Source organism: Lutra lutra, chromosome 6 (assembly GCF_902655055.1).
Source record: "Lutra lutra chromosome 6, mLutLut1.2, whole genome shotgun sequence".
NCBI classification, from domain to species: Eukaryota; Metazoa; Chordata; class Mammalia; order Carnivora; family Mustelidae; genus Lutra; species Lutra lutra.
Genome location: NC_062283.1, coordinates 28032387 through 28104475, shown reverse-complemented (window position 1 = coordinate 28104475; position 72089 = coordinate 28032387). Strand labels below are relative to the sequence as shown.

Below are 72089 nucleotides of genomic sequence, written 5' to 3'. Positions count from 1 at the left end.
GGTGACGCCAAGGCTAGGGGCCATCTTCTCAGACCGCCCCAGACCTGAGGCCCAGCACACAGCCTTCCTTAGCCTTCCGCACCAACCCACCAGTATGACTCTTTCTCTCTAGGCGAAAGAGGCCTTCACGGGAAAGGCAGTTCGGCTTCATGCTTATTTCTTGGAGGTAAGGCTGTGGTGCTTACTCGAGGTTTCCAGGCTAAGCTTTGAGAAGGCATCCTTCTCTGTGGAGCTTCGTGTGTGGGGACAAAACCCAGCACCTTCCTAAGAAACAGAGCAATCATTAAAACCAAACTCAAATATCATAGAGATGTTAGAAGTACCTGGGAGGGAGTTTTAAATAACTATGATTATTATGTTAAAGGCTTTAAAGGAAAAAGAAGACAACATGTAAGACAGGTGTTTAAATTTAGAAATTATAATAAAATTTCATTAAAAACACCAAAAAATAAATTGCATAACACAGTCACAAAGAATGTTTTCAATGGGATTAATAGTAAACTGGGCATAGCCAAAGAGAGAATCCATTTACTGGAAGACAGGCATACAGAAGTCACCCAGGCCGAATGCAGGCTATGACTAAGAAGTCGTTAGATGAATGAAATAAACACAAGGAAGTTAGTGGGGAAGAAAAACCCAACCCAAGTAACTGGAACCTAGTGTTTTGACTGGATAACACAAAGCCTTAAGGCCAAAAGAACTAAGGGGTTATTGCATTCTAGTTGGTAACCTTGTTTCACATGCAACTGTGGGACATATTTTCAAACTGCATTATATGAGTAGTAGGCTTGAGCAAATGAATACATTTTAGTAATGAGAGTCAGAGATCTCACTATTGGAGAAAAAAAGTGCTATATCCCAAGGTCACAGGAGCCACATTTAAAAAGATCTCTCAGTGACCAATGCTGAAATAATCAAAGCAACACAATAAATAATAATAATATTATGTTATAACCCCTCAATAAAATATATGTCTATGAATCTGAAGACTTCAGTTTTTAGCCCAACATATAAAATGATTGGAAATCATTACTCTTACTCTTACAATGAGAAAGCAAAACTAGACAAACTGAGAATCAGTGAGTTTCTCAGACACACCAAAGAAATGAGGTTGCAGGACAAACTGCATTCCCCAAAACTCAAGAGTCTGGTGTATCCAGAGAGATAATGCTCCTGAGACTGGCTTACCTGGAACAGGAGCTGCCAGTCAAGGATCAGTTATGCAGTATGCATTAGGAATTTCCAGACTGCAGAGAGACTATAGGCAGTGATAAGGTCCTTGAGGATGCAATTAGAAGGGCCCCCCACACCTTCCCAGGCTTTTCCTCCAGGAACCCCATAAGATTTTCACTGGGAGATCAGAGAAAGCTCCTAAGGAGCTTGTCCTTGTTCTTCCACAGTTCTTCTCCTCTGTTGTATTCCATTCCATTCCGTTTTCCTGGTCCTGACAGGCAAAGGGGGTAGTTCGTGTTGCAAAACTCTCACAAACCCTTCCTCTGTAACAAGGGCCTAATCTCCAGGATGGAGGACATGACTAGAGCATGAATTGGAAACATATCCCATTTTGGGGAAAGGAAATACACTCCACCCTAGACCAGTCATACCTTCCCATGTCACCTAAGGCGGGGTCAACAAAGAAAAGGACATGAGGAAATATACTAGAAATGTTACAGCTGGAGAGGAGACTAGTGAATAAGAGTGAGCAAAGCTCTGCTCCTGGAGGAGAAGCAGAAATACCTCATAGGCCAAATCCCCAAGACAGGCACATTAAAAGATGGACACTTAATCAGAAGATTAGAGCACATCCCTTTTTTTCTCCATAACCTATCACAATACTAACAAACCTCCAGAAGTAATAAAGGTGGATTATAGAAAAAGGGCTGCAAGACACACATACTCTCTAAAAACAGTACAAAAGGAAACTGAAAGCCAAGAGGGAAGAAAAACAAGATCACCAGAGTAATGCAAAACCTCTGGTGCTTACCGTGAAAATAAACATGCAATGTACCCAAACTCCTAGCCAGATTAACATAAATCCTCATACTAATGGTCTACTTACCTCAGTTACTGTTTCTTTGAACAATATGTCTGGTATCAACAAAATTCATATGGCATTCTACAAGAGACAAAGAAGTCTCTGAAGAGACAAAACAAGTATCAGAACAGGACTGAAATATAAAAAAGATGTTGAAATTACTTCAGGAAATTTTAAGTAACAATGACTAATATGGTCAAAGCTCTCGAGGGAAAAGGAGATAATATGTAAGACCAGATGGAATGTCAGCAGAAAGATGAGAACTATAAGAAAGGAGGAAAAGGAAATGCTAGATGTTAAAGACAGTATTGGAAATGAAGACTGCCTTTGATGGGTGCCATCAGTAGACTGGACATGACTGAGGAAAGAATCACTAAGTTTTAATATAAGTAAATAGAAACTTCTCATACTGCAATGCAAAGAGACAAAAAGAAGGAAAAAAGGATAGGATGGGATGAAACAGAATGGAATAAAGAAGAATCTCCCAGAACTGTGGAAAAATATCAAAAGTTGTGATATGCCTATACTTAGGAATATCAGAGAAAAAAAGAATGGAACAGAAAAACATTTGCAGGAATAATAATGGCTGAGAACTTTCCAAATTAATGATAGATACCAAAGCATAGAAACAGAAGTTTAGAGAATAGAATACTAAAAATACACACAGACACATCACAGAGTTAAAGTGCAGGGAAAGGAAGATAAAGAGAAAATACTGATGGAATTCAAGTTTTTGGGGAACACTTTCCATACAAAGAACAAGATAAAAATTACAGCAGACTTCTCATTAAAAAAAAAAAAAAAAAAAAGAAAGAAAAGAAAAGAAAAGAAAAAAGAAAAGAAAAGAAAAAAAGGCAAACCAGAGTGTAATGAGATCTTTAAAATGCTTGGGTGCTTGGGGGATGGAAAAAACTCTGCATCTATGAATTCTATATCCTTTGAGATTATCCTTCCAAAGTAAAAAAGAAATAGTTTCTCAGATAAACAAAAACTGGGAGAATTCCCAGACAGCTGACATGCCCTGCAAAAAATGTTAAAAGAAGATTTTCGGCTGGGTGCTGCCAGCTGGCCTTGTGGTGGAGCGGACTGCGTGTTCGAGAGCGCGCGGAGGTTCAGCTCGGTCCCAGGGGGCCCCCAGCCAGCAAACCCAGCGCTTGCCGGACCGCGGCATGACCTCCAAAGACTTGGCCAACAGCCCAGAACGAGAGCCGCAGTCGGCGAGGAGCCGCTCCCGAGGGTGGGGGCGCTCGGGTCTGTGGCTGAGCTGCGCTGTCCCCGAGAGAGACCCTGCCCTCCGGCTCAGGCGCGTCCTCCTTCCCCGGCGCGTCTCCGCAGCCCGGGTTCCTCAGGGTCAGACCCACTGGCCTCGCGCCAGCCAAGCCAGGCGGCTCCTCCCGTGACAGCACTCGGCGCGCCCAGGGCAAGAGACTGGAGCCCCTTGGCTGGAGACCAGCGCGTCGGCCGGCTGCGGGCCCCGGTGGCTGAGGAGCCAGGCCGCGTGGCCGGCAGTGCGAACGTCAGTGGGGTCACGACCCGACCCGGAGCCACGCGAGCTGCTGGCGGGCTGGGGAGGGCCCGTCCCACGGTCTGCGGTCCTCGGAGCCCCGCGGCTGACACTCGGCTCCCTCAGCTGTGGCTGCTTGGGGGCTTCTTGTGCTTCTCGCAGCCTCTCGGCCACTCGGGATGTTGAGGGTCACTGCGACCCCCCACGGTGGAGCCACTGGAACGCCGCAGGGCTGTGGGGCCGGGGCACCTGGGCCCGCGGACTCTGACGGCCAGTGGCTGGCCTCGTGCTGACCACATCCCAGCGTCCAGCTCCTGCATGGCGCTTCCTTCGCCTCCGTGCTCTCCTGCAACGGGAGGACACTGACCGCTCTCTGTCCACCTCCACACTCCAGGCCGCGACACTGGCGTCCTTGTCACAGCAACTCGCTAGGTCTCCTTTACCCACAGCGTAGGACGCTTTCCACCTCCCTCCTCCCTCCTTCTGTTTCTCTTTCCTCGTTCTTTCTCTCTCTCCCTTTCTCTCCTTCTGTCTGTCCGTGTCCCCAGCCCAGCCGTATGCACAGTCAGTATGTAGTGACAGCCGAGAAGTTCAGAGCCGGAGACAAACAGGCGCTGTTGCCGGGAGAGCACACACCCTGCGGCCTTCTCTGCTACTATGAAAACAAAATAAAACACCCCCCCAAACCCCAAACACCCCCTAATTAAAACTGTCGAGAAAGAAACAACAGGCTCCAAAGGTATTCCCTTGTGTTAAGTCCCACATCTGCAGACAAGACTTAACACCCAACCGACCTGCGGCTTCAGCCCTCCCTGAATGTCCATCTGGCATCACCTTGTCAGCGCTAGTGAGGCCACTAGCCTGATAGACCTTCTGTCCCTGTAGGAAGGCGACCTTGCCTGAATCAATCCACTCTTTGCTACAAATGCTGTTCTCCTGCCTCTTTCCACCTCTGAGAGATGTTCATTGTGTGCCACTCCTGGAGCTCCTTCCTGTTTGCTAGAAGGGGTGCTGCCCAAGGCATGAATTGTTGAATAAAGCCAATAAGATGTACCAGATCTACTCCGTTAATTTTGTTTTTTAACAAATCCAGAAAGCAACTACTCAAGGATTCTGAGAGTTCATTAAAGTTGTATTACGAAGGGAAGTCAGAGTTCAAGAAGCCGCACTGGCTAAGTTTCCTTTTTTATGTTCCATCTTCGACGTGAAGACCACACTAGTCCAGAAGAGCATACAGACACAGAGAGCAGAGTCTTGAGATTTACCCTCTATCAGTCTGAGGGCCAGGAATGGGATCCTCGGGAGACTGAGAGGCTGACAGTATGGGAGGGAATCAGTTGTTTTCTTGATTTCCCTTTTCTGTCCTTTATAGGCCGCCTCTTTTCTCTCCTGACCATGACCTGTGGCAGCTCAAATCCCAGGCTTTTTGCAGCAGTGACAACAGGAGAACCCAAAACCCTATGAGAAAACTTGTCTTTCTGGCCAGACACATTAAACTGGATAGGAGGGCCCAGTAGTCTAAGATTTATTGTTTCTTTTCTTGTCTCTGCTGCACCAAGCAGCTGTACACAGGCACCTCCCACCCCAAAGGGAGACCCCAAGGGCCGTGAGAGCTAGGAGCACTGGCAGAGGGAATTTCCCAAGTCCACGTCTGAACAGACACAAATCCTAGGGTGGCCTCCAAAGTACATCTGTACAGAAAATACCTGCACACTGCAGTGGAGCACTGAACTTCGAGCACCAAACCATGACAGTGACCATAGATCACTTCCTGGACAAACCCCTGAGACACCAGTGCATGGGCCATGTCCACTCAGTTCAACAAGATTGTCAGGTGGTGAGACTAGAATTCTGCCCATGAAACTGAGCCTGTCCCAGCCAAACAGGGCTGATTGCCTGTAAAAACAAAATCCACAATATTTAATATTTTCCAGAGCATTTCAACAGGAGACAGAAATTTTAAAATATAACATAAAAAAATACTCAGGATAAAACCCAAATATATTTGACATACAAAGGGTCACAAAATGATAACCAATAATCCAAGGGAAGAGACAATCATCAGAGGCCAATCCCAAGATGACGCAGATGTTGAAATTATCTAAGACTTTAAGGCAACTACCTATCATAACTACACTCCTTGAGAACAGGGTAGATAGTGAAGAGAAAGTGAAGTTTTCAATAAAGGAGGGGAAAGTATGAAAAAAAAAAAGAAACAGAAATTTTGGAACTGAAACTTACAGTAGATGAAATAAAACAATTCCCTGGATGGGCTTGTGTGTGGAAGGCAGACAATGGGAAGTGAATTTGAAGATAGACCCATAGCAATTATCCAATAGGCAATTAATTATAATCCAATTATCCAGAGAGGAAAGCAAACTGGAACCATGGCATAGCCATAGGACCCAGTGGGACAATATCCCAAGTCTAACACCCACATGCCCAGATGAGAGTGGAGAGAGTCCAGTGCTCAAAGAGCAATTATTTGAATTAGTGGATTAATTCCATACTGGAGGTCAAACCATGTAAAACCATGTCAAACCCTTGTAAAACCTCCCCAAATACGGTGCAAGACAACATTTTACAGATTCAAAAATTCAGTGATCCACAAACAGGATAAACTAAAAAAAAAATGTGTAGACACATCCTACTTATCATGCTACAATGAGGCTTAAGGAAAATATTTGAAAAGGTGAAAAAAATAAAATGTTTTCCCTCAGCACAAATGAACAACAGTGTCCCCATTTTAAGAAGTTCATCTGTGACTGTTTCTCTCTGCAGAAGACATTTAAACCAACAAATAAAGTGGAGCGAGGGGCACTGTGGCTCTGGGAAAGATGTGCAAAACATGAAGTAAAATAAAAATTTGGGGCGCCTGGATGGCTCAGTGGGTTAGGCCGCTGCCTTCGGCTCAGGTCTTGATCTCAGAGTCCTGGGATCGAGCCCCGCATCGGCCTCTCTGCTCAGCAGGGAGCCTGCTTCCTCCTCTCTCTCTGCCTGCCTCTCTGCCTGCTTGTGATCTCTCTGTCAAATAAATAAAATCTTAAAAAAAAAAAAAAATAAAAAAAAAAAAAAAAATAAAATAAAATAAAAATTAGTGGGCAAGTTATATAAATATTTGGAACCTCAAACAAAAATTGGGTTTGACATAAGTGACTCTTAATCTCACAAAACAAACTGAGGGTTGATGGGGGGAGGGGGTTGGGAGAGGGGGGTGGGGTTATGGATATTGGGGAGGGTATGTGCTATGGTGAGTGCTGTGAAGTGTGTAAACCTGGCGATTTGCAGACCTGTACCCCTGGGGATAAAAATATATGTTTATAAAAAATAAAAAAAAATTGGGTTTGATTTAGAGGCAAATAAATGAGTTTTACTTTTTTTACCCCTCTGGCTCATCATCTGTGGTAATGACCAACAAATGAAACCACTGTAAGGTGAGTAATTAAATATAAGCAGGGTTGGCTGAACACATTGCCTGTTCTACTTCTGAAAGTCAAGGGCCCTTGGAAGCTTACTCAAAAGGCATTAAAACATCAACTGCTTCAGGCTCCAGCTTACTCAATAAAAATGGCATTTCTCAGTGGAGTTTCTCCTGTTGGCATCCTGCGATGACATTCAGGCCTAATATGTGGCAGTGTGGACAATCTGCATATCCTGCATAGGGCCTTCTACCACACAGTGTGTCCTACCTACCAACATCCTCATTTCTTAGGAACCACAGACAGTGACGATGAAATTTCAAGGGATTTAGAATCTGAGAGCACCTGGGTGGCGACTGCCTTTGGCTCAGGTCATGATCCTGGAGTCCCAGGATCAAGTCCTACATCAGGCTCCCTGCTCAGCGGGGAGTCTGCTTCTTCCTCTGACCCTCCCCCCTTCTCATGCTCTCTCTCTCTCTCTCTCTCATTCTCTCTCTTTTTAAAAAAAAAAAAAGAATCTGAATGTGCACATATCCCCTACATGCCCAGAGTAGAGCTCTTGACTGCATGAAACGAACTTCCTTTCATAATCAGAGACATTTTCTTAACACATATTTATGCCTTTGAAACTCCAGTTTCCAAATTACCCACGCTTATCACAAAAGGGAAAAGCACTCTAAAGAAGAAGTATGCAGGGAAATTGAAAGAACACTTGGATGAGAACCTTCTGTGCTGACACACGGGGAGAGTGGGGCTTCACTGGTCTCCAGGCACAGCAGCTCCCTTCAGTCTTGACCCTTAGCTACAGGTGTGGGAGTGTCTGCAGATCTGCCAAACAGGGCCCCTCGCCACCCAAACAGGTCGTGTTTGAGAAGGGCATCGTTTGACCTCTAGACGTGTGAATCCAAAGGAAGTGATGCAGATTACAGCAAAGGTTTGCTCTCATTTGAAGAAGAGTGAGCAGGTAATGTGTGATCTGCTGAATATGGGCTGAGAAGGAAGAGAAAAAGATTTTTGTTATTAGAATACAGTTCTTGTATGACCTGATCCCATCAGACTGAAAAATATATGTTCCTAGCTGTGGAGAGCAGGCTATTTTAATGGTATTTTAGCCATAAAAATTGCAACTGGGTATACTCATGAATTTTAAATGTTTTTATCCTTATATTTTTCCTACGTAATTCTTACTAATGAGATCATCTGAATAAGGACTTTGTGATTGCTATTTAATAGGAAAAACTAAGGATTTCAGGTTTTGTATTTTGAGGAAGGGAAGAATTACTGCCAACTCTGATCTTCAGTGTGTCTTGGCTTCTCCCTAGCACGGAGGCCGGGATGACATGGTCCCTGCTCAACGTTTTGCATCACACTGCTGGAAATAAACACAAAATCCCTAAAAAAAAGAAGAAGAAGATTTTCAAGCATAAGGAAAGAGATATAGATCATTATAGATCAAATATAGATCAAATATAGAATTTCCATAAAAGAAAGGAGAGCATCAGAGAAGGAATATGTGAAGGTAAAATAAATTATTCTCTTTTGTCTTATTCTTAACTGATCTAAAGGACAACAAGTTGGGCAGTAGTAGTATTTTGGATAGCTATATGAATAAATGAAATAAATAACAATGTCACCAGAGAGAGAAGGGAAGATTTGGGATACTAGGTTATAATGTATTGGCACTCTGTGTAAAGCAGTATATTGTTACCTAAAGATGTACTTAGATAAACTGAACATGTATATTGTAAACCCTAGGAAACCACTAAAAAGAGTTTTTAAAGGAAGTTGAAATGATAGAAACAGAAAGGAATTAAAATGAAATCATATAAAATATACAGTGAGTTTATACTGACATAAATAAGATATTAAATAAGTAAGAGGTTGAGAAGGAACAACTCCTCCTAACAAAATATTTTGAATTAATAAACATAGACTGAGGGAACTAAAAAGCCACCATTAGAACACCATAGTAGGAATTGCTGTAGTCAACATCCATTGGTGAATGCTAAGACTGGTTAACAATAGAAGAAGAAACAGATTTTTACATCGTTCTCATTTAAGCTTATCTTTCTTAAAACACTTAGTATTACAAAGGGAAAATAATGACTTTACAATGAAGAAACCTTCAGACTCCACCTTAGTGTGTGATCAAGATTAACATCACTGGTAATGAGACATATCCCATGTGCCCCCTGATAAAGATGTACTAAGAAGGGTTCATTTTCTGTGGTCTTCTTCCTCAAAGTGCATACCATTAAGATCTTTGTGAAAAAAGCATAATAGAATCCCAAAATAAGATACATTCTTCAAAATACCTGACCAACACTCTTTAAAAGTGTCATAAAATCAGGGGGAAAAAATAAGAACCTGTCAGATTAAAAAAGACTGAAGAGTCACAAGTAGATGTAAGAGAAATCTTGGTTGGATTCTGAAACAGAAAGTGAACATTTAAAAAACTGGCATCATCTGAATAAAATTTAAATATTTAAATTTAATATTTAAAGACAAATGAATATGTGTTTGGTAAATGGGACAAATAAAACATTTTTCTGGCACTCCCAATAAATATGAAATGTTGAATAATAAACTTCTCTGGTTTGAGAGTACACATCTGTTGATTAGCTCTGAAAACTTGGGGTATTATTTCCCCAAAGTCCAAGCATCTTTCCTAGGGATCAGTACTTAATAATGATGTGCTTTCTGTCCACGGTAAATTGTAATAATTCTGCTAAAAAAAAAGAAAGAACATATTGGCCATTTTGATTTCATGTTTGCTCAAAGCAAGAGCAAATTCTCCTTCAGAACAGATGAATGCACTTTATAAGAGGATTGGTGTGCCAGTCACAGCCAGAGTCAACATGCCTGAAAGAACCCCTTTGCCAAAAGTTAATTATGACACTTAAGAAAAGCTTCCTACATGTTTTTTTTTATTTAATTTTTAAAATTTATTTTCAGTCTAACAGTATTCATTGTTTTTGCACCACACCCAGTGCTCCATGCAATCTGTGCCCTCTCCAATACCCACCACCTGGTTCCCCCAACCTCCCACCCCCCGCCTCTTCAAAACCCTCAGATGGTTTTTCAGAGTCCATAGTCTCTCATGGTTCACCTCCCCTTCCAATTTCCCCCAACTCCCTTCTCCTCTCTAACTCCCCTTGTCCTCCATGCTATTTGTTATGCTCCACAAATAAGTGAAACCATATGATAATGGACTCTCTCTGCTTGACTTATTTCACTCAGCATGTTTTTAAGTTGTATATTTCAGTTTTGCTTCTCTAGCTCTTCTGTGCAAGGAACAGTCATGGTTTATGTTTTCATTTCTCCATACAGAATCTATGATTAAGTTCTGTCCCTAAAATTCACAGATGGAAATCACCATTCCGTAGCTACCAACTGCCAAACTCAGTCAGTTAATAACTGGGGATTAAACTTAATTTAGATGAATTTGTATTAGTATAGAGTTTGTAAATCAGTTGTTTTCATATTAGTTTACATGTTGTCTAGACATGACTCATGTTAATTCTTTGCGTGGTTCAACTACTAATTAAAGACTTTAAGGGTAACAGATGCAAACTTTTGTTTAAAGCTCTAAACATAAATCAAGGTTGGAGTGGTGGTCCAGTGTATTTTAGGTTAGGATTTTTTTTATGTTGGTACAAAGCTACATATTAAAGTCTGAAATGGATTTAGTTTAGCCAGTTTAACATGGAAATGGCTTCTGATAAAGATGACAGGGATAGGTTTAATTGATGGTAAGATAAATTTTAGAAAAATAGGAAAATTGTTAAAAATTAAATTAAGGGACACCTGGGTGGCTCAGTTGCTTAGGCAGCTGCCTCCGGCTCAGGTCATGATCCCAGCATCCTGGGATCGAGTCCCACATCGGGCTCCTTGTTCTGTAGGGAGCCTGCTTCTCCCTCTGCCTCTGCCTGCCACTCTGTCTGCCTGTGCTCGCTTGCTCTCACTGACAAATAAATAAATAAAATCTAAAAAAAAAAATTAAATTAAAATCCCCAAAACTCAATTGGTATGTAAGACACTGAAACAATATTAAAATGATTCTTACTTGCAGATTTCAATTTGTACTTCTACCTCTTCCATTCAGAGTCTAAACCTTATGTAATAGAGTAACTGTTCTTTGGAAAGTAATTCTGATAATTCATTTAATTCTAGTATCTTTTGAACTTCTTGGCATTTAATGATCTTAATTTTCTGAATACAGTAGGAGTTGTGGTAAAAACTAAACCAACTAAAGCAAATTGGAAGCATTTTCTTCATTTCTTACTACTCTCCAAAATCAAAAAAACAAAATTGGTGACCTATGTTCAAGTTTCAGAAACATAATTAGAGGTCATTTGTTTACTAGTTCACAAATTTTCCTTAAAAATCAGAATTAATAAAAATCCCAACCCTTAAATTTCAGTTTTCCTTATTTGGCTTATATCTGAATTTTAAGATGGACAAGCCCATTAGAACAAATCATTATTTTAATTTGTTTAAATTTTCCTGAATTGGGTTAGGAAGTGAGCTTTCCCATTTTCAGAATGGATGTCACAGATACCTAGTTTCTTTAAATCAGTGTCAGTTATGCATTATGTATTTTATAACCCTATTTTTATTTATTGGAATATCCATTTTCTCCCTACAAAAATAGCATTACTTATACACACATGAGAAAGTCACTGCAGAAAACAAAAAGACTTGATGTTATGTCAATGTGATTCACGTATTCCCTATTCTTGGATGGATAGAAAGGATGAAATGCCATTTCAACACTGCCTTTGTTCCACAGCTTGTCATATGTATCTTGTATTACTCTTAAGCATGACATTTCTACTCTGCTAGTAATTCTATTATTTTTTTGGTAATCTGTAGGAAAGACTGTCCCTACCAGTAAAATGACTGAAAATTGAATCTTCATGAAACTATCTTTAAATATAAACAAGCATTAACAACATAAACATTATTCTATTTATCTATATACCACTAGTGATTCCTACTGTTACCTTTGTCTCTGAACAAGTCTATAATTTGGGAGAGGTTTCATGAAGTTTTATTTTCAAAATATCACTTTTTAAGAATTAGCAAATAACTTTCAACTTAAAATTTGCAAATGAAGTAGGAGGGAATTTCCATGTACTATTTACCAACATTTCACCAAGTGATTTACATTCAAAATAAAGTTTATATTCAGAATGGTTGTTGGTGTTCTCTCTCTCTTTCTCTTACTCATTCTCTATCTCACCTTATATAACTGTATATATATATATATGTACGATATCTTTTTGGTTTTGTTTTTATTTTTTCTGTGTGTGCATAATACCTCTGTAATGAAGATAATATTACCATGACTCCAAGGGGACTTTGATTAATTAGTAATCATTTCCCTATTGCTTTGACCATTATCTAAAACAAACTTTTTTTTTTTAATTTGCCTTGGGTCACTGATGTAGTATACTAACTAGTTTTGTTCCACAGCTTGGACTTACACTCAATAAATAGTCATAGAAATCACAGTGAGGATTTATAAATGTGATTTCTAAATATATTCAAATCACACCAAAGATCTAAGTTGCTCTCTGGATGCAAATGCACAATAAGAGAAAAACGGAAAATCTAGACTTAGGCAGAACACTTTGTACAAAACCTTTTTACATATTATAAGCAGAAACTTGTCTTATTTATACAGTATATCTTTGGCCCAGCATAATGTTAGTTGAAAGAAAGAAATCAAGTTCCACTCCTAGGCATATAACTTAAGAGTACATCATGACTTCAGTCGAAAGAAAGGAAGTTCAGTCAGAGTATCAAAGTTTGAAGCTATGGGATGAAAGTTTTCTTTGGAATGAATGGATGAGAAGCATTAGAATTTAACTGCCATCTCAATATTTCTTAATTTTTTAACAACTTTGCATTGTTCTGAACAGCATCTCAAAGGGTGTGCCAAGATAATCAATTATTAGGGAAAGATTATAGCTCATCATATAAGAGCTGGATTCCAAGAGATGCTCAAATTTCACAGTCCACACTTTCCATACATTTTTCATTGGGTGCCCTTTAAAAAGTTGTCCTGAGTATGTCTAACCATCCATCCTTCTTTTTCTTATGCTTTCTGTGGGTCACTGCCTGGTCTTAGGCCCAGAAACTCAACCCTGGCATTCAACAGTGGAGGGATCTAAATAATATCTTCTTTTAACCTCAAAGCAATATAACCCTACATATCCTATCCAAATAGGATCCCCTTTGCTAGTAATCAAACAGTGAAGATAAATGAAAACTTTGAAGTAACTTGTCTTTTGTTGGAATTTTCATATCATGTTCTCATGAAACTTACTGTAATAAGTAAGCCCAATAAGATAATAATATAATACTCAATATGGAGTAAATTTAAGTTCCATAAGTTTTAATGGGACAAATCATGTCATCTACAAATAGGTCAGGTTTATTTCTTTCTTTTCTGTTTTTCTTTTCCATTTTTTACCATTTTTGTACTTGTTAGAACTCCCAGCACTGTGCTGAATAAAAAGGATAAGAACGGACATCCTTGCTTTGTTCCCAATTTTAGGAAGAAAGCATTATTTTTCACCATAGTATAATGATAGCTGTTTTTCTTTTGTTAATCTATTGAGGAATTTCCCCTTCCATTTCTACATTTCTAAGAGCTTTTATTATGAATCATTGTTAAAATTTGTCTTTTTTACTTCCTGGATTGGATGATAGGATGATGCAATTTTTCTTCCTTAGCTTGTTAACAGGATGGATTGTGTTGATTGATTTTCGAATACTGAACTAGACTGCTATCCTAGGATACTTGGTCATGGTGTATAATTTTTTTTCTCAATTTTATTAGCTAATATTTTAAGGATTTTTTGTGACACTAATATCATAAATGAATTGGAAAGTGTTCCTTTAAAAAAAAAAGAAAGAAAATGTTCCTTTTCTTTTTTTTTTTCCTATTTTCTACAAAGATATTATAAAGTTGCTGTTAATTCATCTTTAAAAGTTTGTGGAGTTTTCCAGTAAAGCTGCCTGTCCTTGAACTTTCTTTCCTGGAAGTATTTTTTTATTAAGATTTTATTTATTTATTTGACACAGAGAGAGAGAGAGAGATCACAAGTAGACAGAGCAGCAGGCAGAGACAGAAGGAGAATCAGGCTCCCCACTGAGCAGAGAGACTGATGTGGGGTTCAAACCCAGGACCCTGGGATCATGACCCGAGCCGAAGACAGAGGCTTAACCCACTGAGCCACCCAGGCTGCCCCTTTCCTGGGAGTTCTTAAATTACAATTTCAATTGTTTTAGTAGTTATAGGAATATTCAGTCTATTTCATATCAGAGGAGTTGTGGTTATTTGTTTTCTTTGAGGAATTGGTCCATTTTGTGGAAACTGTCACATTATGTAAGGAAAGTTATTTGGTGTATACCCCTTTTATTCTTTTAAGTCACCAGTGTCTGTAGTAATATCCCATAACATTTCATTGTGTGTCATCTCTGTTTTTTTCTTTGCCATTATTGCTGGAGATCTGTTAATTTGATTAGATTTTACAAAGAACTAGCTTATAGTTTAATTGGTTTTTCTGTGTCGTTTTCCTGTTTTCACTTTATTTCTTCTTTTACGTTCATTTATTTTTTTTCTGTTTTCCTCAAGCTTATTTTGCTCTTCTTTTTTACATGTTTTTTTTTTAAGTTGAATGCTTAGATTGTTGTAATGAGACATTTTCTTTTCTTTTTTTTTAAGATTTTTTATTTATTTGACAGAGAGAGACTAGGCAGAGAGGCAGGCAGAGGGAGAGGTGGAAGCAGACTCCCTGCTGAGCAGAAAGCCCGATGATGCAGGGCTCGATTCCAGTACTCTGGGATCATGATCTGAGGCAAAGGCAGAGGCTATAACCCACTGAGCCATCCAGACACCCCTGGACTTTTTCTTTTCTAATGTATATTTTTAGTGCTACAAATTTTCCTCTTAGCACTGCTTTATCTGTAACCCACAAAATTTGAATTGTTGTATTTTCATTTAACTCAAGGCACTTTATAAAATTTTCTTTAAAATTTTGATTCATGGATTATTTAAAAAGGTGTGATTTAGTTTTCAAGTGTTTTATGTTTTCTTATTATTTCTCACTTATTTATTTCTAGTTTGATTCCATTGTGGTCAGAGAGCACACTCTGTAGGATTTCAAGTCCTAAAATTTTTGAAGATTGATTTATTTACTTGTTGGAGAGAGAGAAAAGGAGAAAGAGCATGATCAGGGGGAGCAGCAGGCAGAGGGAGATGGAGAATCAGGCTCCTTACTGAGCAAGGAACCTGATGTGGGACTCAATCCCAAGACCTTGGGATCATGACCTGAGCTGAAGACAGATGATTAACTGACTGAGCCACCCAGGATTCCCTCAAGTTTTATAATTTGTTGAAATTTCATGGCCTAAGATAATTATATATTTGGTATTTATCCCATGAGAATTTGAAAAGAACGTGTTTTCTACTATTATCAGGTAGAATGTTCTATAAATGCCAATTAGATCTTATTGACAAATGGTATTATAAAACTCTTCTAAATAATTGCTAATTTTATTTCTAGTTGTAGTTTAAAAAGGGGTCTTGAGGTCTCGAATTATAATTGTGAACATGTTCATTTCTTCCTTTCAGTTCTCTCAGGATTTGATATATACATTTTGCAGCTCAGCAACAGTTTGGTGCTCAAAGAATTATGATGGCTGTATCTTATTGCTGTGGTAGATTGGACTTTTTACCATTATATCATGTCCCTGTCTGTCTCTCATAATTTTCTTTGCTCTGAAGTCTATTTTATTTTTTAATTTTTTTATTTTTTTCAGCATAACAGTATTCATTATTTTTGCACCACACCTAGTGCTCCATGCAATCCGTGCCCTCTACAATACCCACCACCTGGTGCCCCCAACCTCCCACCCCCCACCCCTTCAAAATTCTCTGAAGTCTATTTTATCTGATAGTAATATAGTCAGATAAAATAGACTTCAGTCTATTTTAATTATTATATATATATAATATACATATATTATATATATATATATTATAATGTCAGTCTTGCTTTCTTTTGATAAGTGTTTACATCAAAAATCTTTCTTCCATTGTAATTTTAAGCAGCATATACTGTTTTATTTTTGGTGGCATTCAGGGCAGGGGAGGTTCTTTGTTACTGCTAGGCAGGGTGGTCTTCTTGTGGGCTCCACTGACATTATGGTGAAATCAACCTCATTACAACCTCATCATGGTAAACGTTTTGACTCTCCCCTAGGTCTCCTTTGACAATATTGTAGTGGAGAGGGGGCAAGGTGTCCTCTTTGTTATCATCCAGTGGGGGGTAAAACTTCCACTTCCCTGTTTGGCAATCCAGTGACATGTTTAGTTGCCATGACAGCCTTGCAGGTAGAGAAACCTAAGTTCCCCACTTAGCATTTGCTGGTGTGGGTGGAGTGGGGCCACAGTTTTTCTGTGGTGTTTCCTTGGAGTAAAGCAGCTATAATTTAAAAGTTCTGCCTTGTGAGGCTGTACCTTTGAATAGAGAAAACAGGCTTTAATTGTGAATGTTTTGCCTGTGCTGCATTATACTTCCTTGTTGCCCATTTCTTCAGCTTCAAGTCTGGGATATATGAGGCCAAAAGAAAACCTAGACTACTAAACACTGTTGATCATCAGTTTCTGAGGTCCCTGAACAATCTATTTACATCTCTCCATCTTTTAGAGTCTTCTTATCTTTATTTTATATAGAATACCCAGGCTTTCAGTTGCACTCCATGGGGAAAAATAGATAGAAGTATGTCTACTCCACCTAGAAAGTAGTAGAGGTCTCCAGGGAAAATTTTAAAAGCTACAGGCCTAAAAACATAATTAGTTGGATTTTCAGATAAACTTACCAGTAGAAGCTAGACTTTGATGTCTTTTGAATCCCAGACAATTATTTGCCAGGTCTTAGATAGTAAAGATTGTCTTTGGTAGATATTTGAGAAAGACCTTATAATATCTAAATTATTTGTTTAGTCAAATAATCCCAAATTCCAGTGGTTTACAGTAGCAACCTTCTGTCTCCCTTACAAAATAGTCTTCAGGTCAGTTATGGTTCAACTTCAGGCTGTGTCAGACTCAGGTTTTCTGATTTAGGGATATGGTCTGCTCCTCATGTTTTCTCATTCTGGAACCAAGCCTAAAGGAGAAATTCTCTGAATATATGCTGTTCTTTCATGGCAAGGGCCGAAATAAGAAACTGACAAATATATGAAATGGCCATTAAAGCTTTCACACAGAACTGATATATTTTTGCTTTTGTTCCTATTTCATTGGCTAAATCAAGTAACGTGGTCAAACCTAAAATCAATTGGGTATAGAGGTATATTACTTTTATACAAGGCAAATAAGTTACATGGCAAAGAGCACTGATATATAATCTTTCAAAGGAGGGAGTACATAAATATGAAGTTTTTACTATCATAATCAGAATTCTCAGGCTCTAGGTTAATTGGAAAAAAACATGATTTGATTTGACATATATTTTGAAATAGAGAATTGTCAAAATATATATTTTTTTCTTTTTAAGATTTTATTTATTCATTTGAGAAAGAGAGAACACAAGCAGTGGGAGGGGCAGAGGGAGAGGGCAGACTCTCCACTGAGCAGGAAGCCCAATGCGGGATTCCATCTTGGGATCTCCATCCCAGGATCCTGGGGTCGATGACCCAAGCAAAATGGCAGATGCTTAAGTAAATTAGCCACCCAAGTGCCCCTCAAAATATATTTTGTATTAAAGATGCGAACCTCAAGGTGACTTGATTTCAGCTTAGATCGTGATCTCAGGCTTGTGAGATCAAGGCCTGTATCAATCTCTGCTCTCAGTGGCGAGTCAGCTTCTCTCCCTCTCTCTCTCCCCACCCCACACGATCTCTCTCTCTCTCTCTCAAATAAATAAATCTTTTAAAAAATTAATAAAGATGTAAACCTTATCCTGGGAAAAAAAGCAGCTCTATAATATGTTGCAAAGGCTTTTTTTGCATATGTTTTAAAAGATAAGAATAACTAGTTATTAACTTAAAGTGATGTGTCAAGTAGGTTACCTGAAATGCATGTTAGGTTTCAACTTAATTTTTAAAATAAATATCATGAAAATTATCTCCAGGTCAGTACTTTTCAGACTAATTATGGTTTAGTTTTCATTCCAAAATCTCCATTAGAATACAGGTGTATCACAGGGTGCCTGAGTGGCTCAGTGGGTTAAAGCCTCTGCCTTTGACTCATGTCATGATCCAAGGGTCCTGGGATGGAGTCCCACATCGGGCTGTCTGCTCAGCAGGAAGCCCGCTTCCTGCTCTCTATCTGCCTGCCTCTCTGCCTACCTGTGATCTCTGTCTGTCAAATAAATAAATAAACTATTTTTAAAAAATACAGTCACATGGGCTTAAGACTTCAACACAAGGATTTTGAAGGTTCAGTTCAAAGACAGTTCAGTCCATAACAGTAACCAAAGTGGATAATTAACATAGAGGTGTGTGTTTTGGGGGGTGGGGAACATATGGGAAAGAAGAATGAAATCTGTTTTCAAGGTGGATTTGACACAGGCTTCAGCATTTAAGTAGAATTCTAGCAGGTAAATATGGGACATAAGTAAGAAAAAGATTGTAAGTGAAAGATAGGATGCAGTTCCAATAGGAGAAGGAGGAGGTAAGACTGAAAAGGCAGACTAGAAGCCTGTATTAGTTGGTTTGGGCTGCCATAACAAAATACCACAGATGGAGTGACTTAAACAAGAACTTATTTTTTAACAGTTCTAGACTCTAGAAATCCAAGATCAAGGTCACCATTAGGGTTGGTTTCTAGTGAGACCTCTCTTTTTGGTTTGTTTATGGCCACATCCCTGCTGTGTCCTCATGCACATGTGGAGACAGAGAAAGCTCTGGTGGTTCTATCTCTTCTTATAAGGGTACTTGCCCTACAGTATTCAGGCCCCAACCTTATAATACCATTTAACCTCAATTACCTCCTTTAAGGCTTTATTTCTAAATACAGTCACATGGGCTTAGGGCTTCAACATAGGGATTTTGAAGGTAGACAGTTCAGTCCATAACAGTTCCAAAAGTGGATAATTCTCAATGTAGACTGCAAATTAGGACTTAATTCAGTTAGAATTAGGGAGCCATTGACACAAAACCTGGGTTAGAACTGTGACATGTAAAGCTTTGTATACCTTCTTAATTGCTTTCCTCTAGGTCTGGGGCTAAATATGACATAGCCCATTGTTAAATTCACAAGGCTCTATACTCGAGGAACTACAGAACACTCATGAAAGAAATTGAAGAAGACACAAAAAGATGGAAGACCATTCCATGCTCTTGGATCAGAAGAATAAACATTGTTAAAATGTCTATACTGCCTAGAGCAATCTATACTTTTAATGCCATTCCGATCAAAATTCCACCAGTATTTTTCAAAGAGCTGGAGCAAATAATCCAAAAATTTGTATGGAACCAGAAGAGACCCCAAATTGCTAAGGAAATTTTGAGAAACAAAAATAAAACTGGGAGCATCACGTTACCTGCTTTCAAGCTTTACTACAAAGCTGTGATCACCAAGACAGCATGGTACTGGCATAAAAACAGACACATAGGCCAGTGGAACAGAGTAGAGAGCCCAGATATGGACCCTCAACTCTACGGCCAAATGATATTCAACAAAACAGGAAAAAATATACAGTGGAAAAAAGACAGTCTCTTCAATAAATGGTGCTGGGAAAACTGGACAGCTATATGCAGAAGAATGAAACTCGACCATTCTCTTACACTGTACACAAAGATAAACTCAAAATGGATAAAAGACCTCAACGTGAGACAGGAATCCATCAGAATCCTAGAGGAGAACATAGGCAGTAACCTCTTCGATATCAGCCACAGCAACTTCTTTCAAGATATGTCTCCAAAGACAAAGGAAACAAAAGCAAAAATGAACTTTTGGGACTTCATCAAAATCAAAAGCTTCTGCACAGCAAGGGAAACAGTCAACAAAACACAGAGGCAACCCACAGAATGGGAGAAGATATTTGCAAATGACAGTACAGACAAAAGGTTGATATCCAGGATCTATAAAGAACTCCTCAAACTCAACACACACAAAACAGATAATCACATAAAAAATGGGCAGAAGATATGAACAGACACTTCTCCAATGAAGACATACAAGTGGCTATCAGACACATGAAAAAATGTTCATCATCACTAGCCATCAGGGAGATTCAAATTAAAACCACATTGAGATATCACCTTACACCAGTTAGAATGGCCAAAATTAGCAAGACAGGAAACAACATATGTTGGAGGGGATGTGGAGAAAGGGGAACCCTCTTACACTGTTGGTGGGAAAGCAAGTTGGTGCAGCCACTTTGGAAAACAGTGTGGAGATTCCTCAAGAAATTAAAAATAGAGCTTCCCTATGACCCTGCAATCGCACTCCTGGGTATTTACCCCAAAGATACAGATGTGGTGAAAAGAAGGGCCACTGTACCTCAATGTTTATAGCAGCAATGGCCACGGTCGCCAAACTGTGGAAAAAACCAAGATGCCCTTCAATGGACAAATGGATAAGGAAGATGTGGTCCATATACACTATGAGTATTATGCCTCCATCAGAAAGGATGAATACCGAACTTTTGTAGCAACATGGACAGGACTGGAAGAGATGATGCTGAGTGAAATCAGTCAAGCAGAGAGAGTCAATTATCATATGGTTTCACTTATTTGTGGAGCACAACAAATAGCATGGAGGACAAGGGGAGTTAGAGAGGAGAAGGGAGTTGGGGGAAATTGGAAAGGGAGGTGAACCATGAGAGTCTATGGACTCTGAAAAACAATCTGAGGGTTTTGAAGGGGCGGGGGTGGGAGGTTGGGGGAACCAGGTGGTGGGTATTAGAGAGGGCATGGATTGCATGGACCACTGGGTGTGGTGCAAAAACAAGGAATACTGTTATGCTGAAAATAAAAGAAAAATTCACAAGTACTGATCATACAAATATCCTTAGAGTTTCATTTGATACTAAGTAGTAAATGAATCCTAAAGAAATCTTCATGTATTTATAAAATATCAATATAAATAAATCAAAATTACTTAAACTCAGCCACTCTTTCCTGTTAAAACATTCAGGACTGCTAGATTTTTCTGAGTATAAATCTGAACTGTAGCTCTAAATGTCTCTACAGAATCAGCATCTCTAAAATACTTGATACCAAATAATCCATGTGAAGTAGAGATATGTTTTGTTTTATAATTACTATAAAAATGTGGGTATCAATAAAAAAATCACAGAGTTTCTGTCTTTGCTGGCAGAATATAATTTTAGTTGTTTCTTTTACTGCTTTATTAATTATTAAAAGCTTTTGTCATTTCACTCATGTTTGGCTAAAAAAATTAGGCATGATTTATGGAGGCTTAAAATAAGGCAATATGAAGTTGAAAGCTAAAAGCACAATCTCATTAATTCACGACTTAAAAATTCTGCCACCAAAAGGGGAAAATATTTTGGTACTTCTTTCTCATGATTTTCAATATTGTCTACATAATCTGAACTCATCACATAATTAAATATTCTCTGGTTTTATTTTTGTCAACTCAGTGCTTATGCTTCTTAACTCTTTTTAACTGGTCATGTTTTCCTGTCTGTTAGAATAGACAAGTTATTAAAACAGGTTTTAGTCTGTTTTATTACAATTTATTAAAGAAGATGCCAAAGTAATTCATACTAGCCATAAGTTAAGAAAAAAACTAAAAAGAATGTTTCTTGAGTTTGTAATTTCATACTAAATGTTGAGATGTAGTAAAAGTTATTTTGTCATGTGTGATAAGAACACATCAGATTTCTGTGTAAAACATGGCAGTGCAAGGGTCATTTGACTCTCAGGTAAAGGAACAACATAATGCTTGCTAACCTTGGTTTATCACTTTTGGTTGACTTCCAAAAATCAATATCACATTTAGTAGAAATGACATCTCATTTGAATAAAAATGAAAATTTATAGTTGTAGCATCTTTTTTTTTTAAGGAAGAACCAGTTTATTAATGACAGCCTTAATTACAACCACTCTCAAGTGTAAAAATAAAGGGTAATTAATTAAAATTTAGAACTCACTTGGACTTGCTGATTAGCCTTTCACTGGATGTGCCAAAGGGAGGGCATCTTGCCTGATTCTGAATCAACTGGTCAGATGGAGTTCACTGGAGAATGAGGTAATAAAAAGAGACAAGAGTGCCAACCGCAGTGCTCAAGTCTTCTCCAGGTTGTAATGACACTACAGAATGACAACTGCATGTGGGCAGAGATGATACAGAATTATCTTACAGCCGGGATATGGAATGAACATCTCCAACTGTACAGAGACACAAAAACACACATGCAGTCATACAGACACCCACATTCCAGAGACAATTTTCAAAGAATCTTTGTCCTTCCTCTGAGCAGATTAACACATTCATCAGCCGCCGTGATGCAACATAGGGCTAAAACAGAAAACCTTGCTAAGTTTCCATAAAGGCTGCTCACTGGATGCCTAGTTTTGTGTTGGCAAGTGAGTCATCACTGCAAAAGACACCTGTGGTTTTCCCAGCATTCCACAGGCTATGATCTGCTCCCCAGGAGAGGGACCTCCTGGCAGAAACCAGCTGGGTTCAAATCAAAGGGCAAAATTCATCCCTCCCCAGGCTGGTGGGACAGGTGAGTGGCAGCACCTGAAAGTGGTTTCCCACTTTGGGTCACAGAACACTTGTCTTCCAAACACTGCCTTCCAAAGTATTTGTGCTTTGTTACCATCCTGATGTTTAATCTGCACTATGAGAACAGAAGGAGCTCTGGCCTTGCACTGTTTCTTTTAATAAAAGCAAACTGAAACCAGAATAAGAACAAAAAACATTAGGATATTTATGATTGTGTCAACACTTTTTTCAGAATTAGGTGCGATTCCATTCAAAGAGAAGGGCGGGGAGGGGCTGCAGATGGGGCCCTGAAGACTGATAGGGCAAAGGGATCATGGAGTCCACAGAAACACTTGCAGTAGCCCAACTGGCGGGACCCTCCCTGGCCACGGAGGACACGCCACACCATTCAGGGTGGTGAACTTATGAAATAAATACTGACCAAATAACATTTATAAATGTTTGTAGGAAATATGGCAGGAAAAGGAGCTGGTAGAGTCAGATTCACAGATCATGCGGGGAGAGTACACCAAAAAAATAAATATTTGAGCTGAGTAAGAAAATGCTTAAACTGTATTCTAGCTCCCACTTTTGGGAGACAAAAACAAAAACACAGGAAAAAGGCAGAACAAAGCCCAGAATATTCCAGTTTCCAAAGAATACAACAACTAATTTGTTGGGCTGGAGTGAGGGGTTTAGTTAATGCCTCTCCATTAAACTCATTTTTCCCTTGAATTTCATGGAAAATACAGCTCAGGCCTACTGACAACAACAATCTGTCCTGTTAAAATTCAGCATCATTAAGTGTTCCAAAGCCCTTACTCCATACACATGAAACACATAAGTCCCCTTAAAAGAAACACTCCAGGAGGGACCAGGCGTGCCCACCCACATGACTTGTTGAATGTGATCAGAACATCTGAACCAAAGACAAGCTGTTTTCTTCTTGGGATGATAGTTTTTGGGATGCCAAAAAAACCAAAACAAACAAACTGAAAAAAAAAAAAAAACCTGAAAAACCAAAAACCAAACCAAAACAAAAAACCCCACAGCCCTCCCAGGTTAGGGGTTGAGTTTTAGAAAAGATGCACTTCTTTAGACCATGGACCAGAAAGTCCCTTCCAGGTCTGATGAAGAGCAAAAACTGCCTGTCCTAGCCCTCTGATCACTGAAGGAATGAACAAAACTGTGTGTTCCACAAATTCAAGTACAGCTGGGTCCCTCACCCTCCATTTTTTTTCTTTTTTGGTAAGTATCCAACCATCTATAAATTCATGGATATGGCAGATATACACGGCGCAATGACTTTCATACTGGTTATCTCTTTAATTTCATCAGTGAGAAGGATTTCCCAGTTGTACCTGCCCAAATCCAAGTTCTCAGCAGTTCCATCCCATGGGATTGCAGTGTGGATGTGGCTGGACATGCCCGAGGGTCAGGAAGGCTGGGTCCGTCCAGTGTCATACAGCAGTGAGGCAGGGCTCTACCAGCTGGCCCTGACAGCTTTGATATCGCTAACCAAATTCTGAGCCAGGCAAATCCCCAAAATCTGTAGCAATGCAATGCCTATGAAAATACCAGGCACCATGGTTAAATTGTCCTGCAACCACTTCTCAAACTGGAGCACACAGCCTTTCATGTATATTACAATCTGCTGGTCAACTTCTGTTTTTTGCCTGGCATCATACCCACACTGAGTGTTGATGACATCTTCTGTGGGGTCTTTGGTGCAGCTGGAGAATGGCATGCCACATCGCTCTGGACTTGCATAGAAATCTGTGCAATTGAAGCAAATATTTAGGTTCCATTCATCAGCTCCAAAAGCCTCACAGCACTCCAAAAGCCCCAGAACTTCAACAGGAAAGTGTTTTCCCATATTGCTCCAATGCACCCTGCGAATCCCAAAATGAACATTACTCCCCCAGGAGGAAGAGCCAGACTGGGTCAAAGCCTCTGAGATCAGTGGTGGAAGAGATATTAGACAGAACTCCTTTTTCATTCCACGCCCACAGTCCAATTCCAAGAAATGCTATTCCCAAGATCCAAAATATGACATTGAAGCCAAATATGAAATATTTGATGCAACAACTGACTTCAAGACAGTTGTAGTGCTTCCCGGACATCCTCCAGTTTTTTAAGACACTTTCTCCAGCAGCCTGAATTTGGAGCTCAGGAGCACCCTTGCTCAGAGTAGCCCTGAGGGAAGCAGGGGATCTGGGATGTAGATCTGGGCGGCGCCGTGGCGGCCAGGGCTGAGAGCCGCGCGGGGACCCACTGGTGGAGAGCAGCTCGCCCACTTCCAGCCCCTCTGAGCCTCGAGGTCGCCAAAGCCAGGGTGGCCGTGAGCTGGCAGAGAAGCCGTGCACTGCAAGCCCCTAGCCTCGCCAAAGCTGCTCTGAGCTCAAGGTGAGAGCCCACGTCCGCCTCTCCAGAGATAGGTCGTTCTGTTGGCCTCTGAACTTCAGGCAAACGTGGCTGCGACAGATGCTGCTGAAGACGCTATTCCCTCGCCCACCCGCTGGCTCACGTGCCTATAGTTGTAGCATCTTGTAATCTGACCAGTAGCAAACAAAAACAATTGGTGAGAAGGCATGTATTAAAAATTTAGGGAAGGTTATATTTTTTTTAGAGTTAAGCCATCTCTTTATGTCCTCTGTTTTTCTATCTTTAATTTGCTTACATAACAAGGAAAAGCTGCTCTTGATTCTTTATTAGGTAGAACAGAACCTCTTATATGGGAATATAAGTTTGCCCAGACTGAACTCTATTGAAAGAGTGATGAGAATTTGCCCAGAGTCCTGAGAAGTAACTTGATTTTTGTTTTGTTTTGTTTTGTTTTGTGTTCTAGCCTTAATGTGGAGAGTGGGGGGAGGGTGGTGATTCATAGGTCGAAGAAGGAAGGCACAAAAACTGAATAGGGAAATACTGATAAACCAGCCAGTTGAAGACAAAGTAGAAGGGATCAGGCACTGTTTTGCCATTTCAGTCACTATGACCAGTAACCTCATCTGAATGCAATTTTCTGCTCTTTTCTTCTTTATCTCAAACTTGCAAATGAGAAAACTAAGGCTCAGAGAAGCTAAGTGATTATATTAAGGTCATTAAGCTTCCCTGTGGTAGAAAGGTGTTTTTCATTACATTTTGCTAAACAATATGTAATATGACATTATAGTGAACATATGACCAAAAAAATTTTCATGAAAAAGACAATACTATTATGAAATATTTATACTCTTAAAAATGTATCACTTATTTTGCTATGTGATTTTAGAACCTCTCATTTTCCCTGAGTATATATGTAGGTTCTTTATATAGCTTATAAAGCCTTCTATGTCTACATCATTCCTGTTGAACTCCACAATAAACCTGATAGGCAGACAAAGCATCTCTTAATCTGATAAAACACCATCTCCGAGAGTTCAAGTGACTTGCCCAAGATAATACTGCAAATATCTGAAATAGGCAAATTCAAAAACTGTTTTCAGAATCAAGCATCAGATGGTATTCTACTATATATCTTAATATTTTCATTGGATAATATACTAAAGTTCTCTAAAGTATATACTAAAGTTCTCTTCTGATATTTACCTTTGGAAAAATCTGATGTTTCCACATATGTAATTAATATGCACTTTATTTTAAGCAATTCTAATTTTTATTATGTACTTTTGTTTTAATCATTTCTAATTTTATGTGATTTCAAGATAATTTGAAAATACATATTTGGAGTTCTTAAAAGAGAGTTAGTTGGTTACTTGCTAGTAGTGACTGGACTTATCCAGCATTGTAGCTTTTAGAGATCTTCCACCTTTTCTCTTAGCATGACCTTTCAATAAAATTATTGTATATTGTCTGAGAACTGTTATTATTTCAAATGAAACACATATATTGAAATATATCAGTAGGCTCTGGATTGTCAGTGTTACAATGTAGTTATATCATTTGTGAATTTTAGTGAATAAGAATACATTTTTGGAAGCTTATGAAAAACAGAAAAAGAATTGACAATAATAGTTTAAATTCCCCAGTCTAACCTTAACATGAATATTATCAATATTTTCAATGTGTAATTTTGTTCATTATATTATGATACATAGTTATATCAAATATGAATTTACTGTATTAAATAAATGTGCCTATACCAAACAATGCATATTATTTTTAGTCAAGAATTTAAGATAGCTTTTCTAGAGTATTTTGATTCTATACAATTTTTGCCATTGTTGCTGAATTCAAAAACTGATATTCTTTCAGATGTCTTCCCATTGTAATCTTCAAAATGGGAAATAAGTAAAGGCCTAAGTGGAAAGATAGGATTTCTTTGAACCAGAAATCCAATTTGAAAAATGGAGTGGACTTTTGCCAGGATAAAATGAAAGGGGGGAAGTGGGAGTCTTTCTGAAATAGAATCCAAAGAATTCTATGATTTCTTACTATTGGCTTGATGAACTTTATTTGCCATCGACCAAAGACCACCAGGTACACACCTGTGGTCAAAAGTTATGACTTGATGCAGCAAAAGAGTCCACACACCATGGGAATTTGTAGGGTACCACAAAAGAAAGAGAATGAAGTCAGGGAAAGAGAACTTCTGGAGTTTTGGGTGCTGGAGTCAAGGGATGACCTTGGGAAGCATTGGTTAGATGGTGTCAATGCAAGCGTTGCTGGAACTCTCAGAGGTCTCTGTCTTTAGGATTTGTGAGCCCATGTAGAATCACTGCTGATCAGCTTGTGGGTAGTCTTATCTAAATCACACAGGTCTAAGTAAACTGGTGTTAAAAGAATGAATTTAGATAATGGGTGATAAACATGATTTCTCTGGCACCTTCTATTTATTTTATGATTCAGGATATACTTTTAAGTTGTGGTTTGTGTTTCAGTTTTCACTGCCACTATGTCCACAAATTTTTCTTTCTCACTACTGACAAAATTTATCATTGAGGGTAAGTCATTTAAATTCCCTTTAGTCAATCAGTGCTTTCATTTGTATAATAGAAATCTTGCTGTTGACATTCAATAAACTCTTTCTACTTCTAAGTCTGAAGTACTGAAGCCCAGACACTCACTTTTAAACATCTATCTTTAATCATAAAAAAGGAGCTGAACTTTGTATCAGGTAAGTTTGTCCATCATCATCTCGAATTCCACATTGGAAAAATTATAAAAATATGATTTCGAAGTATAAAAAACAGAAAATGCCAAATCCTTACTTCCCAAATACTCACTAAATATGTGAACATAAATTGAAATACAAAATTATGGGTGCCTTCATACACTATGAATTTAATACTAAGTGCACTCTTGTTAAGTAAAAAAATATGATTATAATGAAACTGTTGACTCAAAATGAATATTCATCACCTTTGTCAGAGATCAAAAGAAACAAGGCAACCACAGATGAAATTGAAAACACACAGGTGCATTGTTTTACTAGTTAGTTGTTTTCATCTGCTCAGGTTGCCATAACAAAATACCATAGACTGGGCAGCTTAAACAAGAGAAGTTTATTTTCTCACAGTTCTGATGAGTGCAAGTTCAAGATCAAGGTGCCAGCAGCCTTCAGTTTCTAGTGGGAGCTCACTTGCTGGTTTGCACATGGCCACCTTCTCTCCAAATGCTTACAAGCATAGGTATCTCTCCTCTTCTTAAAGGGACACCATCCCTGCTGAATTAGGATCCCCACTCTTATGGTTTTATTTAACCTTTAGTACATTGTCACTGGCCCTGACTGCAAGTCCAGTAAGTCACTCTGGGCCTTAAGTTTATGAATTAAGGCACAATTCAGTTGATCACTAGTAAACCCCAAATAATTAATTTGCCTTCAGCAAAATACTATAACCTCTATTAAGAATATAAATGTTTTGTTACTTTTACCTCATGAAAAAATAAATCTACATAAAATGGAGGGATTTCCATTGTCTTCTCTTGGCAACCCTTTATCTTTCCATTGAAAAGAGGTCCCTTATGAGGACTTGAGAAATCCCTTGAACTGGACTGGAAAAATCTGCCACTTCTCTGGGTCAATCCCACCTCTGACCTCCTTAGAGATTATCTTGGTAGGATGCCTGATGGGGTTGGCTTTGAATGATCCGACCTTCAGCACTTCCTTAAACATGGACATAAAAAGGATCCTCTTTGGAGCACCTGGGTGGCTCAGTGGGTTAAAGCCTCTGCCTTCAGCTCAGGTCATGATCCCAGGGTCCTGGGATCGAGCCCCACTTCAGACTCTCTGCTCAGTGGGGAGACTGCTTCCTCCTCTCTCTCTGCCTGCCTCTTTGGCTACTTGTGATCTCTGTCTGTCAAATAAATAAATAAATAAATAAATAAATAAATAAATAAAATCTTTAAAAAAAAGGATCCGCTTCCAGCAGTTTAAACTGAAGTGAAGCAAACTACCAAGATTTAAACAAAACAAAACAAACAAAAAACCTCCCCACAAAAGACAGTTTAACTTTAAAAGAAATTTTACTTAAAATTTCCAGTTTTCTTTTAAGACTTACTACAGCCTAATTTAAGTGAACAGATTTCTAGTTCACTATCAATTGGCTAATTATTGACTAGAAAGTTTCCTGGTTTTCATCCTATTTCAAATAAAGGAAAGGCTCCATTATTTGGAGATATAAATAGCTAACTTAATTTCCAAAACCATTATATCATTTATTTTATTCAATATAGTTGGACTTATTTTTAATGAGCTTTGGGGGAAAAAAAAACATTTCTAGCTCACTGCTTGTTTTTGCATTGTATTTCTTTTATTTAAATAATTTATGATGTGGCTTCATTAATTTGATTTTTAGCTCATTATCACATCATAAATAAGAATTCTCTAAATACTGATCTCTTATCCTTCCACTTGACCTAAAAGAGATAAAAACAATACAAAACAAAAAAACCTTAATTCCCACTGCTATAAAAGAGGGATATATTTTACCGTATTTTTTTTTCCTTGTAAGTGGAATGGCACATGTTGTTTTAGCAAAGACATCTTTTATTATTCCTCCCTTTCCTTTTCCTGATTACGACACTCTCTTCCCCTCTCCCTTACGTAAGTCAATACTAAAAACTCAGTGTGTGTTCATATGTATTTTTCTCCTTTATGGACTACGTAAAGCTATGTGGATATGTATCAGTGTATGTCCTCATTCACACGTATACAGAGTTGGGTTTCTTTGTTCCTGTTTTTATTTCTGTTTTTCATTACCTTGAACAACTCTATAAAAGTTATTTTTAGAGGCACCTGGGTGGCTCAGTTGGTTAAACAGCTGCCTTGGGCTCAGGTCATGATCCCAGGGTCCTGGGATCAAGCCCCACTTTGGGCTCCCCGCTAAGCAGAGAGCCCGCTTCTCCCTCTCCTTCTGCCTACAGCTCTGCGTATTTATGATCTCTCTCTCTGTCAAATAAATAAATAAAAATAAAATCTTTTTTTTAAAAAGTTATCTTTATATGTAAGTTTTTTTTTTAAAGATTTTATTTATTTGACAGAGAGAGATCACAAGTGGGCGGAGAGGCAAGCAGAGAGAGAGAAAGAGGAGGAAGCAGGCTCCCTGCAGAGCAGAGAGCCCGATGTGGGACTCGATCCCAGGACCCTGAGATCATGACCTGAGCCGAAGGCAGAGGCTTAACCACTGAGCCACCCAGGTGCCCCTATATGTAAGTTCTTACAAATTGGTACATTTGTTTCTACAGAATAGCTTTCTAGGAAAGGAATAGGTATCTTTTCTTGTTAGATATTTCATATTCTCATTTACAGATTAATAATACTGAGTCTTTTTAGAATAGAAGGCTGAACTCGGTTAATCACATTACATTTCAGCCAGCAATCGAAGCCTACGCTTTCACCTCATGTTCATATCAGCATGAAACCTGTAGCATTAAACTTTCTCTCTGGTTAAATCATTATATTGATTTCTATTTCCCTAGTAATTAGTCAATTTCCTTATTCCCAATGGTGTTAGTTATTTGGATTTGAACTTGATATATTGTGTATTCATATCTTTGCCCATTTTTAGACTCTGTGTTTTGCCTTTTTTCCTGACAATTTGTAAGATCTTTTTGTTTATTACTGAAATGAACTCATGGCCTGTTATTTGCATTTTCATTTTTTTCAGATAATTCATATCTGTCTTTCTTGGTATATCTTTTTTTGCATACAGATGGTTTTAGATCATTTAATAAATGCTGAATTTCTAGATACTCTAGGTGTCTAACATTGCACATGAACTATCTAGATTTTCTTGCACTATTGCCAGAAAACAATCAGTGTTTTAATTCAACTGGTGTTAATTTTTATAAATAGTGTAAGACAGACAGGGATCCCTTTTTAATTCCTCCTAGATCAATGCATTGCTGTTTCAGCACTGACTATGAAATTTGCCAGTCTTTTCTCATTGAATGCCTCTACCACAATTGTTGTATTAACTTTATTATTTTGACAAGGTATTCAGAGTCTGATGCTTATCAGACTGAGCTACCCAAGTGCCCCTCAATTCCTTTATTCATAACAACTGATTCTCTTTCTCTATTAACTTGTTTTGTCAAAAGTGAGAAAGACCAAGAAATATATAGAAAGTCCGTGATTTGTCTTCATCATCCCTTCCATGCATTTCTGCCTTTTAGTGTCTATTTCTCCTCTTTGCTTCCTGAGAACCTTCTTTCTACTTCTCCCCACCCTCCATTGGTATCACTTCAGCCTCAGGTCAAGCCCACCTTTCTTTATTCCTTTCAAATTAGTCATGTCCTAATACCTTTCTACATGTTTTCCTATCATGAGAGAGGTTGATAAATATTTTTTATACACAGTTTCAATTTTTACAGTGATCCCAAAAAGTAGGTATTATTATTATCATTACTGTTACTGAAGAGGCTATATGACTTGTCCAAGAGCCACACCAAAAAATGGCAAAGCCTATATTCAAACACAGACATTCTGATCATAAATGTCATGTGTTTTTTGCTGTCCTTTATTTGTAAATGACTTGTTTGATTGACTAATCTGAGTTAGGGTGACAGTGATTAAGAATCAGTAGATAATTTTCCAAAGTTTATTATGTCAAATGCTTTTTCTACATCAATTGAGAGGACCGTGTGGTTCTTCTCTCATTGATTTGTTCTATCCCATTGATTGATTTGTGAATGTTGAACCACCCTTGCAACCCATGGATAAATCCCATCTGGTCATGTGGATAATCTTTTTAATGTACTGTTGGATCCTATTAGTGAGGATTTTGTTGAGAATCTTGGCATCCATGTTCATCAGGGACATTGGTCTGAAATTCTCCTTTTTCATGGGGTCTTTGCCTGGTTTGGGGGTCAAGGTAATGCAGGCTTCATAAGAAGGTCTGGAAGTTTTCCTTCTGCTTCAATTTTTTGAAACAGCTTCAGGAGAATGGATATTATTTCTTCTTTGAAAGTTTGTTAGGATTCCCCAGGGAACCTGTCAGGTCCAGTGCTCTTGTTTTTTGGGAGGTTTTTGATCACTCCTTCAGTCTCGTTACTAGATATTGGTCTATTCAGGTTGTCAATTTCTTCCTGATTCAGTTTTGGAAGTTTAGAGATTTCCAGGAATGCATCCATTTCTTCTAGGTTGCTTAACTTATTGGCATATAACTATTGATAATTTTTGATGATTCTTTCTATTTCCTTGGTGTTAGTCATGATCTCTCCCTTTTCATTTATAATTTTATTAATTTGGGTCTTCTCTCTTTTCTTTTGGATTAGTTTGGCCAATGGTTTATCGAACTTATTGATTCTTTCAAAAAACCAGCTTCTAGTTTCATTGATGCGTTCTACTCTATCTCTAGTTTCTATCTCATTGATCTCTACTCTAATCTTGATTATTTCCCATTTTGTGCATGGGGTTGGCTTAATTTGTGGTTGATTCTCCAGTTCTTTAAGGTGCAAAGTGTAAGTGATTTGACTCACCATTTAATAGATTTATTTGGTCACAGAAATGCATCTGTGTATGTGTGTGTTTATGTATATGTGTAAAGCAATTAATTTACATCTCAGGAAATACTTTTTATCTCAGGACATACTTTTAAGTTATTACCTCTACCAAAAAAAATCATATTTCAAAATGAGGCAAATAGGTTTAAATGTAGAAATATTTCACATGCCATAGAAGAGTGACTGAGAAACTAAAGACTAGAGGTTAGAATTATTATTTATAGGAATATAATGAATAATAAATATCTATTCTTTATCAGGGCCACCTAGGGTACTCAGAATGTCACTGGACATCTCAGATGTATGCTTACTTTACAATTCTAAATACTCAAATATTAGATACTACATTTCTTTTTTTTTATTTATTTTTATTTTTTATTTTTTTATTTTTTTATTTATTTATTTGACAGACAGAGATCACAAGTAGGCAGAGAGGCAGGCAGAGAGAGACGTGGGAAGCAGGGTCCCCACTGAATAGAGAGCCCAGTGTGGGGCTCGATCCCAGGACCCTGGGATCATGACCTGAGAAGAAGGCAGAGGCTTTAACCCACTGAACCACCCAGGCGCCCCTACACTTCTTTTACATAGAATAGCGTGCACTCTTTATGGCAAGGCATCGTGAACATGTACATTTGTATTAGAATCTCCATATATAGCAAATAAAAACACAGAGTACACAGTTATATATACTTCTCAGATAAAGGAGAAATATTATTTTTAATATAAGCATGAGCCATGGAATTCTTGGGATTCATGTATACTAACAATTATCCAGTTTTATCTGAATTTAAATTTAAATAGGTATCATGTACTTTCTCTGGCAACTATTTTTATATATCTAACACTATACTCAAATCAGTGTTCATATTGATGTTCAAGACAACAACAACTGCTAACAGCTACATAGGGTCATCACATTGCATTAACCTTTTTTTATGTTGCAATAGAACCCATATAACATAAAGTTTACTGTCTTAACCATTTTTAGGTATGCAGTTCAATAGTGTTAAGTGCATTCACATTGTGCCACCAATCTCCAGAGTTCTTTCCATCTTACAAAACAGAAGTTCTATACCCATTGAAGAACCTGTCATTTCCCCCTCACTGCAGCCCATCAATCAGCATTCTACTTTCTGTCTTTTTGAATTTAACTACTCTAAGTACCTCTTATAAGTAGAATCATGAAGTATTGGGCTTTTTGTTTTTGTTTTTGTTTTCTAGTGACTGTCTTATTTCACTAAGCATAGTATCATTAGGGTTTACACATGTAGCAGGTATCAGAATTTCCTACCTTTTTAAAGGCTGAATAGTATTCTACTTTTAGTTCTCTATTCACCTGTAAATAGATATTTGGATTGCTTTACCTTTTTTGGTTATTATAAAGAATGTTTCAGATTTGGTGTCTTGGTCCCTTCGAGTTACAGTAACAAAAATCCTCTTACTGGATAGCCTATAAACAGCAGAAATGCATTTCTCACAGTTTTGGAGGCATGATTGGGTGAGGGCTCTCTTACAAGATGCAGACTTCTCACTGTGTCTTTCCATGGTAGAAGGGGCTGGGGAGCTCCGTGGGATCTTTCTTATAAAAGCACTAATCCTGTTCATGAATATTCTACCCTCAACCTATTTACCTGCCAAAGGCCTCACTTCCTAACACCACCACAATGGGCATTAAAATTCTAACATTTAAATATTGGGAGATCATAATAATTTAGACCATAGGTTTGATTTCTCCTCAGGTTCTTCTTCTTATCCTGTAAATGGCCTTTTTCTCCCTGTATTGTCTGTCTCCTAGGTAAATCTGTATCCTAACTTTCTTTTCTTATTAAAACACCAGTCATATTATGTTAGGGCCAAACTCATTTAAATTTAATTATCTCTTTAAAGACTGTATCCAATGCAATCACTTTCTGAGCTACTAGGAGTTAGGAATTTGGAGGGATATAATTCTGTTTGTAATAGGTATAAAACCAAAAGTGAAATTCCTAGATCATATGGAAATTTTGTTTTTATTTTTTGAGGAAACTCCATACTGGTTTTCATAGTAACTACATCTTTTTTATATAACAATACTGCATAAGGATTCTCTTTTCTCCACATCCCTCACAACACTTACTTCTTTTTTTGATAGTAGCCATCACAGTGGGTGTGAAGTGCTATCTCATTGTGGTTTTGACTTGCATTTTCCTAATGTTGAACATCTTTTCATGAACTTATAGGACATTTCTGTATCTTTTTGCAAAAATGTCTATTTGAGTCCTTTGCCCGTTTTTTGTTTTTATTTTACTTATTTATTGTTTAAAGATTTAATTTATTTATTTGTGAGAAAGAGAGAAAATGAGCACAAACAGGAGGAGCAACAGGCAGAGGGAGAAGTAGACTCCCTGCTGAGCAAGGAGCCTGATGCAGGACTTGATCCCAGGACTCTGGGATCATGACCTGAGCTGAAGGCAGACACTTAACCCACTGAGCAACCCAGGCGTCCGTGATCATTTTTTAAATTGGATTGTTTTGCTGTTTAGTTGAAGGAGTTTTTATGTATTCTGGATATTAAACCTTTATCAAATATATGATATGCAAATATTTTCTATCATTCTGTAGGCTGTTTTTCACTCTATTGATTATGTCCTTTATGCACAAAAGTTTTCAATTTTGATGTGTTCACTTTTTCTGTGTTATTTTTTGCTGCCTGTGCTTTTCCTGTCATATCAAGGAATTCATTTCCACATCCTATATCATAAAGACTTTCCCCTGTTTTCTTCTAAAAGTTGTATAGTTGTAGCTCTTACATTTAAGTTTTTGACTCATTTTGAATTAAGTTTTGTATATGGTGTAAAGTAAGTGTACACTTCATTGTGTTGCTTGTGAATTTGCAATTTCCCTAAAAACATTTGTTAAAAAGGTTCTCCTTTCCCCATTGAATGATCTTGGCACCTTTGCCAAAGATCATTTGACCATTTAGAGGAGAGCTTATTATTGGATTCCCTGTTCTTTCCACTGACCTATAGACCTGTCTTTATTCGAGTACTACATTGCTTTTAGTACTGTTGTTTTATGATAAGTTTCAAAATCAGGAACTGTGAGAACTCCTACTGCATTCTTTTTCAAGATTGTCTTGGCTATCCTTGTTCTCTTGAGACTCCATATGAATTTTATGATGGCTGTTTTTATTTCTGTAAAAAAAAAAAACATTGGGATTTTCATAGAGATCACATAAGTCTACTTTTTGATGGATAGTTATTCTGTTCTTACTCCAATACAGATCTTAGTATTTAGAGTCATTTCTAATTTTATTAGTTTGAATATTATCTCTCCGTGGGAGGTAATGTTAAAGACGCTACTGGGCAGCAAAAAGCAGCACTTCTGAGACAGGATAGCATAAAGAGTAAAAACCTTAATTTACAAGTAACAGAAGTTTTTTTTAAAAAAGTGGAGATACATATATATGTAAAAATCCATTCAACCTACATGACCTGTTTGGCACTGGAACACAATGCCCAACAAATGCAGAATACCCAAGGACACAGGAAATACTCACTGAGATCAACCACCTTCAAGCCCATAAAACAAGACTCAACAAATTTTTTTAAAAGATTTTATTTATTTATTTGAGAGAGAATGAGTGAGAGAGAGCATGAGAGAGGAGAAGGTCAGAGGGAGAAGCAGACTCCCCAAGGAGCTGGGAGCCCAAGGCAGGGCGAGATCCTACAAGTCCGGGGTCATGACCTGAGCCCAAGGCAGTCGCTCAACCAACAGAGCCACGCAGGCGCCCGTCTCCAGATATTGATCACCAACAGCTGAGGGGCACCTGGGTGGCACCCTCAGTGAAGAGCCCAACTCTTGGTTCTGGCTCTTGATCTTAGGCTCTTGAGATTGAGCCCTGAGGCAAGCTCTGGGCTCAGGGCAGAGTCTACTAGGACTCTCTCTTGGTCCTTGCCCTTCCCGCCTCCCCCACTCACGTGTGCTCTTTCCCTAAAACAAACAACGAAAATCCTTCACAGAAATGAACAATGGTTGAGAGTGGGAGGAGTGGGGAGAGAAGCGACCAGCCCTGGGGTGAGCGGGAGGAGCCCGAGATGCTGCCCGCCCTCCCCTGGCCGCGCTCGCTCAGCCGCCACCGCCGCCGCTGGGAGCCCACGGGGCCCAGGGCCCGGCGCCAGCAGAGCGCGCTTGGTTGGCGGCTGCCGGCCGCAGGCCGGTCCAGGGAGGCGGCGAGGGAGGCGCCCAGGCGCCCTCCGGGGGGCAGGCAGGATGCATCCAGACCCCCCGGGGATTGACTGAGCTGCTTCAGGGCTTTGCGCGGTGGAGGTGCAGAGGCACAGCCTGCGGACCTGCTGAAGTTCGCCCTGCTGCACTTCAGGCGCCTGCAGCAGGAGAACCAGGGCAAAGGCGCTGAGGACTTTGGCCATGAGGGCGGGACCTGGGGGGACGCCGGCACCGCCGCCTGGAGCGGCACCCCCAGTAAGGGGGTCAACTTCGCGGAGGAGTCCAAGCACACTGACTCTGAAAACGGGGAGGAGGAGGAAGAAGAAGAAGATGCTGCGGTGGAAGCCAGGGCGTTCAAGGCACTGGTAATAAACCTATTCACAGGGCACCTGGGTGGCTCAGTGGGTTAAAGCCTCTGCCTTTGGCTTGGGTCCTGATCCCAGAGTCCTGGGATCAAGCCCCTCATCTGGCCTCCTGCACTGCGGGGAGTCTGTTTCTCCCACTCCTTCTGCCCCTACCCTCTGCTCTTGCACTCCAGATCTCTCTCTCAAATACTAAGTAAAATCTTTAAATAAAGAGACTTTGGGAATAGCTCTGACTCCCCCAACTCAGAGCTCTTGGGAAAAGTGTGAAGACACAGGCAGGGCAGGGCTCATGCAAACAGACAGCTCCCCAGGACCCACCCTGCTTCCCTGTGGGTACGGGGTGGTGCTGGTATCAAGGAGGGGACACTGGAGGCTCCCCGCCTGATGCAGGGGACATTGGGTCACATGATGGCACCGTTTCTCAACCTGAGGTGTGAGCTCCAGTAGCTTCTTCTGCAGTTGAACGAAAGGGACACCTGAGGTGGGTGTTCATGCCCTGTTTCCCTGGAAATAGTTAAAGAAGCAGGATTCAAATGACTTATATTCCTTCTATTCATTCTCCAATTCCACTGTTCAATAATGTAATCGTAACTGGTTTGGTCGTGTATTACCGGCTCCTGTTTCAGGGAGCCTGGGTGGTCAGGTCCACTAGCATCTGCCTTGACCTCCTGTCATGATCTCAGGGTCCTGGGATGGAGCCCCTGTTTGGGCTCTCTGCTCACCAGGAAGTCTGCATCTCTCCCTCTTCCCTGCCCCTCCTCTCTTGCACAGAGGCTCTCTCTCCAAATAAACAAATAAATAAATAGATAAATAAATCCTTCAATAAATAAATAAATAAATAAAAACTCGTGTTTTGGCAAGCTTTCATGTTGGAATACACTAGAGAGAAATGACATGTTTTCATTACCATAGCATAATACCTTTTATTTTAAGCACCTTCAGGTTTGGCTCGGGTATTAGAAAGGAAAGGATTCCCAGAAGAAAGGGGGAGCTCCATGAACTGTGCACTTTGACTGTGTTGGTCTCATGATGGGTCTTCGTGTGTGGCGGGGGAGGGAGGCAGGGGCAGAGTGACCGTTCCCACCCTGTGTCATCAGGGCCACTGCTGCTCACGGGGCTCAGGGGTGGGACTGAGCCTGTTTATCCTAAGGCCTAGAGTCTCCCCTTTCCTGCACATCACATCACTGTCCAGGGGACCAGTCCCTTGAAGTCTGTCCGACCAAATGCCTAGGTGAAGTCTCTCCTGGGGGCATTTGTAGACACTCTCAGCTACAGAAAACACAGTGAGCTGAGACCAGCAAGGGCCCTGGTGCCCTGTGGCTCTGTGCCCTGGGGATGTCAGGGCCAAGATCCCCTTCTAGAATCTATGGGGCCTCCTGGGTCCCAGACACCCAACCCAGGGGGCCTCCTCCATCCATCTCTGTGCCTCCCCCATCATTGCAGCACCTGTGTGTGCTTTCCAGGTTCTGGTACAACAGCTGGGAAGGGGGGGCCCTGCAGTTTTTAAAATGGACATGGGTCTTCAGAATCATTGAGACCTATTTTTATTCGGTATTTAAATCATATTTCCTCTCTGAATTATTTTGGTCACATCAGTCCTTCCATCTTAGAGTGACTACTTTCTAGTGCCTTCTGCTTTGTTTCAGTCATGACATGCCTTTGCTTTTTGATATTGATGTTTGAGTCATTTGACTTTCTTGCTGTTCGTTTTCACTTTATTTTTGGAATTCTCTATTTTCAGAGGGATCTGCTTTTAGCTCTGGAAATGTAGGTTTAGTTAGTCAGTGACCGTTCTTTATTTCTGATTCTTGAGGTCCCCAGATACATGTCCAGAGGGCCATTTCTACCTCGGCCTATAGTTCTATCAGCAAATGTTCCTATTTACAGTCCCAGACAGCAGGCTCACGGGGGACCTGGGTGAGTGTCACAGACTCCCTAAGCTTGTCCTTAAATAATAAATAAATAATAAAATAAAATAAATGCTAAATAATAATAATTAATAAAAATAAATAATAAAGTAAATTAATTTAAAAATAAAATTAATAAAAGAAAAATAATAAAATAAAATTAAAATTAAAAATTAATAAGAATAATAAATAAAATTAATAATAAATAAATAAATTGATAATTGCCAGGTTTACAATTCAAGGCAGAATTTTTGGGACCCCTGACTGTCTATGTGTGTTAAGCATCTGCCTTTCCTCAGGTCATGATGCCGGGGTCCTGGAATGGAGGCCCACATCAGTTTCCCTGCTCAAAGGGGAGTCTGCTTCTCCCTCTGCTGCAACCACTTACCCCTGCCTGTGCTCTCCATCTCTCTCTGACAAATATGTAAATAAAATCTTTAAAAATTTTAAGGCAGAATTTTAGAAATAACCTCTAAAAAGACAAGCTGCCCGGATGGCTCATTCGGTGGAGTGTGTGATGCTTGGTCTCAGGGTTGTGAGTTTGAGTCCCACCCTGGGTGTAGAGATGACTTCAGGTATGAGAAATAACCTCTAAAAACAAAGAATTTTGTCATTTTTCTCTACAGATAGATAAAAATCTATACCCACATATAAAAATATGTGAGCCATGTTATGTTGGGACTCCCATTACTGAACAATTGGAAAGCATGTTCAAATACAGAGGATCTTTGGTCAAAGCAAACTGTTGGACTATTATCGATGGGATTACAGTTCAGAATTTCAGAAACCCACCTCCCAGGCTTCCCATATGGGGTGAGGGTCGTCCTGCTACTACATGGCCACAGACTATCCAAGAAAACAGCTGGCTCCTGGCCTGGGGGGAATCGTTTTCAGAGCAAACCGCCAGGGAAAGATATTCTCTTCCCAGGCCAAGTTTTCAGCCTCCTGAGCCCCCAGCAGCATGTCTGTGGCCTTGGGAGCTGTCATTGCTTGAAGTTTCTCTGTGTGCCCCTGGTGTGGGTTGGGCCCTGAGCAGATGAAAGCTCTGGTACTAGGCCAGCCCTGGACACAGGGGATGGTAGATGCTACCCACTCATGCAAACAGGAACAGGGTCCCACCAAACTGCTATGCAGATGAGGAAGAGACTGACTAGGACACAGTGGGGGTGACCTGCCCACTGGGGACCTGACGTGCAGCCAGGAGGAAGGGCAGGATCTAGATGGCCTCACTGTATCCCTGGATTGCTGTTCCTCCTCTCTTTCCTATCTGCCCTGTGTCTCTGTGTGTGCATGTGCGTGTGTGTGTGTGTGTTGTCAGTCCCCTCTGTTCCTCTCCCCTCCCACCTCCTTCTGCAGGTTAAGCTCCTTCAAGGAGCTGAGGGATTGGCGCCCTGCTCTGTGCTTCTAGGTGTAACCACTGCTTCTCTCTTCATGGGACGGAGTGGGGCTTGCCGTGCCAATACGTCCTCCTGAAGCCCTCCCATGGTAGTGGCTCTGCGCTTCCGCCGCTCATTCCGGGCAGGCCTCCCTGCTCAGAGCGCACCCAGAGAGGTTTGCCTAAAGACCAGCGTCGCCGTCCTGTCCTCTCCGCGAGCCGGGTGTGCAGCACGGTGCTCTACTAACACTCGCCCCAGTCGGGCCTATGACAGCGGACGTCAGGCTGAGGGAAGCAGGGAGGCTGTCAGAAAGCTGCCCGCTCCCTCAGAACTAGGGTGTTTGTTCTGCTGTGGGTCCAGCCTCACGGTCGCAGCAGAGGCCCCTATTGACGCACTTGTGCAGTGCTTCGGTGAGGCCGAGCAAGGGGTCGCCTTCTCGGATGGCCCCCAACCCAAGGCCCTGCTGGCAGCCTTCCTTAAGCTTCCGCACCAACCCGCGAGGGCGACTGTGTCTCTCTTCGTGAAAGCGGCCTGCACGCGAAAGGAAGCTTGGCTTCAGGCTTGTTTCCTAGAGGTAAGGCGTTGGTGCTTTCGCCAGGTTTCCAGGCTAAGCTTTGAGAAGGCATCCTTCTCCATGCAGCGACGTGTGCAGGGACGGTGTTGGCATTCCACCCTGACTTGTTTCTCACAGGGAGGTCGAGGGCCTCGACCTCGGGCGTTCCCAAACACGCCAGGTCAGCAAACCACTTCCTGGGTGTACTAGGCGAGGCGCTGCCCTGGGGGGAGGCTGGCACTACAGGCCCGGAGCTCCCGCCTCAGGAAGCGGGTCACTTCCTCTCTCATCCCGGCTCCTCTCGTTGCGCAGGTCTCTTGGGGAGAGGCCTTTTTTCTGTTAGGACCGTGTTGCTTTGGAAATAGGATCGCTCTGTCTCTTCGGCTTCCAGGCCCCTGCGTGGTACGACCATGTCACCATGAATGCCGCTATTGCCCCGCAGGTGCTAGGGGCACCCATAGGTCCCTGAGGTGGAGGCCCAAGCCGGCAGGGTGTGTGCACTTTCGTGCGCATCTGAGAGAAGACTTTGGGCTTTAGGGGAATGCGGAGCTGACAGGGCCCCCTGCCTTCAACTCATTCGAGGAGCTGAGGGGTTGGCGCCATGCTCTGTGCGTCTAGGTGTCACCACCGATTCTCTCGTCACAGGACAGAGTGGGGCTTGTCGGGCAAATACGTCATCCTGAAGCAATCCTGTGGCACTGGCTCTGCGCTGCCACCGCCCATTTCAGGCAGGCCTCCCGGCTCAGGGAGCCCCCAGAGAGGTCTGCCTGAAGGCTGGTGTCGCCGTCGTGTCCCCTGCGCGAGCCGGGTGTGTAGCACGGTGCTTTCCTAATGCCTGCTCCGGTGGGGCTGACCAATGGCGGGCATCAGGCTGAGGGGAGCAGGGCTGCTGTCAGAAGCACTCCTGCGCCCTCAGAACTAGAGTGTTCTGCTGGGGGTCCCGTGTCACGGTGGCAGCAGGAGCCACTTACTACGCCCTTGTGCCGGGCTTCCGTGAGGAAGAGGGAAGGGGCCGCGTCTGAGAGGGCCGCGTCTGAGAGGCCGACCGACGGCGGGCATCAAACTTAGGGAAGGGGGGCTGCTATCAGAAGCCTGCCCGTGCCCTCAGAACTAGAGTGTTTGTTCTGTTGTGGATCCCGTATCATGGTGGCAGCAGGAGCCGCTTTCAATGCCCTTGTGCGGGGCTTCCTTGAAGCCGAGGTAAGGGGCCTCCTTTTGGACAGTCCCCAACCCGAGGTCCGGAAGGCAGCCTTCCTAAAGCTCCCGCCCCAACCCTCTGGGCCGACTCTTTCTCTCTTTGCAAAAGAGGCCTGCACGCGAAAGGCAGCTTGGCTTCACGCTTCTTTCTCCAAGGTAAGGCTGTGGTGCACACTCGAGGTTTCCAGGCTAAGCTTTGCTAAGGTATCCTTCTCCGTGGAGCGACGTGTGTGGGGACTGTGTTGGCATTCCACCCTGACTTGTTTCTCACAGGGAGGTCGAGGGCCTCGACCTCGGGCATTCCCACACACTCTGGGTCAGCAAACCGCTTCCCCAGCGTATGAGGTGAGGCGCTGGCCCAGGAGAGGAGGGCGCCACAGGCCCCACGCTCCTGTCTCAGGAAGCGGGCCGCTTCCTCTCTCATCTACGCTTCTCTCGTTGCGCAAGTTACTCGGGGAGAGGCCTTTTTTCCGTTAGGACGGTGTTGCTTTGGATTCAGGACCGCACTGTCTCGCTCGGCTTCCAGGCCCCTGCGTGGTACAACAGTGTCTCCCTGAAGCCCGCTGTCACCCCGCAGGTGATGAGGGCACCCACAGGTCCCTGAGGTGAGGCCCAAGCCGGCAGGGTTTGTGCACTTTCATCCGCGTCTGAGAGAAGGCTTTGGGCTTTAGGGAAATGCGGAGCTGACAGGGCCCCCTGCCTTCAACTTGTTGGAGGAGTTGAGGGGATGGCGCCATGCTCTGTGCATCTAGGTGTCACCACGGCTTCTCTAGTCACAGGACAGAGTGGGCTTGGGCAAATGCGTCGTCCTGAACCTATCCTGTGGCAATCCAGTGGGTCCTGGCGCGGAGACCAAAGCCCTGAGGATGTGTGTCCGTGCGCCGGGGTGTGAGAGAAGGCTTTTGACTTAGGGGAAAACGAGAACTGACAGGGTCCCCTCCGTTTAGCTCGTTCGTGGAGCTGAGGGATTCTCACCTCGATTGATGCTTCTAGGTGTCAGAACTGTTTCTCTCTTCACGGGCTTGAGTGTGGCTTGCAGTGCAAAGGCCTGTCCTGATGTAATCCTGTGGCACCGTGGTCGCGCTGCCAAAAACCGTTTCGGGCAGGCCGCTCTGCTCAGGGCCCTTCCAAGATGTTGGCCTGACAGAGGGCCTCCCAATCGCCTCCTCTCCATGAGACGAGTGTGCGGCACAGGTACTTTCCAAACGCTTGCTCCGGTGGGGGCACACCGACTGCGAGCGTCAGGCTGAGAGAAGCCCGACTGCTTTCAGAAGCCCTCCCACGCCCTCAGAACTGGACTTTGTGTTGCAGTATGGCTCGGGCAGTCGTGGTGGCAGCAGGAGCCAGGTTTGACGCCCTGTGTGGGGCTTCTGTGAGGCCGAGTGACGGGCGCCTTCTCCAATGACCTGTGACACCGAGGGCCGGGAATCTTCCTGAGGCGTCCGCACTGACTCGCCGGGGCGAAGCCTTCCCTCGTTGCTAAGGAGCCCTGCTGGCGAAAGGCAGCTCAACTTAGGCTTGCTTCTGCGAGGTAAGGCCGTGCTTCTCTCTTGAGTTCTCCAGGCAAAGATTTGAGAAGGCATCCTTCTCCGTGGAGTGAGGTTGTGCGGGGGACGCTGCTCACATTCCCCATGGACTTTTTCCTCACAGGGAGGCAGATGGACTTCACCTCAGGCATCCTCACACATCCCCTCAGACAACTGTTTCCCCCTTGACGGCGCAAGGCGCTGGCGTGGGACAGGCAGGCCCCTCAGCCTGGGTGCTCCCTGACAGTCAGCAGGCCGATTGCTCGCTCCTCCGCGCTTCTCTCTTCCCGGACATCGTTCCCGGAAGGAGCCTTTTCCCCGAGAATGGTGTTTCTTTGAGGTCAGGGCCCCGCTGGCTCGATCGGCTTCTAGGCCCTGGGTGAAACGACTCTGTCTCCCTGAAACATGCCATCATACCAGAGGTGCTGGGGGCACCCCCGTGGGTCCTGGCGCGGAGTCCAAAGCCCTGAGGATGTTTGTCCCAGCACCGGCGTCTGAGAGAAGGCTTTTGGCTTTGGGGAAAATGGGAACCAACAGGGTCCCCTCCGTTTAGCTCATTCATAGAGCTGAGGGGTTCTCTCCTTGATTGATGCATCTAGGTGTCAGAACTGCTTCTCTCTTCATGGGCCTGAGTGTGGTTTGTGGTGCAAAGGCCCTGCTCTGTCGTAATCCTATGGCACCGTGGCCGCGCTGCCACCAACCTTTTCTGGCAGCCCGCTCTGCTCAGGGCGCCTCCAAGATGTTGGCCTGATGGAGGGGCTCACAATTGCGTCCTCTCCATGAGGGGGGTGTACGGCTCGGGAATTTTCCAAACGCTTGCTCCGGTGGGGACCCACCGACTGCGAGCGTCATGCTGAGAGAAGCGGGGCTACTTTCAGAAGCCCTCCCGCACCCTCAGAACTGGACTTTGTGTTGCGGTGTGGCTCGGGCGGTTGTGGTGGCAGCAGGAGCCGGGTTCAAAGCCCTGTGTGGGGCTTCTGTGAGGCCGAGTGACGGGCGCCTTCTCCGATGACCTCTGACGCCAAGGGCCGGGAACCTTCCTGAGGCGTCCGCACCGACTCGCAGGGGCAAAGACTTCCCTCTTTGCGAAGGAGCCCTGCTGGCAAAAGGCAGCTTGACTTCAGGCCTGCTTCTTCGAGGTACAGCCATGGTTCTCTCTTGAGTTCTCCAGGCTAAGGTTTGAGAAGGCATCCTTTTCCGTGGAGCGAGGTTGTGTGGGGGATGGTGCTCACCTTCCCCACTGACTTCTTCCTCACAGGGAGGCAGATGGACTTCACCTCAGGCATCCTCACACATCCCCTCAGACAACCGCTTCCCCCTTGATGGCGCAAGGCGCTGGCGTGGGACAGGCAGGCCCCTCAGTCTGGGCGATACTGCGACAGTCAGCAGGCTGATTGCTCGCTCCTCCACACTTCTCTCTTCACGGACGTTGTTCTGGGGATGAGGCTTTTCCCCGAAAATGGTGTTTCTTTGAGGTCAGGGCCCCGCTGGCTCGATCAGCTTCCAGGCCCTGGGTGAAACGACTCTGTCTCCCTGAAACACGCCTTTGCAGGGCGGTGCAAAGATGTACCCCAGTGGCCAAGGGAGAGCACCTAGAAAAACATTTGGCATCAGGGAGATGTCCCTGGTGTTCCTGCGCTTCTGGGTTCTCCCTGGAATCTTCATCTCCAGCAGCGTCCCCAGTGGTTGCAAGTTGTGTGGCCACCTGCCTTGCTCTTGCTTCTTTCTTTGAGCATGGCATGGCCCTGGTGTCCAAAACGTATTGTAGCCCAACAAGGAATGGGCGCTATTGGTAAGACCCATTGCGAGGGCTGGGGTTTGGCTTACAGTCCTGAGGACATTCGGGGCCAAGCCGATGGCAGCATGGAACCCTATCTTGAGGGCTGAGTGGCCGGCCAGCATTTGCATGAGGCTCAGTCTTTGGCTTGGGCCTCAGGGGAATGCTCAGAGTGTCCTGACTTTCGGGTTTGTGGCTCACCTCTCTCTCTCCAGGAACACCCGGGGATTGCCATTGGCATGGGTACCTTCTGGGCTCATCACTGAGTCATCAATTGTCAGCCTTTGAGCCAAATCCATTCCACCCTCGGAACAAGGATTCGGGCACAGTTTGTCCCATAGTCAGGACTAGGGTGAGGGTTACAAGCTGGGGGACAGTAGGATTCTGTCTGAGGGCAGAGTGCAGACCAGCCCTAAGGCCAGAGCACAGGGTAGCTTTGGCGTGAGGCCAGGATGAGGTTTTGAGCTCTGGTGTAGGCTAGGCCTACTGTGAGGGAGCAGGGTTGGGGTTTCCTCTGAATTTCGCAACAAACCCCACCCTGGGAATGAGTGGCACATGTACGTGTGGAGGATTTATCAGTGTCCTGTGGCCCCACCTTGCTCTGTGCCTTCTCTGAGAAGATAGATGCCTTCTACTGTACAGGCGCCTGCCTCAGGCTTAGGTGTAGGGCCAGTTCCCTAAGCATTCACAACCATTTTGAAGAAGGCTTCTAGCTTCTGGAGAGGAGATGCTGGTTGGACAACCGTTTCCCTACAGTGTTCTTAGAGCTAAGTGGAGGACACTTGGACTTTATACAGACACACACACACACACACACAACTTCTAACCTATGTTTCTTTATGAACTGGGATGGGTACAGAACGATACATGCCAAACAGACATCATTCTCCCTCAGACTTGTGTGTACGTTACTTTCTTCACACTTGCTACAAAAGTTGGGTATTCATCATTGGAGAATGCTTCTGTCCTCATCAACAATGATGATAGTAGGAACCCGGTTTCCACTACAGTCTTGCTCCTTAGAGTTAAGTGAATGTCCCATAGTTACACTTCCTCACCTATGTTGGAAAATGCCTCTTTCTTGATGTTACATGATGCTGTGGAAAGCTCTATTCTACATGAACTTGTTTCTCAGAGTCAAGGCTAGGGCACATTCCTTGGGCTGTCACACACAAAATTGGGGAACACTCCCGTGTTCCTGAACAATTTTAGTGGAAGGATGGTTTCACGACAAGGGTGTCTCACCAAGTGGAGGGACACTGTGCTTTCCCTCTGCTATTACACAAGCTCTGCCAAGGGCGTCTGTCCTCAGGAAAGAAGAGGTACATGGAATCGTTTTGTTTTCATTTTCTTTTCCTCCAGAGCTGTTTCTTAGAGTGAAATATACACTGCGTGGCTTGGGCTTTGACACCTATGTATGGAATCCCTTTGAGCTTCAGTAAACAACCTGTTAGTGGAAGGCACACTCCACTCTGACTTGTTGCTCAGCAGTAAGTCCACCTCACAGATCTTTACACTTGCACACCCAGATGTGTGGACATGCATCCAAGTCCAGGAGGGAAGAGGTGCACTGAAATTCCGTTTGCTCCTGTATTGTTTCTCACTCAGAGACCCTGCTAGGGTGCTTTTCTTACACTTCCACATTGAAGCCTTGACAACACCTCTATCCTGGTGAGACCACATAGTCATTCAAGTACAACCCTCCCTAGGCACTGGGTCCCTCCAGCTAAGCCTCAGACACACTTCTGAGAGTACGTCTCTCTCCTGAAGGAAGAGATGCTGAAGGATGATTTCTCCCCAGGGTTGTTTCCTTGAGACCACTCCATGGCAATAGCCTTCAGTTTCTGCATATATAGTTGACAAAAGGCGTGTGTCTTTGAATCAAATGTTAGTTCGAGCAGGGGAGGGGGAGGGATGTGGGCGGGGGGGAGCGGGTGACAAATGGCGGAGAAGTAGTTGGCACTTTTTCAACCGTCCCCTAAAGTGAGTTGATTATCAAAAGAACTCCAAAGAACTCCAATCACCCATGAAATAAGCCTGAGATTAGAATTGTACACCTCTGGATCTCTACAGTGGTAGAATATGCCAGTGGACAGGTAAAGTGGAGTGGGAACATCAGACTGATATCGGAAGATAAACAAAGGGGGAGGGAGCCACCAGAAGCGACGCATTGGAAAGTAATACCCCAATAGGAGAGTTCCCTGTGATTGGGGACCAGCATTAATTTGGAGTCTGGTTGAAAGCACTCAAAAAGAGCAATAGATCTTAAGGGAAATTGGTGGAATTGGGTGGTTAGGGACAGGGACTTAAGCCCACAGACCCAGGACAGCCACCGCTGGCAATGAGCCAGACAGAATGCAGTGAAGAAGCCAGGCCTTGGTCCCTGAGCTGCCGGTGCATGTGAGAGTGTCTGTCTGGGTGGCAGCGTGCATGAGAGTCTGGTGTGGAAGCCAGCCGGTGCTCTCTAGAACCATAGGCTTTTGCACTCTACACGTGTACTGCGCGACCGCAGTCTGAGTCCGGCTCCACACCCTCCCCTGAAAGAGGTCTATGCAGTGCTATCCAGTGCTCTCTAGGACCAGGAGAGTGAACACTCACAGCCCAGGACAGCATGAAAAACTCAGTGTGCTATCTCTAGTTGGGACCTCTCTGGCAGTTTGGACATGCCCAGACAGCTGCAGTGGAGGCAGCTGTTGGAATCCAGCTCACTGGATTTCTTGTGGTTTTGGTAACACTGGGGCTCAAACAGGAGCCCCTGCAACCCCTGAGATCATGACTGGGGGCGTGCTCTGCCTGCAGCAGAGGGGGAATTTATGGAGTCCGGAGCAAACAGAGGGGAACAGACTGAGGTTTCTCTCTGAGACGAAGGATTGGGTGTAGTTTGCTTTCCTCTAAACCTCCAAAGAACTGCCAAACACTGCTAAGGGGAGGGAAAAAAAAGAAAAACCTCCATAATCTCCCTGTCCCATCCATGTTGCTACAAAAGTTGGGTATTCATCCTTTCTGATGGAGGCATAATACTCCATAGTGTATATGGACCACATCTTCCTTATCCATTCATCCGTTGAAGGGCATCTTAGCTCTTTCCCCAGTTTGGCGACCATGGCCGAGCATAACAAATATCATGGAGGACAAGGGGAGATGGAGAGGAGAAGGGAGTTGAGGGAAATTAGAAGGGGAGGTGAATCATGAGAGACTATGGACTCTGAAGAACAACCTGAGGGTTTTGAAGGGGCAGGGGATGGGAGGTTGGGGGAACCAGGTGGTGCGTGTTAGGGAGGGCACGGGTTGCATGGAGCACTGGGTGTGGTGCAAAAACAATGAATACTGTTACTCTGAAAAGAAATAAAAAATTAAAAAAAAAAAAACACCTCCAGAGAACAAAAACCTCAAAAACCTGTTTCTTCAGAGCCCAGACCCTTGACAGGGGGCAGGAAGACTCAACTCCAGCAAGACTGCCTGAAAAACAGGCAGGCCCCTCCACCAGAAAGACAGCCCAAAAAACAAAAACAAAAACAAGAGGACAACCACCTTCTACTTCATAGATATAACTTTTATTTATTTATTTATTTTAATTTGTCAGAGAGAGAGGGAGAGAGAGCAAGCACAGGCAGACAGAATGGCAGGCAGAGGCAGAGGGAGAAGCAAGCTCCCCGCCAAGCAAGGAGCCCGATGTGGGACTGGATCCCAGGACGCTGGGATCATGACCTGAGCCGAAGGCAGCTGCTTAACCAACTGAGCCACCCAGGTGTCCCTATAACTTTTATTTTTAATTTGTTCCCACTATTCTTGTTCTTTCCAATTTGTTTTATAATTTTTTAATTTACCATCACAATGAGAAGTTCAGTACAACAAATTCCATAATAACCTTTTAACTTGAACTTCTTTGATACGTATCCTGTGTTTTTCTTTTGCTTTTCTACTTTTTAATTTTTTTTATTTTTTCTAAATATTCATATAGAGATAAGCTTCAAGGTAATCCCCTTTCCCCAATCAATGCTATGCCTATATATAAACTAGTTTTAATCTCCGTTTATCTCACAAAAGTTGAGTCCTTTAACAAAGATATCAAGATACATCCAGGAAGAATCAAAATAACCTTCCTCACCCACACTGAGAATTTATAACCACCCTCCCATCTTTTTCTCCTGTCAGTGTTTCTGTGTATTTGTTTTTGTTCTGGTAGTATCTAAACCTTATAATTGGGGTTCATTTTGGCTGGGTTCTTTTTTTTTTTCTTGTTATTTACTTTTTTTGGTCTTTTTGTTTGTTTTTGTTTGTATACTTTATGAATCTTACCTTTGGGGCCCATTCGGGCTGGGTCTTCTCTTTTATTTTTTCTTTTTTTTCCCCCCCTTGTCTCTTTCTCTCTCTCTCTCTCTTTCTCTCTTTTTCTTTTTTTTTTTCCTTTTTGGTGGGGACCTCCAATTGCTGAGAAGCATTCCAGAGTGCACCTTGCCTGTATCACAGTTGATACATTCAGCTACACATCCCTTCAGCCATCTCTCACCAAAATGACTGGAAGGAGGAATTCCCAACAGAGGAAAAATTCAGAGACTGTGCCCTCTCCCCCAGAGCTACTGAATATGGACATAAATAGTACATTTGAAAGGGAATGAATTCAGGCTAATAATTATCCAGGCAATGGCTAGGTTGGAGAAAGCCTTTAATGACAAAATGGAATTTATTAGGGGAGAAGAGAAAGCCACCAGGGATGATATTAACAATGCTCTCAATGAGTTTCAATCTAATCTAAATTCTCTAACAACTAGGGTAACTGAGGCAGAAGATAGAATTAGTGATCTAGAGGACAAACTGATAGAGAAAAAGGATCAGGAGGAAGCCTGGAACAAACAACTTAGAAGCTATGAAAACAGAATTAGGGAAATAAATGATGCCATGAAATGTTCCAACGTCAGAATTATTGGAATCCCTGAGGGGGAGGAGAAAGAATGAAGACCAGAGGATATAGTTGAGCAAATTCTCCATGAAAATTATCCCAATCTGTCTAATGGAACCAGCATTTGTATCCTAGAAGCAGAAAGGTCTACCCCCAAGGTCATAGAATCTAGAAAGACCTCGAGATAGCTGATTATGAAAATGATGAATCGTAATTTTAGATAGGAGCTCTTGAAGCAGCTAGGGGGAAGAGATTCCTTATGTACAGAGGAACACTCATCAGAATAATGTCAGACCAGTCCACAGAAACCTGGCAACCAGAAAGGGCTGGCAAGATGTATTCAGGGCACTAAATGAGAAGAACATGCAGCCAAGAATACTTTATCCAGCAAGACTGACATTCAAAATGGATGGAGAGATAAAGAGCTCCCAAGACCAGCAAGGCTTCAAAGAGTACGCGACCACCAAGCTGACACTGCAGGAAATATTATGGAGAGTTCTAAAAAGGAAAAATCCTAAGAATATCATTGAACAGAAATATATGGAGACAATCTATAGAAACAAAGACTTCACAGGTAACACTATGTCAATAAAAACATATCTCTCAATAATCACCCTCAACATGAGTGGCCTAAATGCACCCATTAAATGACACAGGGTTGCAGATTGGATAAAATGACAGGACCCATCCATATGTTGTCTACAAGAGACCCATTTCGAAACTAAGGATACACCCAGACTGAAAGTGAAGGAATAGAGAACCATCTTTCATGCCAGTGGGCCTCAAAAGAAGGCTGGGGTAGTGATTCTCATATCAGATAAATTAGATTTTAAGCTAAAGACTGTTGTCAGAGGTACAGAAGGACACTACATAATTCTTAAAGGGAAGATCTAACAATTATAAATATTTATGCCCCCAATATGGGAGCAGTCAATTACATAAGAAAACTGTTAATCAAGATAAAGAGTCATTGATATGAATATATTAATAGTAGGAGATCTTAACATGCCACTCTCAGTAATAGACAGATCATCCAAGCAGAAAATCAATAAAGAAACAAGAGCATTGAATGACATATTGAACCAGATATATACAGAACATTCCACCCTAAAACAACAGAATACTCGTTCTTCTGGAGTGCACATGGAACATTCTCAAGAATAGACCACATACTGGGTCACAAATCAGGGCTCAACTGATACCAAAAGATTGAGATTATTCCCTGCATATTCTCAGATCACAATGCTTTGAAACTGGAGCTCAATCACAAGGAAAAGTTTGGAAGGAACTCAAACACCTGGAAGCTAAAGACCACCTTGCTTAAGAATGCTTGGAGATCAAAGAAGAACTTAAACAATTCATGGAAACCAATGAGAATGAAGACACTTCGGTCCAAAACCTATGGGATACAGCAAAGGCGGTCCTAGGGGGGAAATACATAGCCATCCAAGCCTCCCTCAAAAAAATTGAAAAATCCAGAATATACCAGCTGTCTCTACACCTTAAAGAACTAGAGAATCAACAACAAATTAAGCCAACTCCACACACAACAAGGGAAATGATCAAGATTAGAGACAGAGATCAATGAGATAGAAACTAGAGATACAGTAGAACACATCAATGAAACTAGAAGCTGGTTTTTTTTTGAAAGATCAGTAATATCAATTGGCCAAACTAATCCAAAAGAAAGGAGAGAAGGTGAAAATTAATAAAATTATGAATGAAAAGGGAGAGATCACAACTAACACCAAGGAAATAGAAACAATCATCAGAAATTATTATCAACACTTATATGCCAAGAAATTAAGCAACCTAGATGAAATGGATACATTCCCGGAAAACTATAAACTTCCAAAATTGAACCAGGAAGAAATTAACAACCTGAATAGACTGATATCTAGTAACGAGATTGAAGCAGTGATCAAAAACCTCCCCAAAAACAAGAGCCCAGGACCTGACGGATTCCCTGGGGAATTCTACCAAACTTTCAAAGAAGAAATAACACCTATTCTCCTGAAGCTGTTTCAAAAAATTGAAGCAGAAGGAAAACTTCCAGACTCTTTCTATGAAACCAGCATTACCCTGATCCCCAAACCAGGCAAAGACCCCACCAAAAAGGAGAATTTCAGACCAATATCACTGATGAATATGGATGCTAAGATTCTCAACAAGATCCTAGCAAACAGGGGCGCCTGGGTGGCTCAGTGGGTTAAGCCGCTGCCTTCGGCTCAGGTCATGATCTCAGGGTCCTGGGATCGAGTCCCACATCGGGCTCTCTGCTCAGCAAGAAGCCTGTTTCCCTCTCTCTCTCTCTGCCTGCCTCTCCATCTACTTGTGATCTCTCTCTGTCAAATAAATAAATAAAATCTTAAAAAAAAAAAAAGATCCTAGCAAACAGGATCCAACAGCCCATTAAAAAGATTATCCACCTCGACCAGGTGGGATTCATCCCTGGGTTGCAAGGGTGGTTCAACATTCCAAAATCAATCAACATGATAAAACAAATCAATAAGAGAAGAGAGAAGAACCACCTGGTCCTCACAATTGATGCAGAAAAAGCATATGACAAGATATAGCATCCTTATCTAATTAAAACCTTCAAAGTATAAGGATAGTATATCCTTACACTTCAAAGTATAAGGATAGAAAACATTCCTCAACTTCATAAAATCTATCTACAAAAAACCCACAACGAGTATCATCCTCATTGGGGAAAAGCTGACAGCCTTCCCTTTGAGATCAGGAACACAGCAAGGATGCCCAATTTCATCACTCTCATTCAACATAATATTAGAAGTCCTAGCAACAGCAATCAGACAACAAAAAGAAATAAAAGGTATTTGAATTGGCAATGTCAAACTCTCTCGCTTTGCAAATGACATGATACTTTCTATGCAAAACCCAAAAGACTCCACCCCCAACTACTAGAACTCATACAGCAATTCAGTAATGAAGTAGTATACAAAGTCAATGTACAGAAATCAGTGGCTTTCTTATACACTAACAATGAAAATACAGAAAGGGAAATGAGAGAATCGATTCCATTTACTATAGCACCAAAAACCATAAGGTACCTGGGAATAAACCTAACCAAAGAGGTAAAGGATCTGTACTCGAGGAACTACAGAACACTCATGAAAGAAATTGAAGAAGACACAAAAAGATGGAAGACCATTCCATGCTCATGGATTGGAAGGATAAACATTGTTAAAATATCTATACTACCTAGAGCAATCTATACTTACAATGCCATTCCAGTCAAAATTCCACTGGCATTTTTCAAAGAGCTGAAACAATCCTAAAATTTGTATGGAATCAGAAGAGACCCCAAATTACTAAGGAAATGTTGAAAAAGAAAAACAAAACTGGGGGCATCACGTTGCCTGATTTCAAGCTTTACTACAAAGCTGTGATCACCAAGACAGCATGGTACTGGCACAAAAACAGACACATAGACCAGTGGAACAGAGTAGAGAGCCCAGATATGGACCCTCAACTCTATGGTCAAATAATCTTCGACAAAGCAGGAAAGAATATACAGTGGAAAAAAGACAGTGTCTTCAATAAACTGTGCTGGGAAAATTGGGCAGCTATGCATAGAATGAAACTCCACCATTTTCTTACACCATACACAAGATAAACTCCAAATGGATAAAAGATCTCAATGTGCGACAGGAATCCATCAGAATCCTAGAGGAGACCATAGGCAGTAACCTCTTTGATATCAGCCACAGCACTTCTTTCAAGATATGTCTCCAAAGGCAAAGGAAACAAAAGCAAAAATGAACTTTTGGGACTTCATCAAGATCAAAAGCTTCTGCGCAGCAAAGGAAACAGTCAATAAAACAAAGAGGCAACCCACAGAATGGGAGAAGTTATTTGCAAATGACAGTACAGACAAAAGGCTCTTATCCAGGATCTATAAAAAACTTCTCAAAGGGACAAGATGGCAGGGAAGTAGGAGGAGGTGCCTTTTCAACCTGTACCCTAAAGTGAGCTGATTACCTACCAAAGAACTCCGATCACCCATGAAATCAGCCTGAAATCAGAATTATACACATCTGGATCTCTACAGGGGCAGAAGACGCCAGTGGGTGGGTAAAGCGGAGTGGGAAAGGCGGACTGATATAGGAAGATAAACAAAAGGGGGAGGGAGCCACCAGAGGTGACCGGTTGGAAAGTAATACCCCTAATACGAGTGAGAGTGCCCTGAGTCTGGGGACCAGCATTAACTTGGAGACTGGTTGAAAGCACTCCAAAAGAGCAAAAGATCACGGGACGGGGGGGGGGGGGGGGGGGGGGGGGGGAATTGTGGGAATTGGGATGGCTAGGGACAGGGGCTTAAGTCCCCTGTCCCAGGACAGCCTCCTCTGGCGCTGAGCCAGAGAGAGTGCGGTGGAGAAACCAGGTCTTGGTCCCTGAGCCGCCAGCGAGCCCGAGATTGCGTGGGTTCTGGCCCCTGTGAGGGGATGGGAGCCACGCCGGATGGCAGAACGCGCGAGCCCTGCTACAGAGCCTAAGATGCATGCGCCCCTCATCCTCCCCTGAGAGAGGTACAAAGGCCCAGCCGGCGCTCTTTGACACGCGCCATTGTTTCAGAGCCTAAGACGCACACCCAAAACTCTCCCCTAAGAGAGGTGCACGAAGGCCCAGCCTGGTGCTTTTGGACCTGCGCCCCGTTCTCAGAGCCTGAGATGCGCGCGCGACCCACAGCCTCCCCTGAAAAAGGTACACGCAAGCCGGGCGCTCTTAGACCCAGAAAGACCAGGCACTCCCAGCCCGGGCCAGCGGGAAAATTTCAGTGTGTGATCGCTGCTTGGAACCTCTCTGGTGGTCTGGAGCTGCCCAAACAGCTGCTGCTGCTTTGGTTTTGGGTACAAGCAGAAGATCCTGCGTCCCCAGGGACCGCGACTCGGAACCTGCTCTGCCAGGGGCCAAGGGGGAATTTATATGGGCTCTGCAACACCCACAAAAGAACAGACTGAGGCTTCTCTCTGAGAGGGAGGTCAGGGTGCAGTTTGCTTTCCTCTAAACCTACAAAAACCATCAAAAGTGGTCAAGGCGAGAGGGAAAAAAAAAAAAAAAAAGGTTAACAAACATAAAAACCTCCAGAGAACAAAAGCCTGAAAAAACCGGTTTCCTCAGAGCCCACCCCTTTGAGGGGGACTGGAGGACTTAACTCAGGGAACATCATTGACTGAAAACCCACATGGCAGGCCCCTCCCCCCGAAAACCAACCAGGAAAGAAAAAAAAAAAAAAAGACTACAAGAGAACCATCACCACTACTTCATAGGACAACTTTTATTTTTTTAATTTGTTCCCACTATTCTGGCTCATTTTTTTAATATAGATAATTTTTTAACCTATTTACCATCACAGCGAGCTGTCCAGTACATCAAATTCCATAATAACCTTCTAACCTGAACTTTTTTTTTTTTTTTTTTTTTGACAGAGAGAAATCACAAGTAGGCAGAGAGGCAGGCAGAGAGAGAGGAGGAAGCAGGCTCCCCGCCGAGCAGAAAGCCCGATGTGGGGCTCGAACCCAGGACCTGGGATCATGACCTGAGCCGAAGGCAGCGGCTCAACCCACTGAGCCACCCAGGCGCCCCTAACCTGAACTTTTTGATACATACACCTGTGTTTTTCTTTTGCATTTCTATTTTTTGAATTTTTTTAATTTTAGTTTAGTTTAGTCTAGTTTATTCCTTTTTTATTTTTATTTTCTAATATCCATATAGACTTAAACTTCAAAGTAATCCCCTTTCCCCAATCAATACTACCCCTATAGGTAAACCAATTTTTAATCCCCCTTTAGCCTAGGAAAGTTGAGTCCTTTAACAAAGATATCAAGATACATCCAGGAAGAATCAAAACAACCTTCCTCACCCACACTGAGAATTTATAACCACTCTCCCATCTTTTTCTTCCACCAGTGTTTCTGTGTTTTTATGTTTGTCCTGATAGTATATAAATCTTAAACTTGGGGTTCTTTTAGACAAGGTTCTTCCTTTATTTGCATATATTTTTTTTTCTCTTGTTATATACTTTTATCAGTCTTTTTGTTTGTCTGTTTTTGTTTGTAACCTCATAAATCTTACCTTGGGGCCCATTTGGGCTGAACCTTCTCTTTCATCTTCCCTTTCTTTCCTGTCTCTCTCTCTCTCTCTCTCATTTTTTTTTCTTTTTCTTTTCTTTTTTCTCTCATTTGGGTGGGGAATCCTGATTGCTCAGAAGTGTTCCAGGGTACACCCAGACTGCACCACGGTCGATACAACCAGCTACATCTGTTCAGTCATCTCTCACCAAAATGACTAGGAGGAGGAATGCCCAACAGAAGAAAAATACAGAGGATGGACCTTCTGCAACAGAGCTAACAGCTATCAACATAGACAATATGTCAGAAAGAGAATTCAGGCTAACAATTATCCAGGCAATAGCTAGGTTGGAGAAAGCCATGGATGACCAAATGGAACTGATTAGGGCCGAGCTGAAAGCGACCAGACAGGATCTTCACAATGTTAGGGCAGAGCTAAAAGCTACCAGGGCTGAGGTTCACAATGCTCTCAATGAGTTCCAATCTAATCTAAATTCTCTCAAAGCTAGGGTAACTGAGACAGAAGATAGATAGTGATCTGGAGGACAAACAGATAGAGAGAAAGGATCAAGAGGATCAAGAGGAAGCCTGGAACAAACAGCTTAGAAACCATGAAAACAGAATCAGGGAAATAAATGATGCCATGAAACGTTCCAACGTCAGAATTATTGGAATCCCTGAAGGGGAGGAGAAAGAAAGAAGTCTAGAAGATATAGTGGAACAAGTTCTTCATGAAAATTTTCCCAATCTCGTGAATGGAACCAGCGTTCATGTACTAGAGGCCGAATGGTCTCCACCCAAGATTATAGATTCCAGAAAAACATCAAGGCACCTGATAGTCAAATTGAGGAATCATAATTGTAGGTATAATCTCTTGAAAGCCGCTAGGACAAAGAGGCTCCTTACTTACAGAGGAAAGCCCATCAGAATAAGGTCAGACTTGTCCACAGAGACACCTGGCAAGCCAGAAAGGGCTGGCAAGATATATTCAGGGCACTAAATGAGAAGAACATGCAGCAAAGAATACTTTATCCAGCAAGACTGACATTCAAAGTGGATGGAGAGATAAAAAGTTTCCAAGACCAGCAAGGCTTAAAAGACTATGCAACCACCAAGCCAACACTGCAGGAAATATTAACGGGGGTTCTATAAAAGAGGAAAAACCCCAAGAATAGCATTGAACAGAAATATAGAGACAATCTACAGAAAGAAAGACTTCAAAGGTAACACGATGTCAATAAAAACGTATCTATCAATAATCACTCTCAATGTGAATGGCCTAAATGCGCCCATAAAATGGCACAGGGTTGCAGATTGGATAAAACGACAGGACCCATCCATATGTTGTCTACAAGAGACCCATTTTGAACCTAAAGATACACCCAGACTGAAAGTGAAGGGATGGAGAAGCATCTTTCATGCCAATGGGCCTCAAAAGAAGGCCGGGGTAGCGATTATCATATTAGACAAATTTTTAAACTAAAGACTGTAGTCAGAGATACAGAAGGACACTACATCATTCTTAAAGGGACTATCCACCAAGATGATCTAACAATTGTAAATATCTATGCCCCCAATATGGGAGCAGCCAATTACATAAGAAAACTATTAATCAAGATAAAGAGTCATATTGATATGAATACATTAATAGTAGGAGACCTTAACACGCCTCTCTCAGAAATAGACAGATCATCGAAGCAGAAAATCAATAAAGAAATAAGAGCATTGAATGACACATTGGACCAGATGGACCTCATAGATATATACAGAACATTCCACCCTAAAACAACAGAATACTCATTCTTCTCAAGTGCACATGGAACCTTCTCAAGACTAGACCACATACTGGGTCACAAATCAGGACTCAACCGGTACCAAAAGACTGAGATTATTCCCTGCACATTCTCAGATCACAATGCTTTGAAACTTGAGCTCAATAACAAGAAAAAGTTCAGAAGGAACTCAAACACCTGGAAGCTAAAGACCACCTTGCTTAAGAATGCTTGGATCAACCAGGAGATCAAAGAAGAACTGAAACAATTCATGGAAACCAATGAGAATGAAGACACTTCGGTCCAAAACCTATAGGATACAGCAAAGGCGGTTGTAAGGGGGAAATACATAGCCATCCAAGCCTCCCTCAAAAAAAATTGAAAAATCCAGAACACACAGCTATCTCTACACCTTAAAGAACTGGAGAATCAACAACAAATCAAACCAACTCCACACATAAGAAGGGAAATAATCAAGATTAGAGCTGAGATCAATGAGGTAGAAACCAGAGATACAGTAGAATGTATCAGTGAAACTAGAAACTGGTTTTTTGAAAGAATCAATAAGATCGATAAACCATTGGCCACACTAATCCAAAAGAAAAGAGAGAAAGCCCAAATTCATAAAATTATGAATGTAAAGAGAGAGATCACAACTAACAACAAGGAAGTAGAAACAATCATCAAAAGTTATTATCAACAGTTATATGCCAATAAGCTAAGCAACCTAGATGAAATGGATGCATCCCTGGAAAACTATAAACTCCCAAAATTGAACCAGGAAGAAATTGACAACCTGAATAGACCGATATCTAGTAACGAGATTGAAGGAGTGATCAAAAACCTCCCAAAAAACAAGAGCCCAGAACCTGATGGATTCCCTGGGGAATTCTATCAAGCTTTCAAAGAAGAAATAATACCTATTTCCCTGAAGCTATTTCAAAAAATTCAAGCAGAAGGAAATTTCCAGACTCTTTCTATGAAGCCAGCATTACCTTGATCCCCAAACCAGGCAAAGACCCTACCAAAAAGGAGAATTTCAGACCAATATCCCTGATGAATATGGATGCTAAGATTCTCAACAAGATCCTAGCAAACAGGATACAACAGCACATTAAAAAGATTATCCACCATGACCAGGTGAGATTCATTCCTGGGCTACAAGCATGGTTCAACATTCACAAATCAATCAATGTGATAGAACAAATTAATACGAGAAGAGAAAAGAACCACATGGTCCTCTCAATTGATGCAGAAAAAGCATTTGACAAACTCCAGCATCCATTCCTGATTAAAACCCTTCAAAGTATAGGGATAGAGGGAACATTCCTGAACTTCATAAAATCTATCTATGAAAGACCCGCAGCAAATATCATCCTCAATGGGAAGAAGCTTGCAGCCTTCCCGTTGAGATAAGGAACACGACAAGGATGCCCACTCTCACCACTCTTGTTCAACATAGTATTAGAAGTCCTAGCAACAGCAATCAGACAACAAAGAGAAATAAAAGGTATCCAAATTGGCAGTGAAGAAGCCAAACTCTCTCTCTTCGCAGATGACATGATTATTTATATGGAAAACCCAAAAGACTCCACCCCCCAAACTACTAGAACTCATACAACAATTCAGCAACATGGCAGATACAAAGTCAATGTACAGAAATCAGTGGCTTTCTTATACACTAACAATGAAAATACAGAAAGGGAAATTAGAGAATCGATTCCATTTACTATAGCACTAAGAACCATAAGATACCTGGGTATAAACCTAACCAAAGAGGTAAAGGATCTGTACTCGAGGAACTACAGAACATTCATGACAGAAATTGAAGAAGACACAAAAAGATGGAAGACCATTCCATGCTCTTGGATCAGAAGAATAAACATTGTTAAAATGTCTATACTGCCTAGAGCAATCTATACTTTTAACGCCATTCCGATCAAAATTCCACCAGTATTTTTCAAAGAGCTGGAGCAAATAATCCAAAAATTTGTATGGAATCAGAAGAGACCCCAAATTGCTAAGGAAATGTTGAAAAACAAAAATAAAACTGGGGGCATCACATTACCTGATTTCAAGCTTTACTACAAAGCTGTGATCACCAAGACAGCATGGTACTGGCATAAAAACAGACACATAGACCAGTGGAACAGAGTAGAGAGCCCAGATATGGACCCTCAACTCTACGGCCAACTGATATTCAACAAAACAGGAAAAAATATACAGTGGAAAAAAGACAGTCTCTTCAATAAATGGTGCTGGGAAAACTGGACAGCTATATGCAGAAGAATGAAACTCGACCATTCTCTTACACTGTACACAAAGATAAACTCAAAATGGATAAAAGACCTCAACGTGAGACAGGAATCCATCAGAATCCTAGAGGAGAACATAGGCAGTAACCTCTTCGATATCAGCCACAGCAACTTCTTTCAAGATATGTCCCCAAAGGCAATGGAAACAAAAGCAAAAATGAACTTTTGGGACTTCATCAAAATCAAAAGCTTCTGCACAGCAAGGGAAACATTCAACAAAACAAAGAGGCAAACCACGGAATGGGAGAAGATATTTGCAAATGACAGTACAGACAAAAGGTTGATATCCAGGATCTATAAAGAACTCCTCAAACTCAACACACACAAAACAGATAATCATATCAAAAAATGGGCAGAAGATATGAACAGACACTTCTCCAATGAAGAAATACAAATGGCTATCAGACACATGAAAAAATGTTCATCATCACTAGCCATCAGGGAGATTCAAATTAAAACCACATTTGAGATACCACCTTACACCAGTTAGAATGGCCAAAATTAGCAAGACAGGAAACAACATATGTTGGAGGGGATGTGGAGAAAGGGGAACCCTCTTACACTGTTGGTGGGAAAGCAAGTTGGTGCAGCCACTTTGGAAAACAGTGTGGAGATTCCTCAAGAAATTAAAAATAGAGCTTCCCTATGACCCTGCAATCGCACTCCTGGGTATTTACCCCAAAGATACAGATGTGGTAAAAAGAAGGGCCATCTCTACCCCGATGTTTATAGCAGCAATGGCCACGGTCGCCAAACTGTGGAAAGAACCAAGATGCCCTTCAACAGACGAATGGATAAGGAAGATGTGCTCCATATGCACTATGGAGTATTATGCCTCCATCAGAAAGGATGAATACCCAACTTTTGTAGCAACATGGACGGGACTGGAAGAGATGATGCTGAGTGAAATCAGTCAAGCAGAGAGAATCAATTATCATATGGTTTCACTTATTTGTGGAGCATAACAAATAGCATGGAGGACAAGGGGAGTTAGAGAGGAGAAGGGAGTTGGGGGAAATTGGAAAGGGAGGTGAACCATGAGAGTCTATGGACTCTGAAAAACAATCTGAGGGTTTTGAAGGGGCGGGGGTGGGAGGTTGGGGGAACCAGGTGGTGGGTATTAGAGAGGGCATGGATTGCATGGAGCACTGGGTGTAGTGCAAAAACAAGGAATACTGTTATGCTGAAAATAAATTTAAAAAATAAATAAAAGTTACATAGTTGTACCTCTTTCATTTAAATTTTTGACTCATTTTGAGTGAAGTTTTGTAGATGGTGTAAAGTAAGTGTGCACCTCACTGTGTTGCTCCTGAAGTTGCAATTTCCCTAATACCGTTTGTTAAAAAGACTCTCCTTTCCCCATTGAAGGATCTTGGCACCTTTGCCAAATATCATTTGACCATTTAGATTAGAGCTTATTACTGGATTCTCTCTTCTTTCCATTGACCCATAGGTCTGTGTGTATTTCAGCACTACCTTATTTTTAGTACTGTTGTTTTATGATAAGTTTCAAAATCAGGAAATGTCAGAACTCGAAGTTCATTCTTTTTCAAGATTGTCTTGGCTATCCTTGTTCTCTTGAGATTCCATATGAATTTTACGATAGCTGTTTTTATTTCTGTAAAAAAATGCATTGGGATTTTCATAGAGATCACGTAAGTCTATGTTTTGATGGATAGTTATTCTGTTCTTACTCCAATACAGTTCTTAGTATTTAGAGTCATTTCTAATTTTATTAGTTTGGATATTATCTGTCCATGGGAGGTAATATTAAGGATGCTACCAGGCAGCAAAAAGCAGCACTTTTGAGATAGGATAGCATAAAGAGAAAAATAAAAACCTTAATTTACAAGTATCAAAAGTTAAAAAAAAAGGTGGATATATATGTATGTATTTATGTATTGTTGTGCTCTGGCTGCCATAACAAAATACCACAGGCTGCATGGTTTACATAGCAGGAACATACTTTTTCATACTTCTAGAAACTAGAAGTTCAAAATCAAGGAATCTACAGGTTTGATTGTAGATGAGCTCTCATACTGATTTTCAGAGAACTGCCTCCTTCTGTGTCTTCCTATGACCTTTCTTCTGTGCTTGATGAGAGAGTGCTGTTCTCTGATCTCTCCCTCTTCTTATAAGGGCACCAGTTCTGTTGGTTTTGAATTGACCTTTATGATCTCATTCAATCTTCATTACCTTCTGAAGTCCTTATCTCAGAATACAGGCACAGTAGGTTTAGACCTCACCTATGAATTTGGGGGTGGGAGTGATCAGTCCATAATAACATAGATTAAAAAATAAACAATAAGAAAGTTATGTCACTAACAAATAATGGCAGCCTCTCATTGAAATGGCCACCTCTGCTGCTGGGGACAGAATTGGCAAAGCAGAGGAATGATAGATAATACTTTATCCAGTGTCCAAAGTTGTGAGAAACAATCTTGTGTGAATGAAAAGAGCAGCCTCCCTCACTCAGTGGCTTTCTAAAAAATTATTTTTATTTTTTTTCATTGTTCTAAAATTCATTGTTTATACACCACACCCAGTGCTCCATGCAATACATGCCCTCCACAATACCCACCACCAGGCTCATCCCACCCCCACCCCCACCCCCCAAAAAATCCTAACCCTCAGTTTGTATCTCAGAGTCCACAGTCTCTCATGGTTCATCTTCCCCTCTGATTTTTCCCAGCTAACTTCTCTCCATCTCCCCATGTCCTCCGTGTTATTTCTTATGCTTCACAATTAAGTGAAACCATATGATACTTGACTCTCTCTGCTTGACATATTTCACTCAGCATAATCTTTTCCAGTCCCATCTATGTTGATACAAAAGTCAGGTATTCATCCATTCTGATGGAGGCTTAATACGCCATTGTATATATGAACCATATCTTCTTTATCCATTCATCCGTTGAAGGGAATCTTGGTTCTTTCCACAATTTGGTGACTGTGGCCATTGCTGCTATGCAATTGGTATAAAAGAAGGGTACAGATGGCCCCTCTTCTCACTACATCTCTATATTTGGAGTAAATACCCAGTAGTACAATGGCAGGGTCATAGGAAAGCTCTATTTTTAATTTCTTAAGGAATCTCCACACTGGTTTTCAAAGTGGCTGCACCAAGATGCATTCCCACCAACCGTGTAAGAGGGTTTCTCTTTTTCCACATCCTCTCCAACACTTGTTGTTTACTGACTTGTTAATTTTGGCCATTCTAACTGGTGTAAGGTGGTATCTCAATGTGGTTTTGATAATTGAATCTCCCTGATGGCTAATGATGATGAATATTTGTCATGTGTCTGTTAGCCATTTGTATATCTTCTTTGGAGAAGTGCCTGTTCATGTCTTCTGCCCATTTGTTGGCGTGATTATCTGTTTTGTGTGTGATGAGTTTGAGGAGTTCTTTATAGATCTTGGATATCAGCCCTTTGTCTATAGTGTCATTTGCAAATATCTTCTCCCATTTTGTGGCTTGCCTCTTTGTTTTGTTGACTGTTTCCTGTGCAGCACAGAAGCTTTTGATCTTGATGAAGTCCCAAAAGTTCATTTTCTCTTTTGTTTCCTTTGCCTTTGCAGACTTTATCTTGAAAGAAGTTGCTGTGGCCCATGTCAAAGAGGTTACTCCCTGTGTTCTCCTCTAGGACTTTGATAGATTCCTGCCTCACGTTGAGTTCTTTTATGCATTTAAATTTTCTCTATGTGTATGGTGTAAGCGAATGGTCGAGTTTCATTCTTCTGCACATAGCTGTCCAATTTTCCCAGGACCATTTATTGAGGAGACCATCTTTTTCCCACTGCATATTGTTCCCCACTTTGTCAAAGAATATTTGACCATAGAGTTGCAGGCCCATATCTGGGCTCTCTACTATGTTCCACTGGTCTATGTGTCTGTTTTTATGCCAGTACCATGCTGTCTTGGTGATCACAGCTTTGTAGTAAAGCCTGAGATCAGGCAACATGATGCCCCCAGTTTTGTATTTCTTTTTCAACATTTCCTTAGCAATTCGGGGTCTCTTCTGGTTCCATACAAATTTTAGGATTGTTTGTTCCAGCTCTTTGAGAAATGCCAGTGGAGTTTTGATCAGGATGGCATTGAAAGTATAGATGGCTATAGGCAGTATAGACATTTAACAATGTTTATTCTTCCAATCCATGAGCATGGAATGCTCTTCTGTCTTTTTATGTCTTCTTCAATTTCTTTCATGAGTGTTCTGTAGTTCTTCAAGTACAGATCCTTTTTCTCTTTGGTTTATTCCTAGGTATCTTATGGTTCTTGGTGCTATAGTAAATGGAATCGATTCTCTAATTTCCATTTCTATTTTTTCATTGTTATTGTATAAGAAAGCAACCGATTTCTGTACATTGATTTTGTATCCTGCCACTTTACTAAATTGTTGTATGAGTTCTAGTAGATTGGGGGTGGAATCTTTTGGGTTTTCCATAGAAAGTGTCATGTCATCTGTAAAGAGAGAGAGTTTGACTTCTTCTTGGCCCATTTGAATACTTTTTATTTCTTTTTGTTGCCTCATTACTTTTGCTAGGATTTCTAGTACTATGTTGAACAAGAGTGGTGAGAGTGGACATCCTTGTCGTGTTTCTGATCTCAAAGGGAAAGCTGTCAGCTTTTCCCCATTGAGAATGATATTTGCTGTGGGTTTTTCATAGATAGAGTTTGTGAAATTGAAGAATGTTCCCTCTATCCCTATACTTTGAATTGTTAATCAGGAACTGATGCTCTATCTTGTCAAATGCTTTTTCTGCATCAATTGAGAGGACCATGTGGTTCTTCTCTCTTCTCTTATTGATTTGTTCTATCACATTGATTGATTTGCAAACATTGAAACACCCTTTCATCCCATGGATAAATCCCACCTGGTCATGGTGGATTATCTTTTTAATGTACTATTGGATACTATTAGCTAGGATCTTGTTGAGAGTCTTTGTATCCATATTCATCAGGGATATTGGCCTGAAATTCTCCTTTTTGGTGGGGTCTTTGCCTTGTTTGGGGATTAGGGTAATGCTGGCTTCATAAAGAGAGTCTGGAAGCTTTCCTTCTGTTTCTATCTTTTAAAACAGCTTTAAGAGAATAGGTCTTTCTTCTTTGAATGTTTGGTAAAATTCTCCAGGGAATCCATCAGGTCCTGGGCTCTTGTTTTGGGGAGTTTTTTTTTTTTTTTTATCACTCCTTCAATCTCGTTAGTAGATATTGGTCTATCCAGGTTGTCAACTTCTTCCTGATTCAGTTTTAGAGGTTTGTAGGTTTCCAGGAATGCATCCATTTCTTCTACATTGCTTAACTTGTTGGCATATTACTGTTGATAATAATTTCTGATGATTGCTTCTATTTCCTTGCTGTTAGTCATAATCTCTTCCTTTCATTCATAATTTTATTAAGTTGGGTTCTCTTTCTTTTATATTAGTTTGGCCAATGGTTTATTGATCTTATTGATCCTTTCAAAAACCCAGCTTCTAGTTTCTTTGATGTGTTCTACTGTATCCCTAGTTCCTATATAATTGATTTCTGCTCTAATCTTGATTATTTCCCTTCTTGTATGTGGCGTTGGCTTAATTTGTTGTTGATTCTCCAGTTCTTTAAGGTGTAAAGAGAGCTGGTGTATTCTGGTTTTTCTTTTTCTTTTCCTTTCTTTTTTCTTTCCTTTTTTTTTTTTTTTTTTTTTTTGAGGGGGGCTTGGATGGCTATGTATTTCCACCTTAGGACTGCCTTTGCCGTATCACATAGGTTTGGGACAGAAGAGCCTTCATTCTCATTGGTTTCCATGAGTTGTTTAAGTTCTTCTTTGATTTCCTGGTTAATCCAAACATTCTTAAGCAGGGTGGTGTTTAGCTTCCAAGTGTTTCAATTCCATCCAAACTTTTCTTGTGGTTGAGTTCCAGTTTCAAAGCTTTGTGGTCTGAGAATATGCAGGGAATAATCTCAGTCTTTTCGTATTGGTCACGCCTTGATTTGTGACAGTGTATGTGTTTTGTTTGTCCGTTTTTACCTTTGTGGCCTATTCTGGCTGGGTTTTCTCTCTTTTTTTTCTGCCTCTCTCTTTCTCTCTTTTTTTTTTATTTCTTTTTTCTTTCTTTTTGGTGGTGACTTCCAATTGCTCAGAAGTGTTCCAGGGTGTACCTTGCCTGGATCATGGTTGATATATTCAGCTACACATCCCTTCAACCACCTCTCACTAAAATGATTAGGAGGAGGAACACCCAACAGAGGAAAAATTCAGAGACTGTGCCCTCTCCATCAGAGCTACTGGATATGGACATAAACAGTATGTAGGGAAGGGAATTCAGGGTAACAATTATCTAGGCAGTAGTTAGCTTGGAGAAAACCATTAGTGACAACATGGAATTGATTAGGGCAGAAGTGAAAGCCACCTGGGAAGAAGTTAAAAATGCTATCAATGAGATCCAATCTAATCTACTCTAACAGCTAGGGTAATCAGGCAGAAGATAGAATTAGTGATCTAGAGGACAAACTGATAGAGAAAAAAGATCAGAAGGAGGCCTGGAACAAACTGCTTAGAAGCCATGAAAACAGAATTAAGGAAATAAATGGCACCATGAAACGTTCCAATGTCAGAATTATTGGGATTCCTGAGGGAGAGGAGAAAGAAAGAAGACTAGAAGACATAATTAAACAAATTCTCCATGAAAATTTTCCCAATCTGGGGAATGGAACCAGCGTTCATGTCCTAGAGGTAGAAAGATCACCCCCCAAAAAGAATGAATCTAGAAAGTCCTCGAGACTCTTGATAGCAAGACTGATGAATCATAATTTGATACAAGAGCTTTTGAGAGCAGCTAAGGGGAAGAGATTCCTTACATACAGAGTAAGGTCCATCAGCATCTTGTCAGACCTGTCCACAGAAACCTGGCAAGCAAGAAAGGACTTGCAAGACATACGCAGGGCACTAAATGAGAACATGCAGCCAAGAATACTTGATCCAGCAAGGTTGACATTCAAAATGGATGGAGAGATAAAGAGCTTCCAAGACCAGCAAGGTTTCAAAGAATATGTGGCCACCAACCTGGCACTACAAGAAATATTAATGGAGGTTGTATAAAAGAAAGAACCCAAGAGTGACATAGAACAGAAACCTACAGAGACAATCTATAGAAACAGGACTTCACAGGCAATGGGATGTCAAAAAAACCCCATATCTTTTAATAATCAATCTCATGGTGAATGGCCTAAACGCTTCCATAGAACAGCACAGGGTTGCAGATTGGATGAAATGATAGGACCCATTCATATGTTGTCTACAAGAGATCCATTTGGAACCTAATGATACATTCAGACTGAAAGTGAAGGAATGGAGAAGAATCTTTCATGCCAAAGGGCCTCAAAAGAAAGCTGGGGTAGCATTTCTCATATCAGATAAATTAGATTTTAAACTAAAGACTGTAGTCAGAGATAAAGAAGGAGACTACATTGTTCTTAAAGTGTGTACCCACCAAGAAGATCTAACATTTGTAAATATTTATGCCCCCGTTATGGGAGCAGCCAACTACATAAGACAACTGTTAGTCAAGAAAAAGAGTCATATTGATATGAATACATTAGTTGTAGGGGATCTTAACATGTGACTCTCAGTAACAGACAGATCATCCAAGCAGAATGTCAATAAAGAAACAAGAGCATTGAATGACACATTGGACCAGATGGACATCATAGATATAGATAGAACATTCCCCCCTAAAACAACAGAATACTCATTCATCTTGAGCACTCAGTGGCTTTCAGAACTTTGATACACAATATATTTTTTAGTTTTTGAAAACAAGCAAGTACAAATAAGAACATTTTACATTTCTAGACATTCAGTTTATATTTGGAGGAAGAGTGGATTCTAGGAAATTGAGTGAGATTATAGTAACAATTTCCCTTTCCTTTAATTTAGAATAAAAGTTTCCTGAAAATACAGGAGGAGGAGTCAAGATGGCGGAGAAGTAGCAGGCTAAGACTACTTCGGGTAGCGGGAGATCAGCTAAATAGCTTATCTAAAGATTGCAAACACCTACAAATCCAACGGGAGATTGAAGAGAAGAAGAACAGCAATTCCAGAAACAGAAAATCAACCACTTTCTGCAAGGTAGGACTGGCGGAGAAGTGAATCCAAAGCGACGGGAAGATAGACCGCGGGGGGAGGGGCCGGCTCCCGGCGAGCGGCAGAGCAACGGAGCAAAATCAGGACTTTTAAAAGTCTATTCCACTGAGGGACATCGCTCCAGAGGCTTAACTGGAAGCCCAGGCGGGGTCAGCGCGGCCTCAGGTCCCGCAGGGTCGCAGAAGGATCAGGGGTGTCTGAGTGTCGCAGAGCTTACCGGTATTAAAACGGGGAAACCGGCTGCAGAGACAGAGCCGAGGAGTGACTCTCAGCTCGGGGTTGCCTTGAACCGGACGCAGGCTCGGTCAGCTCGGAGCGTGGCCGGAGGCCAGGGTGGCGGGAGACATTGGGCGCTGTTCTCTGAGGGCGCACTGAGGAGTGGGGCCCCGGGCTCTCGGCTCCTCCGGGCCAGAGACTGGGAGGCCGCCATCTTCATTCCCGTCCTCTGGAACTCTACGGAAAGCGCTCAGGGAACAAAAGCTCCCGAAAGCGAACCCGAGCGGATTACTCAGCGCGGCCCCGGGTAAGGGCGGTGCAACTCCGCCTGGGGCAAAGACGCTTGAGAATCACTACAACGGGCCCCTCCCCCAGAAGATCAACGGGAAACCCAGCCAGGACCAAGTTCACCTACCAAGGAGAGCGGCGGAATTCCAGAGGAGAAGAAAGCAAAGCACGGAACTCATGGCTTTCTCCCCATGATTTTTTAGCCTTGCAGTTAATTTAATTTTTTTTCTTCTTTTTCAATTTTTTTTTCTTTTACTCTTCTTCTGCTGAATTTTTTTTAACTCTTACCGTTTTCTTTTTTTAACGTTTTTTAAATAGTTTATCTAATATATATATTTTTTTCCTCTTTTTATATTTTTTCTTTATCGGCTTTCTTTTTTTAATAGTTTCTTTTTTTTTTTTCTTTCTTTCTGAACTCCTTTTTATCCCCTTTCTCCCCCCTCACAATTCGGGATCTCTTCTGATTTGGCTAAAGCATATTTTCCTGGGGTTGTTGCCACCCTTTTAGTATTTGACTTGCTCCTTCATAAACTCTTATCTGGACAAAATGACAAGGCGGAAAAATTCACAACAAAAAAAAGAACAAGAGGCAGTACCAAAGGCTAGGGACCTAATCAATACAGACATTGGTAATATGTCAGATATAGAGTTCAGAATGATGATTCTCAAGGTTCTAGCCGGGCTTGAAAAAGGCATGGAAGATATTAAAGCAACCCTCTCGGGAGATATAAAAGCCCTTTCTAGAGAAATAAAAGAACTAAAATCTAACCAAGTTGAAATCAAAAAAGCTATTAATGAGGTGCAATCAAAAATGGAGGCTCTCACTGCTAGGATAAATGAGGCAGAAGAAAGAATTAGCGATATAGAAGACCAAATGACAGAGAATAAAGAAGCTGAGCAAAAGAGGGACAAACAGCTACTGGACCACGAGGGGAGAATTCGAGAGATAAGTGACACCATAAGACGAAACAACATTAGAATAATTGGGATTCCAGAAGAAGAGGAAACAGAGAGGGGAGCAGAAGGTATATTGGAGAGAATTATTGGAGAGAATTTCCCCAATATGGCAAAGGGAACAAGCATCAAAATCCAGGAGGTTCAGAGAACCCCCCTCAAAATCAATAAGAATAGGTCCACACCCCATCACCTAATAGTAAAATTGACAAGTCTTAGTGACAAAGAAAAGATCCTGAAAGCAGCCCGGGAAAAGAAGTCTGTAATGTACAATGGTAAAAATATTAGATTGGCAGCAGACTTATCCACAGAGACCTGGCAGGCCAGAAAGAGCTGGCATGATATATTCAGAGTACTAAATGAGAAAAACATGCAGCCAAGAATACTATATCCAGCTAGGCTATCATTGAAAATAGAAGGAGAGATTAAAAGCTTCCAGGACAAACAAAAACTGAAAGAATTTGCAAATACCACACCAGCTCTACAGGAAATATTGAAAGGGGTCCTCTAAGCAAAGAGAGACCCTAAAAGTAGTAGATCAGAAAGAAACAGAGACAATATACAATAACAGTCACCTTACAGGCAATACAATGGCACTAAATTCATATCTCTCAATACTTACCCTGAATGTTAATGGGCTAAATGCCCCAATCAAAAGACACAGGGTATCAGAATGGATAAAAAAACAAAAACCATCTATATGTTGCCTACAAGAAACTCATCTTAAACCCGAAGACACCTCCAGGTTTAAAGTGAGGGGGTGGAAAAGAATTTACCATGCTAATGGACATCAGAAGAAAGCAGGAGTGGCAATCCTTATATCAGATCAATTAGATTTTAAGCCAAAGACTATAATAAGAGATGAGGAAGGACACTATATCATACTCAAAGGAACTGTCCAACAAGAAGATCTAACAATTTTAAATATCTATGCCCCTAACGTGGGAGCAGCCAACTATATAAACCAATTAATAACAAAATCAAAGAAACACATCGACAAGAATACAATAATAGTAGGGGATTTTAACACTCCCCTCACTGAAATGGACAGATCATCCAAGCAAAAGATCAACAAGGAAATCAAGGCCTTAAATGACACACTGGACCAGATGGACATCACAGATATATTCAGAACATTTCATCCCAAAGCAACAGAATGCACATTCTTCTCTAGTGCACATGGAACATTCTCCAGAATAGATCACATTCTTGGTCCTAAATCAAGTCTCAACCGGTATCAAAAGATTGGGATCATTCCCTGCATATTTTCAGACCACAATGCTCTAAAGCTAGAACTCAATCACAAGAGGAAATTTGGAAAGAACCCAAATACATGGAGACTAAACAGCATCCTTCTAAAGAATGAATGGGTCAACCAGGAAATTAAAGAAGAATTGACAAAATTTATGGAAACAAATGATAATGAAAACACAACGGTTCAGAATTTGTGGGACACAACAAAGGCAGTCCTGAGAGGAAAATATATAGCGGTACAAGCCTTTCTCAAGAAACAAGAAAGATCTCAGGTACACAACCTAACCCTACACCTAAAGGAGCTGGAGAAAGAACAAGAAAGAAACCCTAAACCCAGCAGGAGAAGAGAAATCATAAAGATCAGAGCAGAAATCAATGAAATAGAAACCAAAAAAACAATAGAACAAATCAACGAAACTAGGAGCTGGTTCTTTGAAAGAATTAATAAGATTGATAAACCCCTGGCCAGACTTATCAAAAAGAAAAGAGAAAGGACCCAAATAAATAAAATCATGAATGAAAGAGGAGAGATCACAACGAACACCAAAGAAATACAGACAATTATAAGAACATACTATGAGCAACTCTACGCCAACAAATTTGACAATCTGGAAGAAACGGATGCATTCCTAGAGACATATAAACTACCACAACTGAAC

The 72089-nt window shown here is 41.6% G+C and overlaps 1 pseudogene; it reads right to left on the bottom strand.

Annotated features, from left to right (window-relative positions):
- Positions 1 to 24056: 24056 nt before the first annotated feature.
- Positions 24057 to 24784, bottom strand: LOC125102984 (tetraspanin-5-like; annotated as a pseudogene).
- Positions 24785 to 72089: the final 47305 nt, after the last annotated feature.